At 43.0% G+C, this 72,089-nt stretch overlaps 1 protein-coding gene and 1 long non-coding RNA gene across 3 annotated transcripts in view; both read right to left on the bottom strand.

Annotated features, from left to right (window-relative positions):
- The window catches only part of C4H3orf49 (chromosome 4 C3orf49 homolog), an 18,135-nt gene extending 11,318 nt beyond the window's left edge, over positions 1 to 6,817 (bottom strand). Inside the window, exons 1-2 of the mRNA XM_029597510.1 lie at positions 6,421 to 6,817; positions 3,245 to 3,579 (exon numbers count right to left, since the gene is read on the bottom strand). Of these exons, the coding sequence (XP_029453370.1) occupies positions 3,245 to 3,579; positions 6,421 to 6,527 (442 nt within the window). The 5' untranslated portion in view covers positions 6,528 to 6,817. The remainder of the gene's footprint in view (positions 1 to 3,244; positions 3,580 to 6,420) is intronic.
- Positions 6,818 to 33,837: 27,020 nt separating this feature from the next.
- On the bottom strand, positions 33,838 to 63,176 carry LOC115089543. 2 transcript variants are annotated; one of them, XR_003856152.1, is made up of 5 exons: positions 62,840 to 63,176; positions 45,424 to 45,545; positions 37,858 to 37,970; positions 34,704 to 34,923; positions 33,838 to 34,203 (listed from the first exon to the last, which is right to left on the bottom strand). It is a non-coding gene; the product is annotated as an uncharacterized LOC115089543 (long non-coding RNA). The 2 variants fall into 2 exon arrangements; XR_003856153.1 differs by lacking the exon at positions 37,858 to 37,970.
- Between the last annotated feature and the right edge of the window lie 8,913 nt (positions 63,177 to 72,089).

Genomic DNA, 72,089 nt, shown 5'->3' with positions numbered 1-72,089 from the left:
AATGTCCAGTCTATGGAACTGTATCATTGTGGATAAAATCCTGAAAACCTGACTAGCTGTGGGGTCACCAGGACAGATCCGGGAAGACCTGGGAGCAAAATAAACTGGAACTCATGGGCGGCTGGTGGTTCACTTGTTTGGGAAAGTTGGAGGGGGGAGGGGGAGGGGGAGGGGGGACTAAAGCAAGCCGAAGGAGAGGTATAAAAGAGGGGGAAAAAAATCCCTAGATAGTTCCGTATGAAAGCTCACAGCACCAAATCAGCCGGGTCATTCATCGGGTCACAATGGGCCTCTAATGTGCGTTAGATCGTGTATATTGCTCAATATACGCGATATTCTGCAACTCCCCGCCCAGATACCCTCCCCTATTACAGCAATGCTACTGAGCCAGCAAGGCAGCCCTCTCATCTGATTTCGAAGGGGTTCATTTCCAAAAATAATTACAATTTAAACCCTCACGTAAAATTGCTTCTGAAAATTTTCCGAGCGGGGGATAGTTTGAGACAAAGTACACATGGACCACAATTTTGCGTATAATTTTCCCTGGACTAATGAGAGATGGGCAGAGTTGAGGTTGCAAAAACATTGGCTCGCATACTTACGATTTTTGCAATTATGCATGTAAATGAGGCAGGGTAAGTTACACCTACTCAGAAGCAGCTGTAACTTGCCACACATAGGTCCCCATGCTTACTAACAGTACTCAAGAAATGCTTAAGTCAGACTTATGCATATAAGACTACTTTGAAAATTCAGGCTAAAGTTTGCAAATACCTTGCACCTGCAGACTTTGATCCTCTGCAATCTACTAAAAATTACCCTTCCCAAGCATAATGGTAAAGTTTTAAATGCTGTTTCAGGTAACCAATGCTTTTACCAGTCTGTTGTTAAAAATCAGACCTGAAGGACTGCCTTCATTTCCCCATCCTTACTTCAGCCCTCTCCTTGTAAGTACAGACAGTGTTAGGTTTTTCCAATTGAGCATAACTGGGAAGATTCCAGGAATGGGAGGTTCAGGAGAAGTTGTGGTCAGTTCAGGGTATCAGTAGAGTCCATCCCCTAAAAGGGTGAGTTGTTACGCTATTCACTATAAATGATGACTCCAAGAGTCACTGGGGGCAGTTGAAGGGAGTGCTTGGAGTCTGCTGTAAGGTTCCAGGCAGAATTTGTCCTAGAATCTAATGGGATAGGTCAGGGATTGTAGCTCCAACTGGGCTTGTGGAGGAGCGAAGGTCGTAGGCCTCTCTTTTCCAATTTCTGAAGTGAAGAGAGATTCTGTGGGAGTCCCAGAGTGTTCAAATCCAAGCTGGGTTTCTGATTCCCAGGCAGAAATAAGAAAGGAAGGATTGGCAAAGGATCGGCTATAGTCATCTGTAAGTAACTTCAGGAGCAAGAGGATTCTCTAACCTCCTCTGGGGTCTGAAGAGTCAGAGGCTTATGGGAGAAGATTCCAGTGTTCTTGAGTAACACTTGAGCTGTAAAAGGAACAAATCTGCCTTATGGTGAGTGTTAGAACTTATGTTCAAACAATGTTTATTGAAGTTTACACAACAAAACAGGTACAACATTGAGGAAGGTGTGTTCCTGAACCAACCTCAGATTCTTAGTTCCTACAGCTGTGAATTACAATCTTATTTTCCCCAATTCCCCTCCCCAGCTGCTTCCCCCCCCCCCACCCCTGTCCTCCCCTTCCCTCCCCCCAATAGAGCTATGCAGGTGAGATGGTTCAAAGTTGGTGAGTAGCCAAGTAGAAGTGCCTTTCATTATCCAATGCATCGAAGAACTAGTCATTCATTACTAAACTGCGTGTGCGATGAGGCAGGTGTTGCAGATATAGGTCCCAAATTGCAAGAAATGTTCGTCGGCGACGTGGTGATTCTCGGGATACCAAACTTTCCATGGTCATCATAGCGTGAAGGTGGTTTCTCCAGACCCAGAAGAACGGCGAGTCAGAGGAACGTCATACTAACAAAATCACTTTTTTCCCCACTAGGCATGCTTTTTGCAAAAGCAGGCGTGAGCCAGGATCCCTAATCCAAATAGGGGAAACACACCCAAATAGGAACCACATGGGGGAAAACGGAAAAGTCACATTAGTAAGTCCTCCATGTAGTCCGCTACTTTGCGCCAAAAGCGTCTCACAAGAGGGCAGGACCAAAAAACATGAGAGAGGGTACCCACTGCATTATTACAACGAGTGCAAGTTGCCGAAGATGCTATAGTCAATTGTCGCGCCACTAGAGGTGACACATATGCCCGGCACAAAAATTTAAATTGCAACTCCTGGTAATACATGTTGTTAGAGATCCTGGCTATGCGCTGAAAACCCACCCATAAAATAGATTGTGTAACAGTAAAATCCCCATCATGATTCCAACGGGCCTCTAAAAGAGAGCAAATATCCAACCGTACGTGTTGACGCATATATTTATAATAACCAGACAAAGAAGGAACTTTTGTCACGCTCAAAGTGAAAGACTATATCCAAAGTATGAAACACCGAAGGCTGCCTAGAGACTGCAGATAATGCACCAATATAATGACGAATTTGTAAGTATGAAAAAGTGTGAGAGGGAGGGTTAGAACTTAAAGAACTGATTCCTGCTGTGATTTTTGTAATCTGTAATCTGAACTGTGGCTATTTTTGTACCTCCTGAATTTTTCATTTTTGTAAGTAAATTCTATTTTTTTTATTGGGAATAAAACACCTCAAATGAGGACTGTTTATTTTATTTTCAAGAGTGATCCCCTTTAGGGCCCTACAGGTATTCCTGTTCCCATCACAGAATCAGTGTGTCCCCAACATCGCAATGAGTGGGTCAGTACTCAGCAGTGCATGGAAGTGTGGCCCCCTTGTTAAGGGAGGGTTACATAAAAAATGTGTTTTTGTCATGGGTAGAAAGCACCGGATCTTTACGAGTTTTCAAATGCTTACAATAGCTCAGATTTGGAATCAAAGCAAGCAATTAAATCTAAAATCCACATCCCAAAAGCCAAGGGCAATACAGATCATTGGTATTTATTAAATCCAGGTCATTAACAATTTAAATCTATATATAAAACCAAAATTCATATCATAAAAATCATTTTATCATTTGCTAAATCTGAAGGTTTTAGTCAATAAGTATGTTTTCCATAGGCCCAAAATAGGAAAAAGTAATTTTCCCCTTTCTTAAAGTGATTAGTTAGATATAGTTATTCATTTTGATGTTTAGTCATGTATCACATTGCTGCATTAAATTACCTTTCTGTGCAAGCACTGCTGCTTTTGTTTTGGGGAATAGCTTCGGAGACGGCAAATCCTTGATTAGTTTTGGAAGGAGACTCTGCGTGCTCAAGAAAACAGTTTCTTTATTCCCTATGGGACCTTGGGCCCTGGGGTTCTGTTGTTTCACGGTTTTATGGTCTCTGTGGTTAGGAGGCAGCAACTTTGCTAGCGTACTCTTCATTTTTGCCACAAAATTCCTTTTCTTAGGTTCATGGATGTCCAAGGATTTAGAGGCATCTGTCCTAGCTGCCCCTTCTTCAGGGATCAGAACATTTTCAGTCATTAAGTTACTAGATGCAGCTCCATGCCACCTGCAAAACAGAGATTACTAGCTGACATTTCCATACACATGAAAAAAAAATAAATAAGTGAATGGAAATGTAATGTTACTGTATCCTGAAGCAAAATATGCAAAATATGATGACAGCTATTGATGTGTCAGGTGACAGCACTTCTGTGCATGTTTACCAAAGATGCAGCATGTACTACAAACATCTTTAACAGGCGTCTTCTAAATTGTGATGCTGGCTTCTGTTTGGCATCTCAACATGCTAAAAAGTGACATGGCAACATGGTCTTAGGCAAGCAACTGCACTTTGATTATAAATTATTCTTACACCACTGAAAACAAATTTGCTCTGAAATATGTTTTCTCTGGAACAGATTCTTTTCTTGTAAGGAGAAGGGCAATTTACATATGCAATAAACAGTGCTAGCTCTAAGAAGGTTTCCCAGTCTCAGGGAGAACACAGTACAATGACTGTATCCGTGCTGGTGGCTTGCTGGTTATTTGGCAGGTGGTCAGAGTTTGTTAAGGACCAGATGTGCACAAAATAGGAAAAAAGGTTTGGTACATATGGTCCTGAATTAGGCCTAGATTCATCAAAATGCTATAAATCTCATATGAATAATGCCTGCGATAAGGAAAAGGGGTGTAGCTATGATAATTTAAGATTTACCACACTGTGCGCTATTTTAGCACTTCGCATAGATATTTTATCGCAATGTGCAACAGACATTTTCTTATGGAAGGGGGAGAGGGAGAGAGAGAGCCTCTGGGGAGGCCTTCACAGTATTCAACTATTTATATCACTAAAGGAGGGCCAGCTAATAACTTGAGGTGAGGATTTGGTGTTGTTTTAGGGTTTTGGGGCCAATTTGACATGCAGAGTGAGACTAGGCGAGAGAAAATTGTAGAAATCTCATCTTTGTGAGACTTTCCTCACTCCAAATGACTTCAAATCTTTACCGCGGTGTACTGTGCTGTTTGTGCGTCTCACTCTGCATGTCAAACTGGCCCCAAAACCCTAAACCACCACCAAATGCTCACCTCAAGTTATTAGCTGGCCCTCTTCTAGTGATATAAATAGTCGAATACTGTGAAGGCCTCCCCAGAGGTGTGCGCTCTCTCTCTCACCCTCAAATGGCCGAACTAAAATGCGATTTGTAATCATATATCACCAGGAAAAAAAGTGCAGTTATTTCTGTCTTTTTCATTAATCCCGCCCAAACCCCTCCCTAATCCCGCTCCTTTCAAAGGTTTTCATTTACACCATGCGATACCACAATTATCCGAGGCATTAACGCCATAATGCATTTTGATGAATGACCCTGTTAGTCAGTAGAATGAATGTCTGTGATAATAATTTTCTCTATATGTGTTAGGATTGTATTCAAGAAGGTATTTTTATCCTATTACACAAAACTTAACTAAATGGAGTTCCCACCAGTTAGTGACTGATGTGAAATCTGCTTTCATCAAGGATTTGCTGTTATTTTAAAACAAAGGGGCAGATTTAAAAAAAGTATGCGCGCGCGTACTTTTGTTTGCGCAACGCCGGATTTTAAAAGATACGCGCGTAGCCGTGCGTATCTTTTAAAATCCGGGGTCGGCGCGTGCAAGGCCACGCAAAATTGGCAGCCTGCGCGCGCCGAGCTGCACAGCCTGCCTCCGTTCCCTCCGAGGCCACTCCGAAATCAGAGCGGCCTCGGAGGGAACTTTCTTTCCGGCGCCCCCACCTTCCCTTTCCTTCCCCTAACTAACCCGCCCCCCGGCCCTAACTAATTCCCCCCCTACCTTAATTTCAAAAGTTATCCTGCCCGAGGCAGGCGTAACTTGCGTGCGCCGGCGCGCCATGTTCCAGTCTGGGGGCTGGTCCAGATGCCGCGTCCATGCCCCAGAATGCCCCTGGGCAAGAACCATGCCCGCGGCCCCACCCCGGAACGCCCCCCGATGATGCGCCGGCCGCGACACACCGGCAGCGACACGCCCCCATGCAAGATAGGCTCGGCGCGCGCAGGGGGGTGGAAGGGGCAGCTTTTCAGGGGTTACGAGCGTAACCCTTTGAAAATCTGCCCCATGGTGAACATTAACGATTCCCATCTGAAACAGCACTGAAAACTAATGAACTTTCATTTTGAGTTGCTATGTTGGTTTAGCATGGCTAAATATGTTTTAGCATGTGCTAAATGTGTGTTAGCATGTGCTCACTATTAATAAAGTGAGTGCATTGTAAAAATATAGTGCAAGCTAAGGCAAAATGAAGGAATGAAATGATATACACAGGAAAACAAAATAACAGAACTATCATAAAGCCAAAACAAAGCATAGCAACATGGAACAAAAGGTTTTTACATAATCACCCTTACCTGGCCTATGACTGCTTGATTTCAGTTAAAATCAAAGAGGTTTTTTTTATATTACTATCTGTTCTCTTTCCCTGTGTTCTTTGAGATTTGTATATTTCTTGTATGAATTCTGTCTACTAGTATGTGATTTTTGAAAGATAACTTTGAAATAGAAAATAAGATAACCAATAGAGCGATTTTGTGCAGTTGTAAAATACCATTTTGGGTCATGTAATCGGAGTCCATATATATATATATATATATATATATATATATATATATATATATATATATATATATATATATATATATGTATGGTTCTATATATGATTTCTCTTAATGCTTTGAATATAAGCCTCAATCTATTTTAATTCATTTCAGATATAGAATAGAAGAAACCTTTCTAGATGTACATCACTTTGTCATCTCAGACAGATTCAATTTAAAATTGCATTAACCCAAACAACTGGTTAAGCATCTCCAACCCCACTACAGAATAGTCTAATAACATTCTTATTACTAACCTTAGCATTCCTTTGCCTTTTCTGCTGCTTTGGTTTGAAGTGTTATCTTCTGTTCTTTTGCCACAGATTATTCTTAGAGGACCAGAAAGGTATATCTGATTTTGCATCGTTTCCTTCCTTCAGGCTTCTAGACTTATAGGTCTTGATGTTCCCTTGTCTGCTATCTTTTTAATTGGATTAAAGACACTAGAGCGGACTCTCAGTTCTCTCATGCTTGTTCTGAGACAAGTTTTGAGTATTTGATGGAATTTCATCGTCATCACCTTGCAGCTGTTAAGTTCCTCATTCAGAATGTTGTCATGCTTAAACTGATCCTTGGAGGGAGATGAGAAATCTACCAGGGCTGTGAGAGATTCCACAAAACTCAACTCAGTCCTCTTTCTTTATTCAGTTCTCATGAAATAATAAGTTTTCAAAATATTGTAAACAGAATTGTAACACACGTTTTGGTTTTGACTATCCATATTTTGATGAAAAACAATATCAGGAAGCACTAGTGAAGAAGATTGAAAGAAAATAGTAGGATTAGTCCAAAGTCTAAGGACACATGCATCATTAAATATAAAAAAAAAATAGATTGGTGCATAGGTCCCTTTGGAGATGGGCTTGTTATCACAGCATTACTATTTTTGTAAATGTTGGACATCAATGAACAATACACTACTATGCAATATGCATCTTCTTGCTACAGTATAGGTACCCAAACGTTATCTGGTTTAATACAGAGCCACTCCTAAAGTAACCAATGGCTGCTGCTAGATCTCTTTCTGAGTTATTCTTGCTCATGCTAAGCCTGTGAACTAAGCAATCTCCTAAAACAGCACCATATTCAATTTACAGTGAAGGATACAATCCTCTGACACAGTTGTTCCCAAACCTGTCCTGGGGGACTCTCAGCCAGTCGGGTTTTCAGGATATCCACAAGAAGTATGTATGAGATAAATCTGCATGCAATGCATACAAATTTTGATATGGTATTTTGTTAGGTTGACTCTTGTCTACTTGGAAATGAACTAAGACTATCAGCTCATATGGCCAATGAGGTACTGAAGAGTCCTTTTGCAGGAAACATTTTGACTACCATAAACTTGGATCTGGTAAGCCAAGGAAAAATTAATTTGTAGGGCATGAATTCACAGGCACATTCATTTTAATGTATTCCATTTAAATACTGACCTGATGAAGAGAGGATAATTCTTGAAAGCTCATCACAGATGCATTGTTAGTCCAATGAAAGAGTATTACCTTCAATTTGTTTGTTGACCCTTAATTCCATGTAGCCAAGTGGACTAACATGGCAACCCCAATTCTTTGCTCAAATACAGGATCTAGAATTCTTAATCTGACAAAAATGAAAGAGAGATTTTGTGTAACTCTAATGAACATAGTAAAGAAGATAGGTTAAATATGTGCTTCCTACTCACATCAAAGTTAAAATTTATGTGCAGACCATGACAATTTTACTACTAAACCATTGGCACATTTTTATTTCTTGCTAACTTATATGGGGACTGAAAAAATGGCCCCAGTTCTTGCTCTCCTCAAGTATAAATGACAACATTTATTGCTATGATGAGATGCATAGCGATTTATGCCATATATTGGCTGCTTAAAAATGTTCCTCATTCCCTATGGCTAAAAGCACTGGTGTTGTTGCAGCATCAGACTAAGTTGCATTTAGGAGAACCATTGTTGGGGACCTGTTTTGGGACGGATCAGAATTTAACACACACAGATTGCATCTTCAAGTCTACGCTTGTTATTTTCTGAAGAAAATCTGCCCACACATGAAGCAGGTGCAAATGCGCACAAACACTTGATGCAAGCAAAGTTAAAGCACATACAATCCTTTGGGAAAACTGGCACAAAGTCTGCAGGTCAAAATGTCCCTGCAGCTTTGTCCCATTATTTACCGTTTGAAAATCGCTTCATATATTTCTATAAATAAGAAACAGTGAACAGGACTGTTCCAAATCAATTAGTAAGCATGAGGGAGAGCAATCACTGAGAGATTCACATTCAGAGACCCTCAGAGCAAGTAAGTTGCCCAGATAACATTAGACATTCAGCATCATTTATCTGGGTAAAGGCGCTGTTGAATGTAGCAGGATAAATTTATCTGGAGAAGTTAAGGACAATGATTTTCCTGCCTGGATTTACCGGGCTAAAATTGACCTGTGCACCCACGAATGCCCCCCTCCCGTGCTGCCTCTTTTTATGCGGGTAGTTTTACGTGGGCAGTCATTAGCCCACACAGAATTTACCCAATCAACAGGGAGATAACTAACGCCAATGACTTGTTTGACGAATTCCCAAAGTTACCCTAACAAATCTATTGAATATGGGCCTCTTGTAGGCCTGTAAAGCCATTTTGTTCACTCACACTGGAAATCAATTATGTATTGCAGATGGATTAGCTTTGCTCTTATACTAAAAGCTTCTCTTGTGCTTTTACTGTGCTGGCACTGGGTGGCAGTAAAGACTAAACTTCCTTAACTTTTTATTTTAGGTTTATGTTTTGTACCATTCATGACTCATACAATATGTTCCTTCCTGTGTTACTTACTCTAAAGCTATATTTGATCAATGTTTCTACATGATTGTCTTCCAATTGTGTTTCAAATTACTATAATGGTGACATACACAGTCATTATGTAGATATCTATATCTATATATTTGGAATATTCTTACTTTTATAAAAGGATTTTTTTCAAAATCCCTTAGTAAAAGAATTATATTCTATATGTCAATTATAGAAGTGGCATATGGATATTGGTGATATCGCAAGTCACATGACATAACATACAAGGACATGAATCTATTGATTTTCTACAAGGATGTTTGCTTATTCAATATCAGTAGTGCTTATGTAGTTGAAAGATGAATTGTGCTTTTGGAATGATGGCACAGGATAGAAGGCATAAGATTCTTGCAGACAAGCCTGCTCTAAGCAGTTCTGATCAGTCCGTACGCACAGGTATAATGAAGCACATCAACCACAATAAGGATGGAAACCGTTCTCAGATTCTGGGTTTGTGTATGGAAACTCTCCCACTCCCAGATTTTAGTAGAGAACAAAGAAAGAGGCCCACTATGTTTGTGGGGGAAGACAAGTGTCCTTTCCACTATAGAAGAATACCAGACATCTCTCCTGCTGATTCCAAGACTGCTGATACTCTTGCTAGAGGTGCTTGCTATCTTATAAACTAATGAAGCTCTCACCCACATGACTTGGGACCTGTAAAGAAATCATGTGAGGGACTATTGGATTCCCTACATTTCTACATGCTGTTGGCCTAAACCCTAAACCCAATTTCGGAGCGGCCTCGGAGGGAACGGGGAAAGCCAACGGGGCTCCCCTAGGGCTTGGCGTACGCAAGGTGCACAAGTGTGCGCCCCCTTGCGCGCGCTGACCCTGGATTTTATAACATGCGTGTGGCAGCGCGCGCATGTTATAAAATCGGGTGTACATTTGTGCGGGCCGGGTAACACGCACAAATGTACCCCGCACGCGCTTCTTTAAAAATCTACCCCTAAGCATCTAAGTACATGGTCTCGTCCCCAAAAGCTCATGCCTCAATTAATCAGGCTATAAAGTGGCTGCAGTCTCTGTATTGTTTTTGCTACTTCAGACCCCTCTGGACGTTTTACACATACACATGGTGCTATGGAACACACTCATCAGCTAACGAAGTTTACATATATCTACGTGCACAGAGATGAAAAGAGGCATATTTTTATTTATTTGTTTTTGATTTAGCTCATGTCTTTTTATTGGAAGCTCAACGTCCTCTCGGTATGTGCCATTTACTTTAGTTTTTGTAATTATGTTTTTCTCAATCGCTTAAATCCAATGGAACTCAAAGCGAGGAATAATACCCCCCCCCCAAAAAAAAAGGTAAACAGACTAATAAATATAAACAAAAATAGGGAACTGCTTCCAACAGCTTGTCAGCGGGCTTGTAGAATAAAAGCATGCGAGACAACAGGTGTATTCTGCCGCCCCACCGGAACTGGATCTGCAATCCTCAGGCCATTCTTTTCCCAAGGCTGTGCTGCTTTTTGCGCTAGTACACTTTCAGGGTATAGATATGCTGCCCGTGTCTCTCAGTTATCGGCATTAATCACATACGCAAATGGTTTTATCCCAAATGTATGCTGCAGCTTCTGCAAATGTCCAGTTCTTTCACTCTTTTTTTTTTTTGTGTGTGCATTGTTATTACATATACTGACAGCTGCAAGTAACCTAATCCATTCTGGGGCTCCTGTAATTGCTTTGAGTGGTTCTGGTAACTTTCATTAGATTGCTCTGGCTTTAACTCTTGTGGTCCGATGACATCACTGAGATTACTCAAAGCCAATTACAGCTCTGATACAGATGATTCTCCATCCATTATCTTATATGAAATGTCTTTGATTTCAATACCCATACTTTAAGCTAACACTTTACTAGATTATTAATAAGATAATGTGCATGTTCTAGAAATCAGTTTTCTCTCCTCCATTTTTTCTAGGATAGGGAGAGAGGATTGTTTTACATAATTATTTTTGTAAATAAAAAAAAATATGAAACAGGGTCAAACATTGTTTACCATGGCCTCCATGCAACCAAATGACCAGTCTAGAGATATTTCCCCAGTGCATTCTTTCCTAAACTGCAAATTAGAGATTTGGGTTAGCTGAGGAAGTATCCAACTCTGTGCCGTGGAGGTTTCTTTCTGTGCATAATTTTTGGCACGCCTTTAAATTTCATTAAACAGACACCTGTGACTCCAAGCTGCAGAAATATAGGAAATGTTTCCCCCTTAGCAGGTAGGGGGTGTGCAGGGGGAAAAAAGTCTTCTTAAAATTTTGTTTTCTATTTCTTAAACTTCTGTCACTTGGTTTTCCATTTATTTTTTTCTGTCATTTCATATCTTTTACAGTCAAAGGTGAATTTTAAAAGTCCTACACACGCCAAAGCCAGGAAGAGATAAGTGCATAAGAACATAAGAACATAAGAAATTGCCATGCTGGGTCAGACCAAGGGTCCATCAAGCCCAGTATCCTGTTTCCAACAGAGGCCAATCCAGGTGAGCGAGTACACGCATCTCTCCCGGTACGCTCGCAAAACCTTTTTTCAAAAAAGGGGTGGGGTATGGGTGTTCCTGGATTTTTTAAAGAAACCAGCACACAAGTATTTACGAGCATAAATGTGCGCCGGCGTCCACTACTGTGTAACTTTACTTCCGATATGGATGGAGTGCAGCAGGGTTTTAAGGGTTGGGGCTAACAGGGTAAAAGGGTAAAAGGGAGGTTTTTTTAAACTAGGAGGTTAGAAATTCCTTTCCTTTACCTGGGTGAACTGGGAATAAACTGGGGAAACTGGTAATTGCGTCGGCACACATATCTACTAAATTTTGCCCACTTAGGTGGTAAAGGCGGCATTTGCACACACATGCATGTGTCTATATAAAATTGTGCACACATGGACACAGGAACAGCTTATTTTATACAAAGTGCGCATATGTTGTAAAATGGCCGTGTCCATTGGTGGAAGCCGCATATGTGCCTACAAGGCTGTTTAAAAGTTACCGTCTCAGTGAGTACCCCTTTCTTCTGTTCTTATTGGCTGCAATAGAAATTAAATGTTCAGTACTCTTGGGGGGGGGGGGGGGGGCAGCATGTCTGCTTTCATTCAGGGCTTAATTTGTAGATAAAAAGGAAGTGAAACTGAGGAATTGTGGACGGGGGGGGGGGGGGGGGGTGTCATAGCCAAGTGTGACATGTGCGATGGGGTGCAGCCAGGACCGGTTGTGAATGCTCCTTCCCAAACACACACACACTATTCCAAACCCATATTTGAACACACTGTTCCTCCTCATTACCCCAGTGATTCTCCATCCTTGGCCCCCACCAGTGCTCAACCCCCGGCTGTTCTTCACCCTCCAGAGCTGATTTATACCATCAGCCTTGCTCGCTCAGGTCCTAGAAGAAAGGTGGTGGAACACTCTTTTGGATCATTCTGCCAGGAATTAAGCTCTGGGTAACAGTCACAAAAAGGCAATGAATTAGCACAAGTTTCCGATTTGTGCAAATTCAACCCCCTTTTGTGTTTGTTCTTTAGGATGCAGTGCTGCTGCAGGATCACACACTTCCCTTCTGTTCTCTGCACAATAGGAGGGGAAAGGCTGGATTAGGGAGCAGAGTGGCTGTTCTTTGCTCTCTCTGCTCCAGGCCCAGCTCCCTTTTCCCTGCAGGCTGCCTGGAGAGGAGGGGCTGGAACCCCTGCTGTTCTGCCTCTTGAATCTGAAAAGAAGTTCCAGGCAGTTTCCCTCACAAATTAAGCCCTGCTTTCATTCCCTCTCTCTATAACCCAGCCCTCTTCAACTGCTGGTGGAATGGGCTCTGCCAGCATCCCCCCTGGGCTTCATCCAGTCACTCGTCAGCCTCCCTATGCCAACACTGTGAGCATTTTTTTTTTAAAGTGTGGGCTACTGCGTCTGATGCTCTGAATGCTAATCTCATCATGCACAAGATCAGCAGTCAGGAATCACCAGACCATGACTTTTAAAAATAAAAAATGTCACCGCTGTTCTTGATGTCAGGTTTGTTTGTTTTTTTAACCTGCAGTTTCCTCCTGCTCCTTTGTATTTCCAGTTCAGTCAGAACAAGGGCTGGGATCTGGCGCCATGAGTCCTCATTTTCAACTACGCCGGGATTTTTATCCCCTCCCTATTTTACATCCCCTCCCAATTTACATTTAGCCAGTGCGGTGACAGTCCTAGGCCAGAAGCCATGCACCGCACTCCTTCTGGAAATCCTGCAGTCATGAGCCCTGATTACAGCCACTAGGGGTCATCCTTAAGCAATGACAAGGACTCCTTCCCCTTCCCACCCCAGGGCTGTGAACCCTGCCTTCACACTGTCCTCAGCCCCAGCCAACCCAGGAAGTGGAAGGCTGAATGCCAATGCACAGCACTTAAGCCACTGAACCGGCCATCAATGTTATTTTAAATGACTGCATATCCCTATTGGCAGGACTACCAGAAAAATACGAGTAGAATAGGTTCCTATGGAGTCTGCCCTTGTCAGGCTGCATGTTACATTTTGCCATTTTGCCATTTTCACATTTTTATGGTCCAATAATTTCAATATTTTTATGGTCCAATAATTTCAATATTTATAGGGGCTGTTTCAAGATAATTTCCATTAAGGTCATCAAGCTTTACAAAATATTCTAATAAGTATTGGCAAGTGACTCTAGTTAGTTACGTTGTAATCATTAGATGTCAATAAAATTCTATGTATCTAGATTTGGAAGAGTTTTCTTGTTCTTTTGACCACAAAACAATGCAACCTTTTGTTAAAAATAATTTCTCATAGCCTTTTATTAATCTATTAATTTATTCATTTTGTTTGCTGCTTTTTAACATGGAGTTTTGTCCAGTGTTCTTTACAAGAAACCGAGGTAAGTAACATGTAATGGTACGGAGCCGAGCACAACTGGACCAACTGCAAAATAAAACTCGGGCATATGGCTAAGATAATTTAGAAAGATGGATTTCGAATTTTGGATATTGGGTGGAAACTTAATCCAATAGGAAGATACAAGGAAGAAGAAAATAGCAAAAGGTATCCTGTTCACTGCTTAGGATACAAGAGTGGGAGATCCAGATCGGAAAGAACAAGAGGGTATACAGACGTATACAGGCGTATCTTTATATTTTTATAGTTTTTTGGAGTAAAGAATCTTCACACTGTGGTTATTTGACCTCTCCCCCTCCCCACCCACACAGTTTTCTGAATCATCTTATATAGGTATGAAATATTAGAAAAGGAGGGGAGAAGAGTGTAAAATCTAACATTAAAAATACAGCTGGAAAACTGGACGAAGAAAAGAGAATTGCTAGCAGGGAAGAAACAAATAATGTTATGTTATAACACATTTTTTATTCAAGGGGCAATATCGATGTCGAAGAATTTACTAAGAGTTGGGATGGTGTGAAAAGCAGTTTGATTACATCTTCTAGTGCTTTGGCCAATTCTTTCCAAGATTTTTTAACTGAAGTCCTAGTTACTGTTGCCCCTCTAAAGAGGGCTAAACATAATGGGGCTGATGCAATACAGTGCGCTCAGCCAAGCACACTGTAAAACCTGCAGTCGGACATGGGTTAAATAAGTGCTAATCCACCCCCTAATGCAATAGGGGGATTAGCGCCTATTTAACGCGCGTCCGACACGGAGTGAATGAGATAGCGCTCATCACTCATTCACTCCAGTGCAAAAAAATAAATGTGCGCCTCAGATGCACATTTATCGCTCAGTTATTAACGCCTGCCTGGAGCAGGCGTTAATAGCTGAGCGCATTGAAAAAAAGTACAGAAAAGGAGAAAAAACTGCTTTTCTGTACTTCTTTAAAAGTTAAAAAACCCCAAAAAACCCTCTACCAGCTGCTTTGAAGACGGCATCAGTTTTCATAACCGGCAGACTGCAGTTATGAAAACCGATGCCGAGTTTATCGGCATCGCTGTTCATAACCGGCAGAACCGCCGGTAACTGTGGGGTCGCATTAGCAAGGAGTCGCTAGGGTTGCCTCCTTGCTAGCGCGACCCCCTAATTTGCGTATAGCTTGGCGCCCCCCCCCTTACGAGCGCCATGCGTGTTAAGAAAGCGGGCGCTGACTTTTCAGCGCCCGCTTTCCGCATAGAGTACCATGGTTTAATAAGAACTTGATCCAATTAAAACAAGCAATGCGGAGAGCAGAACATTTCTGGAGGAAACACTGTGATCTTGCGGCAGAGAATAGAATTGTTAGCTGCAAATCTTCATATAGACCGGTGTTTATGAGATCAGGAAAGCATACTTTAGTTTGCGTTTACAGAAATCATTAAATCGTCCTAGTGAGTTATTTTCTATCGTAAACCGGTTACCTGACTTCCCAGAGGGAGTAATACAGGAGGGGATCAATGCCGCTGTTTTTGGCAAAATTTTGGGAGGATAAAAGTCTGAAGATTGCACAGGCTACATCAGTGGCTTTTACAGATGTTAGTCCCTTTAATTCTGATTTGGATGATCAGGTTAAATGGCACACATTTGATATCGTAGGTGTCTCGTAGTCCATTAGATGCATGTCCATTTTGGTTCTTATATTTGAATAGAAATGTATTTACTGAAATCTTGCTGATGAGGGTAACCTTATCCTTGACAGAAGGCTAATACGGGCATCCAGGACATACTCTCTCACATCCACCCTTTACATTCCTCAATAAGCACAGACAATGGGGTTTTGGGTTTAACAAGGCCGCAGCTTTAATATAACCTGGAGGCCCGAGCCTCAATAACATTACAAAGTCAACAACAACAATCTTCCGGTCGTCCGCCACTCCTCTAGCAAGACGACTCTCCACCAGCCGCTCGGCTCGCCGTTGCCTCCTCACCAGGTTCAGACTCCAACCTCCTTCCAGCAAAGGAGCCAACCCAGTGGGCCACCGCCGCCTTCTAGCAAGTAGCCAGGCCTGCCGAATGACTCCCGCCGCCTTCTAGCAAGGAGTCCACCACAAAATCACTCGTCAGGAGTACATCTCCCTTAAATCGTCCCATGAATCCAACATCTCATCCATATATAAACAGTGTACCGCCAGCATTGGCTCGGGCCATCCGCTGCGACAGCCATCACAATTCAAATAACAGACAACAATAATAATAATAATAATAATAATAATAATAATAAGGGTGGGCGGGAGGGAAAACGGCCTCTGCCTCTCGGAGCAGCCGCGCCACAGAGAAAGACTGTGCCGCGCTGCTCAGAGACAGCCCCTACCCTAGATTCGAGCACGGCTCGCTGGCCAATCAGAATTGGCCATCGCAGCCTCAGCTCCTCCTTCTGCCCCTAACTTTACCTCACGATAGTCCTCACCTTCCCCTGACCCTAACTTCCCCCCCAGCTGCCTGTCCTTCCACTGACCCCTGCCTTCTTGGGCCCTTCCCTCTTCCTATGGCGCCCCTACTCCCAGGGACCTGCCCCCCCCCCCTCTCGAGCTTGCCTGGGCCCGCATTACCATGGCCTGCCAGTCATGTCGACTGTCAGACCCTCCATTCCTTCCTGAGATATATAAAAAGGCTTTTGTGTATCTGGTTTTGAAGGGATCAGGTAGTTACCGCCCAATTTCTACATCACTGTCTACTGGGAAAATTATTGAAAAACTGGTGTTGAATCAGTTGACTTCTTATTTGAAAGATAATGATGTGCTTCATCTGCGACAAAGTGGGTCACATAGTACTGAAAACGTCTTGGTTTCTGTAGCAGACTATGGCCTAGATTCTTCATTTTGCTATAAATATGCAAAAATAGCGGCCGTGGTAAAAAAAAAAAAAAAAAAAAGGGGCATATTTAGGATAATGTGCAGCTGGAAGCAGCACCTCGCTAAATATCACACCCGGCATTGTTTCATCACTCGCAGCGTCGTAGCAACGTATGCAGCGTTGCGTCAGCATGTCATGCGTTGCATCATCGTGTGGCGAGTTATTTCTTCAGTTTATATATACAACCTTCCTGCAGCTGCCTCTTTGAGGGTGTGTCAAGGCGTGGTTTAGAGGAGAGGTTAGTTGCGGTGGTAGTAGTAGGAGAGAGTTGCTGTAGTGATTTCTGAGAGCATTGTCTTGCTATTTACTGTTTTTCCTTTTGTTTACTTTTACCTTTGTCTTTTGTCTAGCTGTGTGTGTGAAAGTTTGTGTTGGTTTGTTAAGTTGGTCCATTTGTTTTTTTCTGTGGAGGTGTGAAGACATGTGTGGAGGAGTGAAGGAGATGGTGCGTGGAGGAGTGGAGGATTGGAGGAGGTGGCGTGTGGAGGCGTGGAAGAGATGGTGTGTGTGGAGGAGGTGGTGAGGATGGAGCGTAAGAGGCATGGGGAGAGAGAGGACAGGAGAGGCATGGGGGAGGAGGGAGGAGAGGATTTAAGAGGAGGAGGGCAGGAGTGTCAGGGGAAGGAGGAATAGGAGTAGGGACAGGGATAGGAGTAGAGAGAGGCAGGATGGAAGGGATAGGAGGAGAAGAGCCTGGAATGGGAGTCTCCAGAATCTGCAGAACGTCAAGCCAACACACCACAGCACCAGGCGGAACCACCACGACTTCCGCAGGAGGAGGCCACAAGCTCATTCATGCCTATTTTGCAGCCACAAATCCCAGCCCCACCACTGGCATGCCCACTGACACCAGCACCGCCACTGGCACCAGCACCATCAACATCACTGCCACCGGATGAGTCCATGCATGAGCAGCTGCACCAGCTGCAAAGAAGCCATGGGGAACAGCAGAGACACATACAGGCAGAGCTAGTGCGCCTTAGGAGGGCTGTAAACAGATAAAACAGGATCCTGCGACAGCAGACAGCAGGCCATATATGCCATGTGATGACACTGACAGCAGCAATGAACAGCAACACCAATGTGCTCACTCAGATTCTATAAAAGATGCTGGAGCCGCCATCTGAGTTGTCATCAGCATCACTGGACTCTACACCGTGCAGCAGTCCCAGTGATGTGAGATGCCCGAGGTATAGGCCTCCCAAATACATGCCCCCCCCCCCCCCAACTTGGCAAGCCTTGATGTGGCAAGGAGCCATGAACAATGTAACCACCTGGCCTCTAAGGCCAAAGAACCACACTTATAGGACAAGCCTGGCCAAGCCTCTGCACAGAGTTCTTGTGCCGGCTAGATGGAAGAAGCCTGCTGGGCCCGTCCTCACTACAGAGTTCCTGTGCCGGCTAGATGGAAGAAGCCTGCTGGGCCCATCCTTACTACAGAACTCCTGTGCCGGCTAGATGGAAGAAGCCTGCTGGGCCCGTCCTCACTACAGAGTTCCTATACCAGCTAGATGGAGGAAGCCTGCTGGGCCCATCCTCACTACAGAGTTCCTGTGCCAATATTGTATGTAGTGGAATATTTTGCACATGTATTTTGAGATGTTGTTTTAAAGCGGATGAATGGATGAGGGTGCGGGTCCAAGATAATTTTTAATATGATTAGATAGGATGTTTACATATGTTGAGTAAATAAATATAATTTAATCATATTTATGATTGATATTTTCTCTGTGGGTGTATTGGGTTAAATTTGAGAGGAAATATAACAGATCTTCATTGTGATTATTTACCTTGTGGGTCTTTACCTGAGGCTTCTTTCTCCATGTTGCTGGGTCTTCACCTGGGGCTCCTGCCTCCATGCTGCTGGGTCTTCACCTGGGGCTTCTTCCTCCTCCATGCTGCGCTATCCATAAGAACATAAGAACATAAGAAATGTTCTTGATACTGCTGACTTCATGCTGAACTCTGCTGCCTTGGCCCTTAAGAACATAAGAACATAAGAAATTGCCATGCTGGGTCAGACCAAGGGTCATTCAAGCCCAGCATCCTCTTTCCAACAGAGGCCAAACCAGGCCACAAGAACCTGGCAATTACCCAAACACCAAGAAGATCCCATGCTACTGATGCAATTAATAACAGTGGCTATTCCCTAAGTAAACTTGATTAATAGCAGTTAATGGACTTCTCCTCCAAAAACTTATCCAAACCTTTTTTGAACCCAGCTACACTAACTCCACTAACCACATCCTCTGGCAACAAATTCCAGAGCTTAATTGTGTGTTCAGTGAAAAAGAATTTCTCTGATTAGTCTTAAATGTGCTACTTGCTAATTTCATGGAATGCCCCCTAGTCCTTCTATTATCCGAAAGTGTAAATAACCGATTCACATCTACTCGTTCAAGACCTCTCATGATCTTAAAGACCTCTATCATATCCCCCCTCAGCCATCTCTTCTCCAAGCTGAACAGCCCTAAATTCTTCAGCCTTTCCTCATAGGAGAGCTGTTCCATCCCCTTTATCATTTTGGTAGCCCTTCTCTGTACCTTCTCCATCTCAACTATATCTTTTTTGAGATGCGGTGACCAGAATTGTACACAGTATTCAAGGTGCGGTCTCACCATGGAGCGATACAGAGGCAATATGACATTTTCCTTTTTATTAACCATTCCCTTCCTAATAATTCCTAACATTCTGTTTGCTTTTTGTGACTGCTGCAGCACACTGAGCCAGCGATTTTAAAGTATTATCCACTATGATGCCTAGATCTTTTTCCTGGGTGGTAGCTCCTAATATGGAACCTAACATCGTGTAACTATGGCAAGAGTTTTCCCTATATGCAACACCTTGCACTTGTCCACATTAAATTTCATCTGCCATTTGGATGACCAATCTTCCAGTCTTGCAAGGTCCTCCTGTAATGTGTCACAATCCGCTTGTGATTTAACTATTCTGAATAATTTTGTATCATCCGTAAATTTGATAACCTCACTCGTCGAATTCCTTTGCAGATCATTTATATATATATATATATATATATATATATATTGAAAAGCAAAGTAAAGATCCCTGAGGCACTCCACTATTTACCCTTTTCCAGCTGCACCTTTCAGTTTTTTCTAACTATTTTCCTCATTTTTTCAAAGTTTCCCTTTTGGAAGTTTAGTGTTAGAGCTGTAGATTTACTTATTGTCCTCCTTCCAGTTATTAGTTTAAATTTGATCATGTTATGATCACTGTTGCCAAGAGGCCCCACCACCATTACCTCTCTCACCAAATCCTGCGTTCCACTAAGAATTAAATCTAAAATAGCTCCCTCTCTTGTTGGTTCCTGAACCAATTGCTCCATGAAGCAGTCATTTATTTCATCCAGGAACTTTATGTCTCTAGCAAGACCTGATGTTACATTTACCCAATCAATATTGGGGTAATTGAAATCTCACTATCAAGACGTTGTGTAATGGAATTCTTAAGATTTTTTCTTAAAGGTGCTATTATTATTATCTAAAGAGCCATCATAACACCTGCAGGCATACCAGCATATTTTGCCCCAGTCCTTTATTTTTCCACCAATTTTTTTGGATTTTTTGTTTTTGTAAAATTCAATATCGGGGTAAATACGCTCGTTGAATTAACTCGGAAATTTTATTTAAAGCCCAGTCCGACGCGCGTACCTGGGTACCTGGGTACGTGCCAATTTTAAATTATGAGCGTGCTGCACAGTTTATCAAATAATAGTTGTTTGTCCTTCACAGAAGGCTAGAAGTAAGCCAACAACTGAGTAACGGGGCAATTTATCTCCAAAAATAAAAGCGGAGGATACTTGTTTCAGTCCCTGATGAAGCGGAGCGAAACGCGCGTCGGACTGGGCTTTAAATAAAATTTCCGAGTTAATTCAACGAGCGTATTTACCCCGATATTGAATTTTACAAAAACAAAAAATCCAAAAAATTGGTGGAAAAATAAAGGACTGGGGCCAATGATTAAAAATGACCTGAGGTGGCAAAACCTTCAAGCAAAATATGCTTGTATGCCTGCAGGTGTTATGATGGCTCTTTAGATAATAATAATAGCACCTTTAAGAAAAAATCTTAAGAATACCATTACACAACGTCTTGATAGTGAGACTTGCACTCGTTGTGCTTTATTATAACTGTTTATAGTGTGTGGTAATTGAAATCTCCCATTATTATTGCACTGCCAAATTGGTTAGCTTCCCTGATTTCTCTTAGCATTTCATCATCTGTCTGACCATTTTGTCCAGGTGGTTGGTAGTATACTCCTATCACTATACTTTTACCCAACACATATGGGATTTCTACCCATATAGATTCTACTGAGCATAATCTCTTGTATGATTTTTATCCTGTTGGACTCTATACTCTCCTGGACATGAAGTGCCACACCCCCACCAAGTTGATCCTCCCTATAATTGCGATATAATTGGTACCCTGATATAGCACTGTCCCATTGATTATCTTCCTTCCACCAAGTCTCTGAGATGTCAATTATGTCAATCTCATCATTTACTGCTATACACTCTAACTCTCCCATCTTACTTCTTAGGCATCTAGCATTGGCATACAAATATTTCAAAGTGTGTTTTTTGTTTGTATCAACAACCTGCTTTTCAGTTGATAGGGATAATTTGAAAATCTTTAGCTCCGGTGATTTTTTTATAGGCACATGGACTATTTTTGCTTTTATTGGAACCTCTCTGTTGGGATGCCCTAACTCTCCTGTTTCATATAATATCTTTCAATGATACATTCCTCCAAACCATGCACTGCTGAGTGACTGTCAGCTTTCCCCCTTGTTCTAGTTTAAAAGCTGCTCTTGTATATATCATCCATCCAGGCCCTTTCTGTTGCACTGAGGATGGAAGGGAGTACTAGGGGGTGCTCTCCAGGGGGGACAAGTAGTGTGTACCCTTGCGGCGAGACATACCTCATCTGGGAATGAAGCAACCAAGCCCTGCCAACCTGCATGCCTTGTTGAGGCCAACAACGCAATGTTGGTCTCTGAATGGGCCTCCTACCATTCCCAGCCCTTTTGGACCTGCTGATGGGTAAAGGCAGAGGCGGCAGGCCAAACATGGCATAGGTGGATAAGGACTGGAACATGAATGCTGATGGTGACAGGGTTCAGACGTTGAAGGATGAGATGAGGACTCAGGTTCAGACGGATTCAGGTTCAGACGGACTCAAGTTCAGACAAGAAAACTCAAGATGGGCCCTCAGGCTATCCACTGGAGCTTACCACTGGGGGCTAGGCATAGCTGGAGTCCAGAGCATCGGAGGAAAGATAGGACGAGCTTTCAAGGCGAGGATCCAGGACATCTGGGACAGACTCTCCGAACACTCGGTGAAGAGCAGCCAGGATGGATGAAGTGGACATAGAGAAGATTCCAAACCTAGGAGGAAACAGACAGGAACATGGAGATTCTCGGCTTCAATGATGGAGAAAATCCACCAGCGCCCTACACGCCCCAGTGGGGGTGCTGCAGCGCACCCTGCCAACCCAGCTGGGGTGGTCGCAGACCATACTAGGTTGGATCAAGTGAAGCCTGGGACATCTGGACAGGACGAACATCAAGACTGGATGAAGGAACATCAGGAGTCGGGATGAAGGAGACATCAGGAACAGACGGACATCAGCAAGGACCAGAATAGGAGACGACGATGACGACGACAATGAGGGATCCCATGAAGAAGACAGGAAGCCAAGCAGGAACGAAGGATACAGGGAAGTCCAAGAGAAGACCAGCTCCAGGAGGACAGTTCCAGGAAGGAACTTGCTCCTTGCGAAGGCACAAGCTGAGTGGCGACGATGCCCTTTTATAGGGCTGAAGAGGTGGATCCAGAAGATGATGTCATCAGGGTGGAACTGGAACCACTCCCTCACTGGCCCTTTAAATCAGGCCAGGAGGCGCAGCCCCACGCTGCGCCGCACCGCTGCAGGGAACCCCGGCACGGCTCCTGCCATGTCAGTGATGACATCAGGGGTCAGGTCGGCTGGCCTGAAGAAGGTAAGAGCCTGCACACGGCCTTGCTGCGAGCAGGATCGCAACACTTGCGCTCTGAATCTCAGTGGTTACTAATACTCAATCATTGAAATGGGCATTCTCTATAGCACCCAGATTGAGGAATGATATTCAGCTAGATATATGTTTAATAAATGATTACAAAAAATTGAGGAAGATGCTAAAATCCTATCTTTTTAGTGAAGCTTTTATGTGATATTTTATTTGTTGTTTTAATGTTTAGCTTCATTTGTTTAAAATTGTATGCATTTATTGAAGTAATCCGCCTCAAACAATTTTGTAGAATATTAAGATTTTGCAAATAAATAAATAAATCATATTATACAATGCCTTCTTCAAGCCAAGGTGATTTACAGCAAGCAATAAATAAAATATATTATAATAAAAAATAAAACATCAATAAAATACTATACATATTAATACAACCCTAAAACAAAAGGTACAACAACACATTACAAAAATACATGAAAAATAAACAACTATGGCTCAAGCTATCCCATTCTCACTGGGAAGGAATAAAGTAACAGTCTACCTAAACATTTTGCATAGCTAATACATTTAATAATGTTGTGAGTGGAGGGTGTGGTTGCTTGCTTGAGAGAAAGTGAGCCCTTAGATCACTGCACAACCTCAGGGCAAGGTTCCAAGGTAGGCACCATGAGAGGCGAACATATCCAGGTATGGGCTGGACTTGGAATATACTTGGATTTGGAACATGGCTTGGACTTGGAACATGGCTCTCAGGCCTCTGCTAAACCTACATGCATAGAGTGAGACCCAACAACACAATGCTGGTCTCTAAGGTAGTCCTTTGCTCACTCAATAGCCCTTTCGGACCTGCCGCTTGGACTAGCAAGTGCGTCAGGCAGACGAAGGCTGAGGACAGGACATGGCATGATGAGGAACATGGACAAAGACACTGAAGGCTTGGCACTTGGATGAAAACTTGGCACTTAGATGAAGGCTCTGGAGACAAAGAACATGGATGAAGGTTCTGGAGATGAGAAACATGGATGAAGGCTCTGGTTCAGGTAAGAGTACAGCTTCCCAGAGCACTGCACCTCAGCGTGTCCTACACAGCCCACCATGGTCTGGTCACAGACTGCGCTGTCCCGCTGCATAGCCTATACAACCTGCCACTGGTTAGTCGTGAACCATGCTGGGAGCAAGACAGGCTCATGACTGAGACAAGGATGAGGACGGGAGCCAGGACATGGCTTGAAATGAGGAACATGGCTTGGAACGAGGAACATGACTTGGAATGAGGAACATGAAGATCTGTTGGCTGGACAAGCCTCCATGAGCCTTGGAACTAAGAACATGACTAGGAATTCGAGACTTGACTTGGAACTTGACTTGAAATTTGGAACTCTAAAAACAAGGATGGACTCCAAGGACTTGATCCAGTGTAGATGGATTTGCAGACAGGCCCTGCACAGCCCCCCATGGGCTGATCGTGGACCACGATGCTGGCATGCCTGGAGGAAGGACGAGAGAGGGTCTAGAAGGCTGACCTTGGAATGAAGACATGGACATTAGAAACTTGATTGAAGACTTGGATGAGGCGAAGATTCAGAAGACTTGGACGAGGCACTGACGAGAGACCAGGAACATGGAATGTAGAACATGGAGGAGCTCCCACAAAGAGCAGGAACATGGAACAGGAACATGGAACAGGAAGACCAGGAACATCCAACAAGGAACATGAAGACCATCAAGACAGAAGCATGACCACAGAAGATCTTGCAGGACACAGAGACCATGGATGATCATGAAGATCCCAAAAACGGCCCCAAGGAGCTGGTAGAGAGCCCTTTTATAGGGCTAAAGATGTGACGAGGTGGTAACATCATCAAGGAGGGTCATGGGGCTTTTACCGCCGTGGGCCCTTTAAATGGACAGCAGAGGCACGTATGTATGCGCTGGAGATGCAGGAGATTAAGTCGGTGGCGTTCAGGTTGTAAAGATGGCAGGGGCAACAATGGCATCATGGCTGGCAGTTCCCATGCCGCAAAGAAAGTGGAAGCAGTGTCGGCGGTAGTCGGGCTGTGATGATTCACAGATTCAGGCATCAGTGGTGTCGGTCCTGCCGAAGAGCTGGAGGCGTTGGCGGCACCTGGTACACATGGGAGCAGTGGCACAGCAGCATGGGCTGCCTCCAGGCCACATCAAAGCTGGAGAGGCATAGCAGCAGGGGTCGGCAGCACTCGGGCCGCAGCTTCATCAGCAGCGTTGGGGATGGTAAGTGGAGCCGCTCACGAGCGCAACAAATAACCTACCACAGAAAATTCTCATACAACCTAAATCCACCCAACATACCAAAGCTCCAAAACTCGCACATCCCCCACACCAACCTCCCCTAGTCACTCCAGGAAAAGCATGAGTGAATAAAAGATAAAAAGGAAATATATAAAAAAAGAAACTTGCACATATACGGTGACTGGTAAATCTGTTTTAGTTCTTTGTTGCCGCATGTAATGTTGTCACCAGAGGAAGCAAGATTGTGAGAACAGCCAAGTGAAAATGATTATAACAAACAAACAGCATTCTGGAATGAAATATCACACACTGGTTGCTGAATGATAAATTTGTTTAAAAAAAGAACAAACAACTTCTCCCAGGGAAGGAAAAGGCTGCAAACTATCAGTAAAACTAACTCCTTTCTGTGACTTATTTCCCCACTTGCCAGCTTTTCCCCAAAGAAATTCAACCATGTATCCAAAAATGTGCATAGGGTCTACTACACTCATCTCAAAGTAGAAAAAAATAAATCACTGCTGTTTATTAATGTTGGTCACATAATCAATTACAAACATGTACTTTTGTGTGACCGATAGCATCAATGGCTATCCAAATTGACCCCTAGATTCATCATTCCACTATAACGCGATAACGGCCTATCGTAATTTAATGAATGACCCCCCCCGAATTAGGCCCTTATTTTGGGTTACACAAAGATTACCGTTTTTCTCTTCTGACAAACAGAAACCTTTTAAATGTTGAAAGATCTGCTCCAGTTTCCATGCAACTTGAAACAAACTAGACATCTACAGAAAAAATTGGAGGCTAGGAGAGACAAGAAGGATGGCTAATGTTGCCTCTGTGATGGATAATGGAAAGAACTGTTACTTTATTGGTTCGTATTTCATGTACCATAATGGTCGTGGTGGTAGCTTGTCTGTTAGAGACTTAGGTGATCATGGTCCCATCATACTGAGGTGATTGTAACATTCTTGACAAGATATTCCATAGTAGGAGTATAATACATATATGGCAAGATATATCCAAATGGCTCTCCTTCAGTCATAAGGAATGATATAAGACATTCTCTAGAGCATATATAATCTTGAATAAAAAAAAATCTGCTAATCAAGACCTACATGCTAAGTTTTGGTTCTTGGCTACTATTACATGTCAGATGTCCCCCTAAAGGCTGCACTTCAACTTGCAGTCTGTAAGCAGTGGTCATTGTTTACTTGGAAAGTGCAGTTAACAAGTTTGAACATAGCACTTGGAGACCTCTTATCATTTCTAGAGCAGTGTTTCATATGAGTACCGTGGAAGAACCGTATTCTATTTCAAATGAGTCTCAAGAGGAACACCGAAGACATTGCAACGCTACTGGAAAAAAGGATTTAAGAACATTATGAATATTTTTCTTAATTTAGGTCTTTTGTCCATTATTCCAGGTCAGTAAATATTCTTTAGAATAAAGTTTCTGGGTTTGCCATGACTGGGAGCATAGTTCCAGAAAGCAAGTCACAAATGTATCAAGTGATTGCAATAAAAAAGTTTCTTACCTACAGCTTGATTGTTGACCTTTATTTCTAAATATCAATTGATAAATTATATATGTTTTGTAGTACTGCTATGTTATATTTATATCATTCTTATGTTATACTTTGACTATGGTAACTTTTCTGTAGAAGACACACTGGAGTCTATTCATTAAAGTAGAGGACTCCAAAGTTCCACAAACCTATCTGGTTTCAGGATTTGTACAATGAATATGCATAAGATATTTGCACACAATGGAGGCAAGGCATGCAACTATATCTCTTGCATATTCATAGTGGAAATCCTGAAAACTAGACAGGTTTGAAGTCCTTGAGGACTAGATTTGGGGACCCCTGCATTAAAGACGACTAAGGAGAATTTATTCTGTAGCTTTTCACTAAGGAATGACAATGTTGTCAGTGAGAAAATATCACAGATTTGGGTCTTGTTTTATCACTAGCTAAAGGCACATGTTAAAGGCCTCTGAAAATCTTTTCCTAAGGGAAAAGTAAGGACTTTGTAGGCTGTTAGCAAATTTTCCTTCCCTTTTGTTTATCTAGTTGTACTGAAAAAACACGTTAACATTTTTACATATATATTTTGGGGTCATTTTCAAATGGATTTCTGGGTATAAAATACTGCCCTTTAGAAAACTGCACACCTGATATGTACATAAAATTATGCACATGCACACTGTAGGCAGGTACTTTTATGCATATGGGGAGAGGCAAAAGAGTTTCAATTTGCATGTATACTTTTTCCTTTTAAAAAGTATGGGGTAGATTTTCAAAGGGTTACGCGCGTAACCCCGAAAACCTGCTCCTGCGTGCGCCCCTGGACGCACGTATGTCCCGGGGCTTTGAAAAAGGGGTGGAGGGGGGCGGGGTCATGGGCGGGGCGCCTGTCTGGGGGCGGGCCTGAGGCCTCCGGCATAGCGGCTAGGGGGGGATTTAGAGAGGGCTGGGGGGTGGGTTAGATAGGGGAAGGGAGGGGAAGGTGGGGGGGAGCGGAAGGAAGCACCGGGTACCCATAGGGGTAGATTTTTAAAGAAGCGCGCGCGGGGTACATTTGTGCGCACTACCCGGCGCTCACAAATGTACACCCGATTTTATAACATGCGGGCGCTGCCACGTGCATGTTATAAAATCCAGGGTCGGCGCGCACAAGGGGGTGTACACTTGTGCACCTTGCGCGCACCGAGCCCTAGGGGAGCCCCGATGGCTTTCCCCGTTCCCTCCGAGGCCGCTCCAAAATCGGAGCGGCCTCGGAGGGAACTTTCCTTCCCCATTCCCTGCAAGGCTGATGGCTTTCCCCATACCCTGCAAGGCCGCTCCAAAATCGGAGCGGCCTCGGAGGGAACTTTCCTTCCGCTCCCCCCCAACTTCCCCTCCCTTCCCCCATTTAACCAACCCCCCAGCCCTATCTAAATCCCCCCCCCAACTTGTTTTCAATAGTTATGCCTGCCTCTGGCAAGCATAACTTGCGCGCGCCGGCCGGCTGCCGGTGCGCCATCCCCCGGCACAGCCACTGTGCCGGAGGCCTCGGGCCCGCCCCCGGACCGGCACCCTGCCCATGACCCTGCCCATGACCCTGCCCACGACCCCGCCACTTTTATAAAGCCCCGGGACATATGCGCGTCCCAGGGCTTGTGCGCGTGCACGCAGGAGCAGGTTTTCGGGGTTACGCGTGTAAATTACGCGCGTAACCCTTTGAAAATCTACCCCATGTGTGTAAGTTAAATGGAATAAGTTACATGTTCTGCATTTACATACACATTTTCAAAGTAAATTTATGTATATAATAACCCAACTAACTAAAAAGGTTTCATAATCATGAATATTTATAGTTTTAAAATAAGTAAATATCCTATATTAATTCATGGCGCATGATATTTTATTGTACGTGTGTAGGAAAACATTTTGGTCAAATTTATATGTACATACATACCAGTTTAGGTCATTTTATGCCTATGGAAAAAGGTTTTATTAAATAAGACCCTTAGAAGGAGTAATTACTGTGATTCTATTGCATTATTTTCAGTGTCAGATCTATTTCCTGCAGGACAGGAGTGTTGTTATTCCTATGTGAAAAAAATTCTAATCTGGAAGTAACATGCAATAAGCAAACCTCTGCACTCCCCATTCCAGGCTAATACCTACATGTTATATTAGTGATTCTCAGCTTTGGTCTTCCGGACTCCTATATAGGACTGGTTTTCAGGAGACCCACAATGAATATGTGTGAGATATATCTGCATCTTTTTTTAACCCTGAAAGCCAGAACTGTTTGGGACCAAGAGGACTGCAGCTGAGAAATGTACTGTAAAGGAACAAACAAATTTAGTCTTTTGCTATAAATCAAGATAAACATATTCTTCAGAAAAAAAATGTAGTATATTATTATAATTCTGTCACAATAAGCACTGGCCTTGTACGAATGTCACATTAGAATTATCCTTACCTTGCTAAGCAGTTAATCTACTGTTTAGCAAATATGAGAGAACTCTCCTTGCCTCTAAGGTGCATTCAAAATGCTGTATTAGATAGGATGTGATTTTTGTAATAGGTCAGAGAGAAAGAAAAACTTCAGAAACCAACCTGAAATGAATCTGTGGCTCTTCTGTGGGCTACAGACATTCAAATACCTCAAATGTATAAACGCACAATTAGCAAAACTTTTAGTATGTTCTAGATTGAACAAGATATACAACATCAGGCTCAAAAGGAGAAGACTCAGGAGCAACATCACAAAATATTTCTTCAAAGAAAGGGTGTTGGATGTATAGGGAATGATCTCCCAGAAAGGGTGGTGGAGACAGTAATGGAATTTAAGAAAGCCAGAGACAAACACACAGAATCCCTGTTGCAAAGAAGTGAAATTAAAGCCGGAGAACAACTGGGGGTTGATGGCATTCCACTAGGAATTAAGTTGGGTAGACTAGATGGGCCATATCTGCTGTCATACTCTCTGTTTCTGTGTTACAGATATATGAGAGAATGGGAAGCTCGTACTTTGTACTATTTAGCATCTGTGCAGAGCTCCTTTGTCGATGTATTGGGCCAGACTGATACCTTTGCTCCTTAACGTAATTCTGAAAGTACATGAACAACATGAGACTCTCACATTCAGTGCCAGAAATTCACTGGACTACAGTGTAGTCACTTAGTCTTGAGAGAAAATTGCTCATCACTGTTACCTCCTACAGCACATAGTTCAGCCCACCCTTCATAATGATATTCATATGTGTTGTGTTTTTGGGAGTATCTGGCCACAGAATCGTCGCACTTAAGACTTAAGGAATAGAATAACACAGGCGTTATAATGGGTTGGGGGCTGCCCACAAAATGTTTGCTGGCAACGGCAAACCAAAAAGCCTTCATTAGGTTCAGGCTGCAATTCTCTCTGCTCTCCCAACTCCTTATTACTGAGAAGAGAAGCCTCATTGGCAGCAGGTGAGACAGTGCTTTATTTCCTATCTTGCCTGTCCTCTGGTGGCCGCCATCATTGCGGCCTCTGCCCCGATCCTCTCACTACCTTCCATGATCTGAAAAAGGAGGAGGTACAGTGAAGGAGATGAGGGGAATTTTTTTTTGGGGGGGGGTGGGGTGGGAGTGAAGGAAGTTAGTGAAGGGATTGTGGCAGGGAGGGAGAGTGAGGAGATTAGGGAGATGGGAGCTGGGAAGTGGGGGCAGGAGAAGAGAGCAAGGTTGGGGAGAAAAGGGAGGTTAGGGGAGGGGATCGAGCAGGGGAAAAGAGCAAGTAGGATTGGGACTAGGAGAAGAGAGGAAGGGCTGAATGAGAAGAGGGGCAGTGAGAAAGAGGTGGGATGCTGGAGGGGCCAGGGCAGGAAGAAAGAGGAGGGAGCTGAGATGGAGGCCTCGTCATCATTTTTGTAGGGGGAAAGTATTATTTTGGAGCAATCAAGTCTTTCTTTTTCTTGGAGAGCACACTTCTCTTCTCTCTCCTCCTTGCTCCCAGCCCTCTCCTCTACCCCACCAGCATTTCTCATCTCTCTCCCATCTACCTCTTCTTCCCTTCAACCTATCCCCTTAGTCCTGTCTTTCTTCACCCTTGCTCTCTTTGGCTTGCCTCATTACCCTTCCTCCTGCCCTCTCCTTCACCTTTCCCCTTCTCTCATCCCCTCCTCTTGCTCTTCTGTCTCCCTCCTGTTACCACCCCTATCCCTACCCATACCGTTACATTCCACATGAAAAACAATAAAGGCACAGGCGGCCCAACATAGTACCACATTATATTGTGGTCACAGAGCCTTCATTGTTTTTCTTGGGGGCAGACCTTTCTTCCTGGCCCACAGACCTCCCTCTTTTTCTCTTGTCTCCCCTTCATCCCCTCCTCTTTCTCTTCAGCACCCCCTTGTATATGCACATCCCCCTTCTCCTTCAGCATCCCATCTCTCTCCCTATCCCCACTCCTTCTTGCTCTCTCTGCATTTCCGTCTTCTCCCCTCTTGAGCACCCTACATCTCGCCCCTATCCCCTCTGTCTCCCACCTTCAGCAACTCACATCCCTCCCATCTCCACTCCCTTTTGCTCTCACACCTTTTCCCATCCCCGCTCCCCTTCCTCTCTTCTCCCTGATCCAACCTCCCCTCCTCTTGCTCTATATTCCCTGCCCCCACTCCTCCTCCTGTTGCTTTCTCTCCATTCTGACTCTACCCCTACCTACCTCCCACAAGAAAAATGACAAAGGCTTAGTGGGCCTAACATAATCCCGTATTATGTAGACGCCTTTGAGACTGTCATTTTTCTTGTGGGGTGTTATGTAACAACAGCCCTTGCTCACTACTAGAACAATGACTGGGGCTTGGCTTAGTCTAGGAGGAAATGCATATCTGTTTCTAGTGTTCCAGTATTGTATTTCATGCAGTCTGACTTCTTGAGGTTAACATTCTAGCTTTAATCCTCATATTTCTGTTTTTAATTTGTGATCACTTTTTTGTATTTATTGAAAGTCATTTTGCATGTGTGACCAAGCTGAGGTATTCTGATATCATGCAATTTCTGTGTAAGGATCTGTAGCAATCTTGTTCATTGTGGTTTTCTCAACAGGTGGTATATTGGTGTTCCAGGGCTTTGTGTAATATTTGCAGTGATGCCTATTCATAGATAGAGTTGCTTTTCAAGTCTTGCGAGTTAGTGCTGCTGTACTGTGGCAGATTTGCTACATATGTGCTGTGTGTTTTTTTTTACAGGATTTTGTATTATTTTTTTTTACCAGGATTTTGTAATATGTGCTTTTGTTACTTAAATGTCACCAGAATTATTTTGTATGGGGAGGTGTAGGGGAAAATATCGTGCTCTGCTACCAATGTTAAAGGTCTGTGTGTATATTAGAGAGGTGAGGCGTCTATGATCACAAAGTTTATGTACAGAACCAGAAGTTCAGGTTTATACTTGCTTTGTCTTGCTCACAAAATTATTGGAATGAACCTCTCTTAAGCCAGGACACAGTATTTGGGCTATGATCTCAATCTCTGTAATTTACTGCTAGTATTCTTCTTAATATTTGCATTGTGCCAAACAGTTTCATTCTGAAACTTATTAAGGTGTTATTTATAATAGCAACATACTGAGGTGAGCTTAGAAGTTCTTTTTAATCAGGTACATGGTGCCCAAACAAATAGGTCTGTTTCTGTATCTTTAGGCCACATTTTCTTGGTCTCTGATTACATCTCTTGGTACTTGATGATCTTCTCTCTCTCCATACATGGTACTTAGTACCGATCTTTCTATTAGTAATGATGTTTTTGTCGTAGCATCATGCATTTAATTGGTCTGGGAATGAATAGTTATACTCTATGATTTATGCAAAGAATGTATGTAAGATAGAATGACATTAACTGTAAATGTAAAATAAAAAAGTTGGCAGTAGGAACATGGGCAGAGCTTGGTTGGCCCCTCCAACTGCCCTTGGTCTAGATTAACAAATAGAATGAGTGCACCTTTCTCGATATGCAGTAAAAAAAAAAAATGCTGTGTGTCTCATCCATTCTTGGAAAGAAAGCTCTGTGAAACCTGAAAATCCTCAGAAACGTCTCTTCTGAAAACAACAAGGGAAGCTGTTTCAATGAATTTTTTCTTGAACACATACATTTCATTTCATTTCTTAAAATTTATTAATCGCTTAACATAACAAAATTGTGGCCTAGGCGATTTACAATAAAACATACATAAAATAGTATCAAGAAACAAACACCAAAAATATCACATACAACAGCATTGGATTCTAAAACAACACTGAAACTACCAGCATTTAGAAATTCAGACCTTGCATCAAGAGCACTGAAGGAGGAAGTTTTTTAGGAAAAGTCTAAATTTCTTCAGATTTTCCTGCATTCGAACCTCAAAAGGTAAAGAGTTCCAGATAGAGGGAGCAGCTACAGAGAAAGCAGTTTCCCATGTAAAAGCAAGATGGGCATGACGGACGGAAGGCTCATCTAGTAAACCACATTGTGATGATCTTAATTGCCGAGTAGGTTGATAAATCCTGAGAAGGGCATTTGCCCAGGGAGGAGAATCCGGACTGAGTAGTTTATATACAGTAGAGATGTGAATCGTGTCCTCGATTGTCTTAACGATCGATTTCGGCTGGGAGGGGGAGGGAATCGTATTGTTGCCGTTTGGGTGTGTAAAGTATCGTGAAAATCGTTAAAATCGTGAGCCGGCACACTAAAACACCCTAAAACCCACCCCCGACCCTTTAAATTAAATCCCCCACCCTCCCGAACCCCCCCCCCAAATGCCTTAAATTACCTGGGGGTCCAGCGGCACACTAAAACACGGCACACTAAAACCCCCTAAAACCCACCCCGACCCTTTAAATTAAATCCCCCACCCTCCCGAACCCCCCCAAATGCCTTAAATTACCTGGGGGTCCGTAGCGGCGGTCCGTAGCTTAAATTACCTCCGTAGCCTTAAATTACCTCCGTAGCGGCGGTCCGTAGCTAAATCGGGGGAAGGGGGAGAGCAGGAAACCGGCACACTAAATCGTGTAGTCTTCAGCCGGCGCCATTTTGCAAAATGGCCGCCGCAAAATGGCGGCGGCCATAGACCAAAACGATTCGACACAGGAGGTCGTTCCGGACCCCCGCTGGACTTTTGGCAAGTCTTGTGGGGGTCAGGAGGCCCCCCCAAGCTGGCCAAAAGTTCCTGGGGGTCCAGCGGGGGTCCGGGAGCGATCTCCTGCCGCGAATCGTTTTCCGTACGGAAAATGGCGCCGGCAGGAGATCGACTGCAGGAGGTCGTTCAGCGAGGGTTCCGGACGTGACCAGCTAGACTGGCCCACTGGGGGAATCCCGATCCCCCGATAGGCCAATCCGCCCCTGGCTGTGGAAGGTCCCTGGTTCTATCTTTTGTACTCCCACTCAGTCGGGGCTCTGGATGCTGTGGAGGCAGGGAAGGAGTCAAGGTGACACCTGGTGGCCAGATTTAGAGTCCATGATACAGGGTTCCAAAAGGAACCATGGTGTATGTCTCCCAGACTCGGGTTTGTTGCTGCAATAACCAGACTAGGAAAAGCTACAGGTTCTACTAAAACAGGGGAAACATCCCTGGATAGTTGTGAATGAAGGCATCAAGATCTCAGCACTGGTTCCATTTGAGCTAGATGAAAAAGGAGAATGTAAACAATAGTGGTCCAAAAAAAAGGTATCACCTACAATTGTCTAACCCTTGTTTCTACATATTCAAGTGGATCAATATGGCAAGTTCAATACTTTGTGGCAGAGAAAGGACACTTTATGGAATATTGGATTGTCATCTGGTGTCCATATTTTAAATATTGTTCCATGGGATATTGTCCTTTTCAGTCTATTCAGAACTAATGATTGTACATGATGCATTTGTTTTACAATATTCTTGTACTGTAAATGATTCCTTTCATACATTAATAACAACAAAATTGCCTAAGCTGGATTGCAAAACTGTTCCACTGTACACTCTACAAATACTTGTGAAAGATAACAAAGGAAGCTCAGCTTCTCAGATGATTAATATTAAGGTTACTGATATTAATGAGGCACTCGTCTTTACTGGCATATTGGCTTACCAGATAGATAAAACAAATGTTTGTCTGCATTTCTTAATTTCATGTCCATACATACCTCCGAGCCTTAATGGAACTTAGGAAGAAAGGTTTTATCTTCAACCAGTTCTCTTCTCGATTAATGACACAGCTTTTTTGAACACAGAAGTGTTTTGTTTAATTCATCTGTTACTGATTGAGCGGAGAGCAAGGAAGGTGCATATAGAGGTCAGGAAAGTATTTCCTTGTCACAACCAGTCCCTTCTTGAGGTTATGGATAGATGACTTGGCAACGGCCTCTGTTAAAGTACACATGAGACCCATTCTTTAAACATTGCACATTCCATCAGTACTTATGCTTCCTTACATCAAATGCTTCAAGATATAGGTCTATAAAATCATGAATAGGGTGGAACAGCTAAACAGGGAATGATTAGTTACCCTTTGAAACTCCATGACGCTAACAGCACATTTAAAATAAATTGCACAATTAAACTGGAATTTCTTGCCTGAGGATGTGGTGAATGCAGTTAGCATGGCTGGGTTTAAAAAGGATTTAGTCAAGTTCCTGGAGGGAAAGTGCATAAGCTATTACTAGCCATGTTGACTTGGGGATGCCACTGCTTATTTCTGGTTATGAGCAGGAAGAACTGGATCTATTCTTTGGGATCCTGCCAGATACTTGTTGTGACCTGGATTGGCCACTGTTAGAAACAGAATGCTGGGCTTGATGGACCTTTGGTCAGACCCAGTATGGCATTTCTTAAGAATCATTTAGGCACTAGACATTTTCTTGAGATAAGCATGAGCAGTTTAACCATGAATGGTTGCCATTACATCTGTAGTGGGAGTGGTTCGATAGAAGACATATAAAATGTTTGCCAGGGATATTTTGGCCAGACATGCTCATCAAGCCTTTTAGTCACCCATCTTTTTCTTTGATCACATGTCATAATCACAATTTCATTGTGCCAAAGGTCATTGCTGATCTAATTACTAGAGATGTGAATCGTGCGCCAGATTGTCTTAACGATCAGATTCGGTTGGGGGGGGGGGGGAAATCTGATCGTTAAGATATGTGAATTGGAATCGTTTCTGATTCCAATTCACATCGCTAATTTTTTTTTTAGGGAGGCCCGCGCCGCTAAAAAAAACACCCCACCCGACCCTTTAAATCGACTCCACCCTCCCGACCCCCCAAAACCTTTTAAAATTACCTGGGGGCCTCGGGGAGAGGAGAGATCCAGGGGGGCCTCGGGAAGAGATTTCCCGTTCCCAGGCATCAGTTGTTCTAAAAAAAAATGGCGCCGATGCCCCTTTGCCCTTACCATGTGACAGGGTATCCGTGCCATTGGCCGGCCCCTGTCACATGGTAGGTATTATACTATAGGGCTGATGAGTAAAGATGGCCGGCGCCATCTTTAAAGATGGCGCCGGCCATCCAGTGCTCCTACCATGTGACAGGGGCCGGCCAATGGCACGGATACCCTGTCACATGGTAAGGGCAAAGGGGCATCGGCGCCATTTTTTTTTAGAACAGCTGATGCCTGGGAACAGGAAATCTCTTCCCGAGGCCCCCCTGGATCTCTCCTCTCCCCGAGGACCACCTGGATCTCTCCCTGAGGCCCCCCGAGGCCCCCAGGTAATTTTAAAAGGTTTTGGGGGGGTCGGGAGGGTGGGGTCAATTTAAAGGGTCGGGTGGGTTTTTTTTTTTAGCGGCACGGGTCTCCCTAAAAAAAAAGGGTCGGGAGGGTGGGGGAGGCTAAGGGGGGTCGATTTAAAGGGTCGGGTGGGGTTTTTTTTTATCGGGCCATCGGCGCCATTTTAATTAGTGGCAGCCAAAATGGCACCGATGGCCCGAGAGTGGGAGATCGCGCCGGGACCCCCCCCCCCACTGGACCACCAGGTAATTTAACATTTGGGGGGGGGGGGGTTCGGGAGGGTGGGGGAGGGTAAGGAATTGGTTTTAAAGGGTCGGGGTGGGTTTAGGGGTTGTTTTGGTGTGCTGGTTTTCCCGCCCTCCCCCAAATAATTCCCGTGCCCTATTTAACGATACAATACAAATGCCCCTGACGATAAATCGGGGGCATTTGTATTGTATCATTCACTCTAACGATTTAGGATGATTTTAAAATTATCTGACGATAATTTTAATCGTTCAAAAACGATTCACATCCCTACTAATTACCTGTCTGCCAAACTGGCTTCCTTCCATTAACTCTTTCTTTCTTTCAGTTTTCTATTCACTAGTTCTTCCCTAGCTTTCTTCCACAACCTCACTAATGTAAGAATAGTACTTTTTCATGCAATGATTCATAGTATCGATTTAAAGGACAGTTTTTCAAGGTGCTGAAACACTTTAGTGAGCATTTTTTTTTTTTTGCAAAATACCAGCTGCATGAAAGCAGAATGCCCAACTCATTTATCTGACTTATCAAGATTTGCAAATGCTGCTGTTGATGACAGCTGTAGTTTCCTGGTAATTCTGATAATCATCAGAGCATTTGGGAGTTAATAGGATCAGAATAATGTAGATAATAATATATGTTATATTTTGCTAAGGATGCTGAAATTTATATTGCTGAAGACACTATTGTCGGCAATGTAATTTACCAGGTTGCAGCCAAGGCTCCAGATAATGATGTTTTGGAGGTAATTTAACTGTTGGCTGAGAGGTTAAGTTGCTGTAAAATATGGCCTGACCTCCCTTCAATTGAATCAGAACAGAAATACATTAGCAATGATTATGATCAAAGTGACATAATGAAATTATGGAAACAACACCTAGGTCATAATGTCATTAAATAGTGAATGTCAACTTTTAAAATCTTAAATGTGTTGGTTTTTTTCATCGAAGCTCATTACAAAAACAAACTTGGCCTGATTTATCAAGAGTTTTCTCCCATTCTGTACCTATGGGAAAATCCTGAGGAAAATTAGATGTATTCACTTATGATGTCCACCCCTTTATCTCTCCTCCTCCCCCCAACGATCATCATTAGTCGTCTTCTCTGTACAATTGATTTTTATGAAAATTACATATTACTTGTATACATTACCTACAAAGGTTAGTTCTTATCTTCTAAGTGTGCACAAAGATGTGAAATAGCTCTCTTTAAGATTGAGGATGAAGGAGATAATGTTCACAGCCCGTGCACCACTCTTCCCCCTTTCTCCCCTTCCCCTGGAGAGGAGGGAAGGGGGAAAGGGGGAGGGAATCACATTCTTCTTACTATAGTGATGCCTAGAGGTCAAACCGGCTTCTCTTCTCCCGAAGTACTGCTGGCTTCCGGGGAACCTTGCAGTCCTTGGACCCTGGCCGAGGGCAGTCACCGGGATGGCTGGGCTACAGAGGAGAGGCTTATAAATTGGCGAAATGAATGATCACACTACTGCAGCCCCATCAGAGGCCTCTGATACAGTAACAGGTCTAATATAGTGTTATTTGATGTCTGCCTGTATATGAAGTAATTCAGCTGAGCTCTGCATTCATATTTTAGGAAGGTTTATTCTACACTGTGTAGGTTAGTGGAAAAGAGGAATAAACAGCCTTCAAGTTCTTACACTATGCTTCAATTAGATATTTCCTTATAGTCACCAGAAACCCAATTAGTCACATAACAAATGAAACTATATTGCACAAATAATGATTTTTCAGATACTGTGATCCAGACATGAATATGCTGATAAAACCAGGCACTAGAGGGCATTCACCTTTTATAGTAGCATATTTTAACAATCATTAGAAAATTATAATATGCAAAAATACAGTCATGGAGTTATATTATCTGTGGTATGATATAGATAATTTCTATATATAAAAGGTTTGTGCTGGATGGTCAGTTGGTCTGTCTGTGAAAACCAGGTGGTGCCCCAAACAGTATAAGGTACAATGTGCAAAGACAATATGCTCTGTTTACAAAGCCCTGCCACACATACACACACACACACACACACACATACACACACAGAGGCACAGACACACAGAGGCATGCACATACAGTTACACAAACACACACAAGCACACAGGCATAGACACACATGCATGCAGACAGACACACACAAACACTTAAGCACATACTCACACACACATACACACATACAGAAGCAGACACACACAGGCACAGGCATTCCCCCAATACACACACACACACACACACACACACAAACACACACAGAGGCATAGAAGCACACGCACACACACACAAACACACACACACATACATACACACACATATACAGGCTGTTCTTGACCAAAAACCCAAGCAATGCCAAGTAACGTTCGCTAATATGCTCTGCAAAGCCCATATAAAGGCACACACACATAGGCTCACACAAGCTGTCAAACAAGCATGCACAAGTACACTCAGACTTGCACAAGCTTGCACAAGTTCACACAGGCTCGCACACAGATGCACACACACAGGGAGGTGCAGGCAGACACATGCACACACACACACATACAAACAGGCTCTCACTCTCTCAGGCTCATCCACATGTACAAATACACATACATACTGACTCATTCTTTCAGGTTCACACATACAGGCTCCTATTCACACATACACAAGCTCTCATTCTTTCAGGCTCTCACACATACATACACAGGTTCTCACTCTCTCAGGCTTTTACACCCACATACACAGGCTCCCACTCACACATGCACACACAAACAGGGTATCTTCTTTAACCACTGTCAGATCCCTTCTTCAGCTGCCACCAGGATGGGGTCCACAGCGGCTCTCTCCTTCTTTGGCTGCTGTGGGATGGGAACTGTGACTGTGCTGCAGGCCTCTTCTTGGAGGTGTCAGGCAGCCCAGCTTGAGTTGACCTGAGCCCCAAATGGGTGGTCCACAACCCAACCAGGCCCACCCATGCCTACACAACTGTTATGAATTGTGAACTGGTTAAAAGACAGAAAACAGAGAGTAGGACTAAATGATCAGTTTTCTCAATGGAGGAGAGTGAATGGTGGAGTGCTTAAGGGATCTGAACTGGAACCAATGCTTTGTAATCTCTTCTATAACAATTGCTATGTAGCATTCTCTAGAGTTGGGCAATGGGAGAAGTCTAATGTACTGTCAATGTATTTTTTAGAGAGGTTCTCTTCTATGTGATCTCTGTTAATTAGTTAATAAAATAAAACAATATTTGTTTTCACTTTTGTTTTAAAATATATATCAGTTATAAACCAGACAACCCAAGCAACATTGAGCTGTTTTCGCTAGTATAATATAGTTTTAAATGTAGAGACTTTTATGTCACTAATTCTTGTTATTATGTCACTAATTCATGTTATAAAGCAGGACTTCGCCAACCTACCATAGTGGCTTTTCAGCTTAGTCGGGTTTTCAGATTTCCACAATGAATATACATGAGGCATACATTGGAGATTTTGTATTTACAAATTTATCTCATGCATATTTGTTGTGGATATCATATAAACCTAAATGACTGTGGGGTGTCCAGGACAGGTTTGAGAAACACTTCTAGAGAGTTTTATTGTTGCTTTAACGTGACAATTTGTAACCATAATAAAACCAGTATTTCTTAATCAGGACATGAGAAAGAATTTAGTTCCAATTTTGAGAATCAGCATCTATATAAATTTCTGATTCATGGATTTTGCTTTCTTTTTGGTTTATGTATTGTAAGTAAATATATAATAGACATTGACCTACTATGTACAGTACACATTGTATTGTACAATTTTGCAAAAATGTCTAGTATGCTGTGTATAATTTGTCTATTAAAGTGAGATAATCAGGGATATGCAAGGGGAAATCTTTTTTGTTTTAATTTTCTTTGTTTTGGGGGGAGAGACATTCAGTTTGTTTGCCAAACTAAATTAAACATTAAATAACCTCTCCCCCCCAAAAAAAAACAACCCCCTAAAGGATCAAAATGGGGTTTCCCTGGGTTCCTCCATCTTTGCTTCAGTGCCCTGAACCTCTCTGGGCCTCTCCATTCCATCCACTCCTGCCAATAAGCTGGGGCCAGGGTCATGGCTTTCCCGGGCTGGGTGGACCGGGCTGGGACAAGCCCAGCCAGGGCCTTCCGAAGCTGCTTTGCCACACCCCCTGAAAATGAGCCTGGGCTAGGGCCTCCCCTGGACCCCACTTACTGCATCTATGGGGGTAAGTGTAGAAAAGGGTAGGAAAGATTCACAGATAATCCGGACTGATGGGATCTGGTTTCTCTGCTGACTAGTAACATTTTGTTGTATGACTCTATGTTTGAGCAACCATACAACAAAATGCCACCAGCCTCAGGACCAACTGGGGAATGCTCCTGCCCCTTTCTACACTGAAGACCTCAGGGGCAGCTCAAGGCAACCTGCTGCCTGAGGTGAGGAACAATCCCTTCTCCTCAGGGGAGCAAAGAGTAAAGAAGTCAGATGGGCGGAGGGAGAAAGGTGAACCCCCCTCCCAGATTGACATAGATTAGCAGCAGTGGGCACACTTTCTCTCCCTGATCTCAGCACTCTGTCCATCCCCTCCCCTACCACTCCAGTGTTGGCCTTAGAAATGCAGAAATATAAATTCTTTATATATAGAAATGCTGCATCTACAGAATAACAACATTTTTTCATTTTCTATCAATCATGTAACCCTAGATCACACATCATCAGCAGAACCTAGCCAAAAAATCTCCAATCAAATTTCAAATTTTGTCTAAATAATCAAGAAGTAGGGCACATGGCTAGACTATATATACCTTGGCCTGCCATTAACTATAGCTGGCAACTTGGCTATAAGACATTACATGCAATTAAACTCTGGCCAGTTCTAGCCACCCAGCAAAACTATTTTTTAAATTGTTTGACAATAGTGCATCAAGACATTTAGAAAATAGTTGTAAGTTCATATTAAGTTAATATTTAACACATCACTGATTACACAAAATATACCCACAAGTATGGAGACAAATACAGAATAAAGGAACCATAATGCAAAAATAGAAATGTGCAGACAAAAACTGAACTGGAAACTGCAACAAGACAGATAATGTATGCAGCTCAACATTATCATTCCTCATAAAACAACAAACAATATAATCAAGAAATATATATCATGAATCATATTAAAACCATACTAATAAAAAGAATAAATAGTTCAAAACATCTGATGAATAGAACAACCAATAATTAAAAAATGTTATAAATTTCTGAAAACGCCATTACTTATAATGTTTGAGATGTAATTTCTTTTTCATATACCTTCACAACATTTATCTATATGTTCCTTGTGAACCAATGTGATGTGCAAACGAACATCGATATAAAAAAGCTTTAAATAAATAAATAAAATATTTCAAAACAGCAGAAACATCAAATAACACCCAATAATTAAAACTAATAAGGATTTAAAAAATCTCTCCATAACTGGGATTTTTTTCATTTCTAGTCACCTTGAGATATGGACAAGGTGAGGGGGAATGCATAAAATGATTCCTCTCTCTCAGACACACTTACATATGTTCATTCTCACACACCCTCTTTTCATACACATGCTCATATTCACACAAACTCCCTCTCTCATACATACACAGGCTCTGCTTCACTCCCTCACACACACATAATTACACACACATGAGCATATATGATATACAAGCTTACACATATACACTTATACATATTCATTCTCACATACATATACACACACAAACTCTCATTTTCTCACTCCCTCGCACACAGGATCTCTCTCCCTAGCACACACACATGCTCTTTCTCACTACACGCACACAGACCAGCTGTCACACATAAACACACACACACAAACTCTTAAGGCTTTCTCATATCTTTGGGCCACATTGGGATGGGGTCTGCCATTGCTCCTAGGTATAGGTGATGATGATGGTGCCCAGGGCAACTGCCCTATGCATCCTACCCAAAGGCCAACACTGCTTATAGACCAGTCACTATCACTCATTCCCCCATACCAGTCTCTTCCTGTCTCACTGTCATCTCCTCCTCCCCAGACCAGTCTCTCTCTCGCTCTCAGTCACTGTCATCCCTATCCCCAGAACAGTCTTTTTCTCTCACCAGTCACTGTCTCCTCTCCCCCCCCACCAGACCAGTCTCTCCTCCCCCTAGACCAGTCTCTCTTTCACTCTTAGTCACTGTAACTCTCCCTCCGCAGACTAATCTCTCATCAGCCGCTGTCTCTCCCCAGGCCATTATCTCTCTTTCTTGCTCTCTCCAGTCACTGTCACCCCTTTCCTAGACCAGTCTACCTCTTTTCTTCTCCAGTTACTGTCACCCCCCTCTCCTAGACCAGTCTCTCTCTTTCTCCCTCAGTGTCACCCCTTGCCCCGGACCAGCCTCTTCTTTTCACTCTCTCTTATTTCTGTCATTGTCACTCCCCCAGACTAGTGTCTCTTTCTCACCAGTCACTGTCACCCCCAGACCACTATCTCTCTAGTCACTGTCATCTCCAGACTAGTCACTTTCTGTCTTTCTAGTTATGTCACCCCTCTCCCAACCAGTCTATCTCTTGCTCAGTCATTGTCACTATCTCCCCCAGACTATTCTCTCTCTCACCACTGTCATTCCCTCTCCTAAGAGCAGTCTCTCTCTCTCCCTCAATTACTGTCACTCTTTTCCCCCAGACCAGTCTCTCTTTCTCTCTCCAGTCACTGGCACTCTCATCCCCAGACCAGTTTTCCTCTCTCTCTCCAGTCACTGTCATTCCCTACCCCAGACCCAGGGCCGGTGCAAGGGTATTAGACGCTATAGGCAAACCTTCTGTCTTGCAGCCCCCCATCGCACCGTCCCCTAGTCTCGGCCCTGACTATCTCCATGCCATGTCTCTAGGTCCTGCTATCAGAGTCCCTGTTCTCCTTCTTCCCTCAGGGCTGCTCCTCTCTCTCCCCCTCCCCGCTGCCTAATTTGGCCATAATTGGCCCAGCTATTGTTGTCCTCTCTGTCCCATGGCACACTGAGATTTCCACCCTCCCCTCCCATGCAGAGGAAGCATTGGTTTAGGTGAATTATCTGCAGGCTGCAGCCTGGTTTTCCTCAGCATAGGCAGGCTGGATCTGGTCGGTGGGGCGCAGACCGTGGGGTGGGACAGGTCTCTTTTTCCGCAGTGCCCTGCTGACTACTCCTGTTCCACACCTCCTTGAGTGTGCACACAGCAGATAGCAAGAGCTTCCCTGCTGTGTCTGCACACTCGATTACTGACAGCCTTCTGTTTGCGGGGAGGGGGGGGGAGGGGCGCCAACTCGCAAACAGAAGTGAAGGTGAAGCATTTGTGGATTTGTGGGGGCCCAGGGAGAGACTCGTACAGAGATTCAAGTGAAGCCTTTGAGCCAGTAGTCGGGTGAGGGCAGATGGATCGCTTGTCGCTGAAATATCCTGCCAGCAGCTGCTGAGCTGTCATGGCGGCAGTGGCTTTCTCTTTTCAGCACAGCATGTCAGTCAGTCTCCCAAAGCCCCCGATTAATTTATTGCACTGCAGTGAGACAGTCACTATGCTGGCTCCTGCTGTGTCCCGCGGCTATTGCCCCTGGGACCCTGGCGCTCTAGGCTGCTGCCTACTTCACCTAGTGCTTTCTGCCGGCCCTGCCCAGACCAGTCTATCTCTCTCTTCAGTCACTGTGTCACCCCCCTGCCCCCTAATCAGTCTCTCTCTCTCTCTCTTCTCATACTTCAATCATTGTCACCACCTCAGACTGGTGTCTTTCTTTCTCTCTCCAGAAGTGGGGAAGAGTCAGATTGAATTTGGCCAAATTCAGAGGCTCCAGCTGGAGTTTGTCACCAGCTCTCCGCAGCACTGCTACTAAACAGTTTGGCCTGCAGCAACCTATTCAATGCCTTGCTGCTTGCACTAGGTCTCCTGCTCTGCTCCCCTCTGGATGCCTCCCCTTCCTGCCCCAACCTCCAGTCCCTGTGTGCTGCTTTGCAGTGATGCCGCTGCCTCGCCACTCTCGTAGTTGCATCCCTGCGGCCCTGCCTCCTTCCCTAACACTCCATCGGCAATCAGCTCAATTTCTTGAGGCCCCTGCCGGGCCGCTGAGCAACAGAGGGGACAGACAAGGCTCAACCGAAGTTGAGTAATGTCGTGCCGCCAGCGCTCCAACTTTTTAAAAATAGTAGTGTTTGCCTTTTTTTAACTTTTTTTTTTTTTCAGTGATATCCCATGGAGACAGGCACATGAACCGGTAAAACAGACAGGGCACAGCACAGGCATCAAGAAATGAGGCTCCTTGAGCAAGCAAGGTGGCAGCAGCAAAGGGGATCAGTCTGCACTTTGCTTCAGACAAGCACCTTGCTCAGTGAAGCTCTGCAGCACGAAGCAGAAGAAACTGGTGAGCCTGCACGCCCTGGTGACATGGGATGCTACAGCCATTGTGCAGCCTCTTTGTTGTTTTGAAATGTATGGTTTGTGCATTCTAACTGGTTCATGTGAGGCACTGAGGTAAATACTGCAGGGGTGTTCTGCAGGTGTGTGTGTGTGTGTGTGTGTGTGTGGGGGGGGGGGTGGGGGGTTTGCTGCTTCAAAATACTGCTGCCTGATGTGATTGCCTAACCCTGCCTCATTATAGAACTCCTCCTGCTTGATGACGCCAATGGAAGGGGTAAGTCGGGTCTGGGGAGGCCTTCGCCCCGACATGTTTGCTGGGGTGTGTTAGGGGTCTGGCTCAACCCAGCCTAGGGAGGCACTAGGCATAAAGCAGCAGCAAGGGTGTGGCCCGGCATGACCTTTTACCTTGAGTAAATAGCTTTTGAAAACTACATTAAATGTATAATGATTGTTAGATGCATGGAAGTCTCGAGGATGTTTATTTCATCATACCTTCAACCAACTAAGTATGCAGATCTGTTTATGATGTAGGCCATATTCCAACTTCTCTTCACTGACAGAGGCTCATGTAGGAGGTCATGGGCCGTTGCAGCTCTCATGCTCCCAGGTTCTTCCTGTACATTGGGGAAAAGACAAGTCTTTCAAGACCCTTAGGGGTTTTTTTGGAGGTCCTCTGCAGCAGTCCAGTAGGAAAAACATACATTGCCACTGTAAGTGTTGTTCAAAATAAAATCCTTTACTGGTAAAACTTGATCACAGGTGGAAAATCACAGTTGGAACACTTTTGTTAGTGCACAGTCAATACAGAAAAATAAAGTCGTAAGAAATCACAGTTTCAATCTATAATACAGCTGCACACCCTTGTAATAGGGTCTCTGGGTAAGGAAGAAGCTCCCCAGGCCAAATCTAGATGCTGATCCTGGAATCCAATGAATTGGAACTGGATTCTCCTCTTTAGATATAGACAAGGTGAGACTCTGTTGATGCTTTTCCAGACAGCAACTCTAGGATGATTTTCCCAAAGCTTGGCCTCCTCCTTGTTACTCCAGCTAGGAAGTTCCACTCTTCTTTACACAATTGAAGTAATCTCCATGGACAGGTCAATAGTCTCAGGGGGTCTCCTTGTACCCCAAGACATCCTGAAAACCTGGGCACCCTGTCTTTGAGCCCCAGCCACCTTTCTAGGACAGAAGGCAGGATAGTCAGTCCTCTTGCCTGGGAGGGACCACCCCTACAGACTTCTCTCTTTGAAAAAGAGAGCCCACAGAGAAGCCTGAACCTATAGGGTAGTGAGCTTTATTAAACCACTGACATTGGGACCTTCACCACTTACTCTCTCTCTTCTCACACTCAGCATCTGGTAAGACTCTGAGGCTTACTCGTTAGGGACAGATTTGTGACCCCCTTACAATGAGTTTAAAGGATGGGATAATCCAAGTGATCTATGTGCAGATTGTGAGACCAGAAAGCACACACTCTCGTTTTCTTTTTCAAAAAATATATTCCTACCCTAGGGAGCTGTTCCTGACTGTGTAGCTAGCTTGCATACATGTTCCCAAAATATTTTTCCAGAGAGTTGTGAGACCAACGAGGAAAGACGATGGAAATCTAAAACAGATCATCTACTCCTAGATATCACATGAATTGGGCTTACTGTTTGTTGCAGAGATACACGTTAAGTTGCCACAGCAGAGAAAAGGTCAGCCTTCAACATTTGCAAATGCTTGGCCTTTCGCAGATGAAATAATAATTCAAATGTATGGCACATAATGGAGAGAGGTTGTACTATTGTGCATATCTGATGAAATATTAATAGTTTGTGGCTGGTTGCTCCAGATGTTGCTAGCCTTTACACTGACAGATAATAGCCTGCATATAGACCCGTGCAGGACCAAGCTTATTTCCAACCACTTAAAATAAAAATGACTCTTATTATATTTCGGATAATTCATTCAGGTGTCTCATGCTCACCAGCTCACAGACTACTGGTTGCCAAGCAACTACCCAGCAGATGTATTGTATCTTATGTCTTAAATACTAGCAACCTTTTCTTCTTTGTAATAGGAAAAAAGAATACAAAATATTCTGCAGTTTTAATGTGCGTCCATCCTTCATTTCTATGGATAAACGCACCTCAAGAAATGTTCAAGAATGGTAGAAGTCTAACTTTAATGAAATTAGTTGATTTACTCCAAATGTTGTGACATTCAGTAACATTATACAGGTTCAAGGTTTATTCACTGGATCCAGTGGTTCTCTATCTACTCCTCGGAATGTATCCAGCCAATCTGGTTTTCAGGATATCCACAATGAATATGCACGAGATAGATTTGCATGCATTGCCTCCATACAGTAGTATCTCATGCATATTCATTGAGGATGTCCTGAAACCTGACTGGGTGTGTTCCAAGGATTGGGTTGAGAATCACTGATTTGACCATGTAATGTTACACATTTGTCTATGTTCTAAGCCAGGGGTACACAACTCTGGTGCTCAAGATCAGGTTTTCTGGGTAAGCAAAAATATACAGATTAGTCAGGCTTTTCAATCAAATGCATATAAATGTTATCATGAATACTCATTGTGGATATATCTTCAAAAACTAACAGGTTAGCAGCCAGTTCCTTAACTTCTAGTACTCTGCCAGGTGTTTGTCTTTTCCATCGCAATTCTTGAAGAAAAACCTCCCCCCTTCCGAAAGAAAAATAAGTGATTGTTGCTAAGAAGCAGTTAACGTAACTTTATTACCTTTCACTGTTGTGAGAGCTGCAGCCAGCGTGTTCATAATACTTTAATCATTTTTAATAAGGAATTTTCTTTTTTGTTCTGGCTTTTACTGGTTGCTGTATCGTTCCTCAATGTTTTATTGCTCTTGATATTTATGTTTTAGAATAATGCTGGGATTAAGAAGAGGGCTTCTTGTCTCGATGGTTGATAGGCGGTGCCTGCTGATCGAAGTGTATAATAAGCTATATTATTGACTTTTATTACTTTGTATTGGTTTTAAATTAATTTTGTTGACTTACTCATTGACCACTTTTCATGAAAAGGTATGTAACAAATACAAATGTTATGTGCCGTGGTGTTTTGTAAAACGTGAAGTGGGCGTAATGTAGAATTTGATAAACCCAGTAAAGTGGAGTTACAGTAGTCCAAGCCATTAAACAACATTGCTTGTAAAATTGTTCTGAAATTCTCCATCGATATGAATGTTTTTAGGTGTTTTAACATCATTAGCTTTGTGAATCCATCTTTCACTTTTTTTGTGATATGTGCTTTCATATTTAATTCGGTATCTATCAAAAGCCCTAAATTTCTGGTCGTGTCTGCTACTTTAAAATTTAAGTTATTACTGAAAGTAATTACTCTCTTTTCTAAGCTCATATTTTTTCTTTCTAAAAATGATAAAAACTGATTTCTCAACATTTAAAACAAGCTTCATTTGTATTAGTAATTAATTATATTCAGGTACATTTCAGCTAATTTATATGCATCATCAAGGTTATTCGCGATCGGTATTAAAAACTGAATATCAACAGCATAGATAAAATATTTCAGTCCTAGACCTGATAAAACGTGGCACAGCGGAAGCAAATAAATATTAAAAAGTGTTGCCGATAAGGCCAAGCCTTGTGGTACTCCTGTCGTGAGTTGTACTTTTTCCGAGATGTTATTCCCAATTTTTACTGAAAAGGTTCTATTATTATTATTTAAAAATGAGATGAACAGTATTCCATTACATCTGCGGATAAAGAGTTTGCCATTGATAACACTGGGGCAATTTCTTCCAAAATGAGTTCTGATTTTGACAATTTTACAAAAAGGTAAGCAGAAGTAACAAATGCATTACATTACAGTAACTACCAATTACATTATGGGTTCTCTTATTTTCTGACCCAGCTGTTTCTTCCTGCTCCTTTGTATTTCCAGCTCAGTCGGCTGTAATCGAGTACCAGGGGCCTTCATTTGTAACTACCTGGGGATTTCCCCCTCATTTTATATTCCCTCCAACATAAATAATCTGGTCATTCTAGGCCAGGAACTATGTATCAGGGCTTCTTCCAGAACTCTGCAAACACGGGCCTTCAATTCAGCCAATAGGTATTGCCATTGAGCGATGACCATGACACCCTTCTCCTCCCTTCCCCACTGGGAGCTGTGAACACTGTCTTCATAAGATAATTGGCACTGGCCAACCCATGGAATGGAAGACCCAAGTCTGCATGGGAAGACCTTCTGCATGTCAGTGTGCAGCTCCCACTGAATCTCTGGGCCACCCACATTGTGGTTTCCTGTTCACCAGAAACAGACTGGAGCCACCAGTGTACGACATATAGGCATCCATATGACCATGAGATGCCATGGGTTTTTGAACATTGCCAATCTGAAAAGAATTTGATAGCTACCATTAATGCACTATTGCTCCATGTTTAGAAGTACAGTATTACATTCATTGAAAGACTGTTTTTATACCAAATTTGGAAGGAGTATTTCTTCTTTATAAGTTTCAATATTATTTTGTTGATGAGCATATTTACTATTCATAATCCCATAGTGTATTTGCTTTTGTTTTCAGCTATACAATAGCAGTAAAAGTAGATGACCGAGACCCATTCATTATTGGAAATGTGAAGGTTTTTCTTACTAATAATGCAAATGACAATAGTCCTCTATTTTCATGCATGTAAGTATATACAGATATAATATGTTATTCTCATCAGCAAGCTCATTTGAAAAGCTAATTGTTATTTCTGCAGCACATTATATGCTTATTGCATCTATGAATAATAGAAGGTAAAATAGTTTATAGCTTACAGAACTATGTCTTCTAGGCATCAATAGTTTTGATTTGTACATCTCTAAAGTGCGGGAACTTTTTAAGTGTACCTTGTGAAGTCTCATTGCACATAAAGAGGCAATAATCATTAAAATGCCCATGTTGGTGCAAACCCTGCAGGTACTTCTTACTCACAGAATTTTCACCAATAACCAAAGCAAAACTACAGTATTTATTTAGTTTTGTTTTGTTTATTGCCCCAGGAAAAAGTAGAGATTTGCACCTGCTTTTTCTACAGATACTTTCCCCCTTGGAAACAGGGCATGTAGATTTGAAAATGTCATCTATACACATGCTGTTTCCCTTCCCTGATTTAAATATGTCCTCGGGAATGCCACTTGACCATACCGGCAAGATTATATGCATTTTATGCACATGCTGTTTTACCTGTGGAAATGGTTTTGAAAAACTGCCCTCAAAATAGCACATTAAAAAATGACTAATTTTGGGGCATTAGACACTTGTTTAACCCCTAATCGTTTTGACTGCATGGCCATAATAGTTTCTGTCCTCTCTCCTTGTTCCATGGAAGGGCGGATTGTAGGATTACTTCCTGTGATGTTGTTATGATATAGATTCATGAACTGGATAGTAAGAGTTAAAGCATTCTAAGATGAATGAAGCAAACTGTCCACTCTCATTCCTTCCTCAGGCCTAAAGGTCACTTCCGTCAAGGGCTAAATCCCTCCCTACTAATCAGAATCCCATTTTGAACATGAATGGTTGCAGCATCACTCAGAAACCATCAGTCTGAATAGAACCTGAACCCCATTTCCTTCGCCTCTCTACATACTTAATTTAAATGTCTATTGTCTGCTGCTCATTAATTTATTCTCACAGAAACACCTAAAAATAATCTGTAAATTCTGAACTGCATATTACAAACCGTTATTCACATTAATGTTATCACAAATAGTGGTTTGCAAATCAGAGATGGGATCACAAAAGAACAATCCAATTGTCAGTTACTAGTCTGGTTGCTCATGTAATATGCAGATTTGAAATTTTTGAACCTGTATATTCTTACATCTCTACATTCTGAGAAAGCTTCAGATTATGTAACAAAAAATACAGAGAGAAAGAAAACATGAGAGAGAGTGCTGTAGAATGGAGCTAGAATAGACTCATGGGAGAAATGCCATTATCAGTCTTCATCTTGTTATGGCTATATTCAATTAAATATATCTCTGTGACATCAAGCCTGTTGAAATAAAAACACTTTTAACTAAGATTAATGAAACTGGGCATAGTATACCAGCTTTTTAAGTTTAAAGCCTCCGAATGGTGTCTTGAAGAAGAAATGGTGCATGCATTGTTATACAAGTTGACCATTTTAAATAAGGGATTGTTTTGCAATTTGCCTTGGAAAAATAGTTCATTACTTACACTGAGTCAGCATAGGGTCATGTGACCAGATGGACATTGTTAGGCTTTGAGGTGTGGACCCTTGATCCGGCGATGTCCGATGGGTCACCGTCGGTAGGCGAGGCCGCTCCTCGGGGTGGCAAGTGGATCGAAAGAAGATCTGGATGCAGGCGCCTCCTGCTGGTCGTGTGGTCCAGATGCTGGCACTTCCAGCGAGTCAAAAATAGTAGCTGACGCTTTCAGCGAGTTGAAGAGCCACCCCCGAGGATCCCTCCGAAGATCAGTCCAGAGGTCGAGAGCCAGAGGTGTCCGCAGCTGGTCCAGGGGTCAAGAGCCAGATATATCCACAGCCGGTCCAGGGGTCGAGAGCCAGATAAGTCCACAGCCGGTCCAGGGGTCAAGAGCCAGATATGTCCGCAGCCGGTCCAGGGGTCAAGAGCCAGATAGGATTGTCGCCAAACCAGGAATCGGTGAACAGGAGAGACGTCAGCCGGTCCAGGAATCAAACACAGGGAATCAACCAGGAATCAAGAATAAGCACGACTAGGAGCCAAGAAGTCAAGGCAAGGTCTGAGGGTACAGACCTTGCCTTAAATAGCCATAGCCAATCAGGAGCCTCAGGAAGAGAACAGGTCACTTCCTGTACCTGTCTCTTTAAATTCAAAGACATAGCCGCCTGCGCGGCCCTAGCGAACGTCAGGGGGCGGAGCTTAGCCACGCGGGGAGGAACGCCGCGGCCATCTTGCAGCAGCAGCGGCAGCAGCCGAAGAAGGAACTTCACTGCTCTGCCTCGTGCTGCTGCTTAGTTCGGGCCCTGGAGCACCTGGTAGGTCCTGGTCGCGGCTTGCCGCGGCTGGCAATCGTAACATGCATGGCTGCAATTAGCCAGGAAATCCACATGTGAGCATCAAAAAGTACTCCAGCTGAAATAATCATATAAAGTGTGCTGAAAGCAGAAGGCTGGATAAACGGTCTTCTAAGTAATGTTACACATTACTAGAGGTTACTTTGCTTTTGAACTAATCATTTCCATTTATTAGTTTTTCAAGCATATCCAAGGGTCCGGAGATTATCAAGTCAGTAATCTCTGATTAAGGAAAGGAGGTGAAGATAGAGTTGGATGAAGAGCTTTCGACTGGCAGAAAAGTGAACACCTGGATAGCTACAGATGATGACATAATAAAGGACCTCACTTACATACTGGATCCAGGCAACCCCTATTTCACCATTCACAGAGGTATATTTCTCACTGCATTCCAAATCCCTGCTTCAGTTTTAGTAGCAAGAAGAAAAATTGATAGCATAGTGATATTTACCTTAAATAGGCAGAAGGGCATTCACACATCATGATATAGTATTAGCATGGGATCATTTTTCATAAAATATTAATCTGTGAACTACACCCATGGCAGTAGAACTGCAGACAGAAGCAAGTTTAACTCGGTAATATCCTTCACTATATTATGTGTTAAGCTCAGGGAAAGAAGGCAGCAAAGAATCTCTTAATTAGCTTTATCATTTCATAAAAATAAAAGTAGATGTTTGTCAATGGTTATTCTGTATACTACTTTCTAAAATCCTGAAATAAATTTATGTGCATTATATTGCAAAAATTTACAAGGCTGATATTCAGTTGCTATCTTGCTGAGCAAGTTAGCTGGATAAACTTATCCAACTAACTTGGCTGAGATATTCAGCAGCACATATAGTTAGCTGGATAAGTCAGCCAGAAGTATTTCCACCCTGGAACACTCCTATCCTGCCCCTCACTTATCTGGATAAAATTTATTTGGATAAAAAGTTATCTGGATAAGTGGCAGCCACTGATTGTGGTGAAATATTGAAACAGCATCACTTAGTTCAGATAAGTCCAAATGTGTCTGGATAAGTGGCCCTGAATATCGATCTCTCCTTCATATAAGTGCACATGAGTTCTGTACCTCAAAATGACCAGTTCTCCAAATGCGGAGGCATTCTTGTGTTTTTGGAATAGAAAATAAGAATAATGCATACATTTTCAAGATAAAACCATTTTTAGAAGTCTATTTCCCTCCTCTCATTTTTGGAATAAGATACTTCCAAATAAAAGTTAGGTGAAACCCTGCTTTCACAGTTGTCTGTGGTGCTGACCTACAACTGGTCAACTGGTCAGCTTTACAATCCCTACCATTCCCTCAGAGTTCACCTATGCTTGTCCCATGCTTTCTTAAATTCAAATTCTGTCCTTATCTCCACCACCTCCATTGGATGGGATATAGTATTTTATGCATTCACCACCCTTTCAGCAATTCTTATGGTTATGTCTATGTTACAGGAACTGGAAAAGTGATTATTATATCTAGACTAGGCATAAAGACAACTGGGTTTGTGAATATTTAGCCTTTTGCTGTCAAGGTCTGCAACAAAGTCCTTCAGTGTGTGGCAATCCCTGTGATTGCAAAGATCTCTAAGGTCAATGATAACCCACCATTCCGAAATCAGTACCTGTATAGGAAAGCAGAGGAGTGAGACAAGAGATTCGCCCTTGAAAAAGGTGAGAGAAAATATTTTCAAGTGGTGTAAAATGCTGAGTATAACATTTAGTGATTATAGATGTTACCTGCGTTGGCTGAGTCATTTAGATGGCATTGGAATTAAAGGTAAGGAAGTAAAAAATATTTTAATCAGCAATTGCTGAAACTATTAATAGGGCTGAGAAGATATAGTTATTGTTTCGTTGATTGGCTATAATTAGCTATGAACTTTAAAATAATTTTATATTATAGTTTGCCTATGTCATTTTATCTTAGTGGTAGCAGGCAACTTCAAGCATTTAAGGAGACAAAAGACTCAATCAAGCTTACAGAAGCAAAGAATTTGGAGACAGCCATTGGATACCATACCATCTGTTGCCTTCTTAAAGTACTGTCTTTGGTACTATATTTACTAAACATTGTACTATTGTTTTCAGCTTTGACTAAAAGGTCAAGGCGGAGCTAAAATGAAGGTTTCTTCCTTATATCAAACTGCTTTCAATTCACTGGCATTTACTGGGTTTGACCTTGGTGCATAAATCTGCACAGCTGTTTTCTCCTATTCCTTTGTGCTTTTATTTCATTCAGAACCAATTTTCCCTCTATGGTGCACAGGAGACCACTGATGCCTTTACCTACTGCCAGGTATATTCCAGCCATTTCGCAGTTTGAACCATGTTGGGATCTATAGTCTGCAGGAGCTGCCCAGCCTGCACAGTACATAATACAAAATGGCTGAAACAGGCCTGGCAGGGAGGGTTTTGGCAGTGCACTGTGGATCTTATTGATTGGAACCAGTCCCTAATATACCTATGATGCCATGAGCTTTCATTCTCAATTTCCTGGGGAGGTTCCTTCCATTTTTAACACCCTCCCTACTCATGACTAGCCCAGCCCTTACAGCAACATACTCTGTCAGGGGCCACAGACTGTGATTCCTTCTGGAGCCCTGCATGTGTGCACTTTGAGTCTGGTCACTAGATGTTACTGTTGTGTGATATCTGGGACTCCTTTTCCCTAGGGATTTTGGATGCTGCATTCACAGTATTCACAATCTTGGCTGATCCGAGGAAGTATTTCCTATATCTAAGGCTAAGAATCAAAGGCAGATGTGATGCTATGCCCTCTGTTCTCTTAAGGCCAGATTTTTATTGGCCCACGTGAGTAAAACACAGGGGTTACGCGTGTGGCCAGGCCTTGCGCACGCTGCGTGCATTTTAAAAGGGGCCCAGCTGCGCACATAACCCCTGTTACGGCCTTGGCAGTGGGGCGGTCCGGGGGACAGGGCAGGGTGGGGCTAAAGGTGCCTGGTACAGCATGCAACTTGCTCCTGCTCTTTTGCAGGAGCAAAACGTAAGTAAAAAAAATGGGGGGGGGGAGGGGGGCTAGGATAGGGATAGGGGGTGGATAGGATAAGGGAAGGGAGGTTAGGGTAGGGGATAGGGAACTGGAGAAGCCCAATGATGCGTCACTGAGCGAATTTGCTAAATTATACTCCCCCTTGCACATGCCGACCAGGATTATCCTGGCAATGTAAATAATTAACTTATGTTAACCTATACTGCTCTCCTCTTCTTCTCCCAGTTTTATTACCTTGTTTCATTGTAACTGCAACCCTGATGCACCAGTTTATAGTTTTATTGTTCTATGCACCCCTTGTTCGAATGTAAACCGGCATGATGTGATCTGTTCATGAATGCCGGTATAGAAGAAACCTAAATAAAATAAAATAAATTTTATAACATGCGTGGCCAGCACGCGCATGTTATAAAATTGTGCGTCCATGTGTGCACGCCGGGATGCGCGCGCGTTCTTTTTAAAACTATGCATGCCCATATATGCGCTTATATGCCCTGCACATAGTTTGAAAGTTATCCTCTGTATCTTTACATACTTCTGTAGACTCATTATATCTGTTGTTGGTAAAGGCTGCTATAACAAAATATTTCAAACTATGTAACTTCAGATATTTTTGATTCGATAACTTTAATTCTTAGAGAGAAGTTGGAGAAACGGTGATGTGCTGTTTGGAGAGAAGGGGGTGTAATGGGTGGGGGGGGGGGTCTTCACAGGTGAGAGCCCCTTGATAAGAAATCGGTAGCACTGTACATTACTGACATGATTTTTATTAACTAAGGGGATTTATGTCAACAATATCTCTTTCTAAACTTTATCTAAAATACAAGACTGCTTTCTTCATTCAAAATTAGTGTTGGAGGAAGAAAGTGTTAACTACTGAAAGCTAGTCAAGAAATGTATTTTTAGTTCAATAAAAATATTTCACCTTATATTATTTCTTGTTTGTTAACCTTTATTTCCATTCACTCAGAAGGAAACTTATTGACTAGCATGTAGCTGGGCCAATAAGATCAATGCTTTCTCTTTTTCCCATAGTTAATTTTTATTAAAATTCTTTTCATGCCTTCTTAACCGTTAGATGATCAAGGGGTTAAAGGGGCACTTAGAGAAGATAAGGCAATCGCGGAAAGATTAAATGATTTCTTTGCTTTAGTGTTTACTGAAGAGGATGTTGGGGAGGAACCCGTACTTGAGAAGGTTTTCATGGGTAATGATTCAGATGGACTGAACCAAATAAAGGTGAACCTAGAAAATGTGGTAGGCCTGATTGACAAACTGAAGAGTAGTAAATAACCTGGACTAGATGGTATACACCCCAGAGTTCTGAAGGAACTAAAAAGTGAAATTTCAGACACATCGGCAGAGACAGACATCGGCAGAGACGGACATTGGCTCCCCTGCCTCCCGGAGGCGAAAATGGATGCCTGCACGGGCGAAAGCGGCCCCTGTGCGTGCAATTGGGCCGCTCAAGACGTGACATCACATGCCGTGACACCAAACATCGTGACGTCACGCCTTGAGCGGCCCAATTGCACGCACAGGGGCCGCTTTCGCCCATGCAGGCATCCATCTTCGCCTCCGGGAGGCAGGGGAGCCGATGTCCGTCCGGAGGAGGGCTGCGAAAAAGTAAGTCGTTGCTTACACTGCCAGTCCTGTCTCCCCTCCTCCCGAAGCAAGGCTGCTTTTCGCGCCTTGCTCCGGGAGGAGGGGAGACAGGACTGGCAATCTCGAGCGGCTGCGAAAAAAAAAAAGTTAGTCGTTGCTTTACACATGGGACTGTGAGGAGGGAGGAGGCCTTAGCTGCTGGGGGGGGGAGCAGGGAATTGAAGTGGTGAAAACGAGAGTCTCCCAAAAGAAAACAGGCAAAGTGCTGGAAGAAAGTGGAGAGAGGGGAAGAAAAAATACGGGAAAGCTTCAAAGCGTGTCAGGTCAATCCAGTAAAGTAAAGCAGCCTTGCTTCGGGTGGAGGGGAGAGAGGACTGGCAATCCCGACCGTCCACTTCGTTGCTACTTTTTTTTTTTTCTTCGCTTTTCGCTTTTTAGATTTTTTCCGCTTTCGTTGCTTCGGGAGGGAGGGGGGAGAGGACTGGGGCTGCCCCGGAGACCAGCATCCATTGACGCGGCCAGGGCAGGTGAGCGGGGGCTGGGGGAAAGTTTGCCGCCTACCCTTACCCCTGTCTCTAACGCAGGGGTAAGGGTAGGTGGTAAGTTAGCAGGTTAAACGCGCGGCAAAACGGCAGGGTAAAAAAGCGATAGTCGGGGCGCACGTTACTGGATGGTAGGGAATAGCTAATTTGATCGTTTACATTTAATATACATGCCGCGTGCGGAAGGGGTTACCCGGGGATTTAAGGACGCGGTAAGAGTAGGTTAAAGGGGATTGTGGATCGCAGGAAGGGCTAACGCGGCCGGAAAGTGAGTAGAAAGCGGATTAGGAGCAGGGTAAACGCGGCCGCACTTTACTGGATTGACCTGAATGTAACTTGAGAGGAAACATTGTAGATAACAATCTGCGTAGAGACTCAGAATGGTTAGCTGGGGGTTGTTCTTTTGAGGGTAGCATTTAGAGGGTGGCTGGGGAGGGAGGGGGTGGCATTTAGAGAGTGGCTGGGGAGGGAGGGCGGAGGGGGGGAAAGGGAGGTGGGGGGTGGGGTAGGGTGGGATATATATAAATAATTATGTAGCGTGGGTTACATCAGGATGGAACAGCGGTTGGGGTTTTTTATTTGGATGCAGAGTTTTGTGTTATGTTGTCAAGTTTCACATCTCTGCCCCTCTCTCAACACTAGGTATAAACAGTGAGCAGACTAGGGGAAATTTTACAGTACAAGGCCTGAGGCCATGCATACTGTAGTCAATATGTTCAACTCTCAGAGATGCCCCTTCTGAAGACTGGAACCCTCAATCCCTGCTGCTCAAAAGCAGTGCGTGCAAAATGAATGCACACATACTGCCTGCTCTGGGGTATGGATTGCTGTAGTAAGGGAGGGACCTCCGAGTGCAAGAGCACCCCCAGAGACAGAGATTGACAGAGGGTAACACAGTACTTCACTCACCAAGTCACACACTGCCACACTGAACTTTTGAGTACGGACTACCTGCAGCAGTTCTTGCACCTACCCATGGGCAATGCATATTTTCCTGGAATGTTTGTCATCAAACAGTGATGTGTGTGGCAGCTTGTCCATAACTGCTAATGAGGTATTGCTAGTCCTTTCTCGGCAATGATTATGTATACCTGGCCACATAAAACACATCTGTGAGAGACATATATGACACCTACTTTGTTGGAAATACTGACATGGGCCCCTCAAGGCCTTAGGTGGCACTAAATGCGTGTCTGGAAAGAGAACTACATAGAAAAGCCATCAGCCATCATGCCAACCACATGAGCCCTCTGGGAGCAGTAGGCCTATACATTCAGCACTGTGTGCCGTGTACTATGGAGGCAGCTTGAAGGCTCACGAAGTCATCAGCTGACAACAGTTTCTCTAGCCTTAATGCTTTACACAGACCAGATCATTGAAAGTGTAGGAGCACACCTACCCTGCTCAACACTAACTGTAAGTGTGACTTACACCACATGAGGTACAGCATAGAGGACAGCAGTTGTTCCTGATTCCCCACAAGTTGTGACAGGCATGTTTATGAGCAAGGGCCTGCAACCATTAAACCACAGAAACGTGTGGAATGACGTTGCAAACTGAAGTATCTGCAAGCTGTTTGGCAGAGGAGTGCTCAGCCTATGTGCTTTAAGAGATCAGACCAGGACTGTAAGAGATTCTAGCTATTGCTCAAAGCAAAATACTCTGCATATTTTCTGGGTACATACATATGTATATACAGCTGCACCACATGACTATCAGTGAGCCATAATAGTCAAGGGCCTTACAGCACTCAGACATCTGTAAGGCTAGCTGTGATGGTTGATTTGAAGGCAGGAGGTTCAAACACACTTAAACAGTGGCTTCTATGATGTCAACCTTTGCTCAGGAGAGATATGTGTGCCCATTAGAAACTATATGGGGTGATGGTGACATCTCCGAGCTCATAGGAAAATATAAGTGAAGGCAGGACACTATCTGATTCCCAATCCTGCCTTCACAGAGCAGGAGATTTATCCTGCTGTAGGCTTGCTGAGAAGATAACTGAACCTACATGACATCACATTGGCCAAAGCCCTCACCTTCTGCACATTATTTACAAATTGCATAGGTGGGTGTAGTATGTTGCATGGGGTACATGCAACCATGGAAGGACCTGTGCATATTGTGGGAATGGCACCAGGTAGCACAGGTCCTTTACCTAAGGCTGTAAAGGAGGTCTTGCTGCTAGAGTATTCTGATGTCAGCATAAGAGTTGCCAACTGGTTCCAATTTTCAGGACAGGTAAATCCTGTCCTGGTGTGGAAAACATTACGTGCAGGGATTTCATCCAATCTCCCTATAGCTTTTCCAAGCAAAACCAAGACTATCAATACCTGCATGTATGGGAGTAAGACCAGGACTGGATCAACATATCCAGCAAAACTGGCTCCAGTTGGAAAACCGAGTCAGCAGTGCTCTAAAACTGGTGACGCAATGGTATCAGCTGTGTCTTGGCACGCACATGTGACATTAAGCTGAACCAGTACAGGTGTATAAGTCCACATGCCTCGTTTGTCAGCTACAGAATGAGGCAGTAAAATAGGAACTCTGTCATTGAAACCTTTAACTGTCTATCTGTACCTTTAGGCTGTGCCTTTAAGCTTTTACAGCATTTTACAGCATGGACAGCTACATGCTCAAGGACTAGCTGGGGTGGCATTACCCTTGTGGCACTATCTCATTCACATGTGAGTGCTGGGGTCCGCAGGGGATGTCGGGCAAGCCAGACAGTGCTAGCTAGGCCAAACTATGAACTCTGTGTTTGCAGTAGTTCACAAACTAATGTGCCATGCTTGCCTCTTTTAGTGTCACTGTGAGGCAAAACACATTATAGCAGCCACATGTATTTTATGTCATCTTTACTTTCATAACTGTTTTTCCAGTACATTGTATGGCTTCATTGTCAAGATGAATCCAGAGTAGGCATACGTGTTTTCTGTTACACAGTGACCCAGACAGAGAAGTAGTGAGAGAAAGAAAAATGATAGTGAGAAGAGCAGCAGCTAACAGCCTACTGGCCTCCTTTCCCTGGAAGGGGATGTGGTAGGTGAGGCCTATCAGGCAAAGTAGCATTGTATAACATTTTGGCTAAGCTGGCTGCCACTCAGCGTTGTGTCCTTGGCTTGTGCAGGGCCACATGGGGGATCCGGGGGGAGATCAGGAACTATATCCATTCGAAGTCCATGGATTATGGACTTCAAATGGAAGACACAGCAGAGATTATGGAAGTCACAGCAGAGCAACTTTGGGTGGGGCATACATTAAAGCTCTACCCATCTTGTCCAAACAGCAAAATCGACTTTTGAGAACTCTGAAGTTGCGTTCTATGACACAGCGGGTTGCACATATGGTCTCGTTGTACCTAGTCTCTGCCGGTGTGTTGGGAATAGCATTGAGGGTGAGAAGCCAGGTCCTGCAACCATACCCAGAATCTCCTGAGGCAAAGGCTTGCAAACCACAGCATACTATAAGATTGTATAAGGTAGCCTGTACCTTTCCCTGAGTCTTAAAGGCCGATTTGCCTAGCCTAAGTGCATGTCACATTCTTCTGGGCCAGTATATGTGCAAGATAGCAGTAGCCAAAAGTAGCTCTGTTCTTCCAGACTACTAAATCATATCTGGGTATTGCAGATGCTAAGAGAAATTAGGGAAACTAACCAACAGGCCGATACAGTACAGTGCGCTCCAGCGGAGCGCAGTTAACCCGTGATTGGACGCGTGTTTTCGATGCACTAGCTTTACCCCTTATTCAGTAATAGCATCAAAAACACGCGTCCAACCCCCCAGAACCTAATAGCGCTCGCAACATGCAAATGCATGTTGATGGCCCTATTAGGTATTCCCACGCGATTCAGAAAGCAAAATGTGCAGCCAAGCCGCACATTTTACTTTCAGAAATTAGCGCCTACCCAAAGGTAGGCGTTAATTTCTCCGGGCACCAGGAAAGTGCACAGAAAAGCAGTAAAAACTGCTTTTCTGTGCACCCTCCGACTTAATATCAATTTTGCCGGCGTCCAGTTTCCGAACCCGTGGCTGTCAGCGGGTTTGAGAACCGACGCCGGCAAAATTGAGCGTCGGCTGTCAAACCCGCTGACAGCTGTCGCTCCTGTCCAAAAAGAGGCGCTAGGGACGTGCTAGTGTCCCTAGCACCTCTTTTTGCCACGGGCCCTCATTTGAATACAGAATCGGGCGCACAGGAGAGTGGGCGTTCGCCTGCTCTCCCGCGACTTTTACTGTATCAGCCCGCAAATTAGTAGTGCAGTAATAATGTGAGATTTCAATTACCACTTACACAAAAGAGTCAGTGGTAAACCACAACAATAAATCTAATAACAAAAAATGTGGAAACCAAAGTATTTTTAGATTATAGCCTAAGAAGGTGTCAGCAAGCCTGACGTTATATATCTTTAGCATAAACACTAACCGGTCTTCTCAATCATCCACCTTCATCATCCTTTAATGCTTCAAAAATAATTTTTATAATTTTTTCTTATTATTTAAATAATAAGAAAAAATTCTTCTGTAATTATTATTTAAATAATAAGAAAAAATTATAAAAATTATTTTTGAAGCATTAAAGGATGATGAAGGTGGATGATTGAGAAGACCGGTTAGTGTCTATGCTAAAGACATATAACGTCAGGCTTGCTGACACCTTCTTAGGCTATAATCTAAAAATACTTTGGTTTCCACATTTTTTGTTATTAGATTTCAATTACCCCAATATTGATTGGATAAATGTAACATCAGGACATCCTAGAGTGTTAAAATTCCTGGATGGAATAAATGATAGTTTTATGGAGCAATTGGTTCAGGAATCGATGAGAGAGGGAGCAGTTTTAGATCTAATTCTTAGTGGAGGACAGGATTTGGTGAGAGAGGTAATGATGGAGAGGCTGCTTGGCAATAGTGATCAAGTGTAATTGTATCCCGGTAGTTTTGGTGAGAGAATTTTTAAAGTGACCTTACGCGTGTAAGATTGCTTTGAAAACTGGTGTGACTTATGCATGTATTGATACAAATTGCCACCGCCTTCTGGACATGTAGTATTTTTCCTTCTGACCTTTATTTATTTACTTATTAATTAGATGAAATAACTTTCCAAAAAATTTGCTGGTGAAAGGCAATTTTGTTGGTTTCTAAGCTCTAGCCTCCCCTTTCCACAAAACCCGATTTACCAAGTGAACCAGTGAAAACTGAGTGCTTCTTACGAAGCTGGAGATTTCACTCTGCTTATCTTGGTTCTCCCTCCGTCTGGCACCACTGAGGATCCAAGGAATCCACGCAGTTCATTTCACGCTCACAAAGCTCCGCTGGTTTGGAATCCTTACAATGCATTTCATCGCCCCTGATTGATTCTACCCCCAAGCCCTGAACACAGTAACTGTTATTGCTCAGCTGCTGTAACTGAGCAGAACATTTAAATAAGAATCTAATAAACAACTGACTGCCAGACACCGCTTAAGCACAGGCTGAATGGGCAGACCCTTGTACTAGCATTCCTCCCCGCACTCCGAGGTGGCTGGACACAGATCCCCGATTTATAAATGTCCAAAGTGATGGCAGCAACCATATTAGCAGTACAACACAAGGAGTCAAAGACGACAACTGCAGGCTGGTGGAGCTGCTTGGAAAGCTGCCATATTCCACTGAAAACAATCAAAGACAAGAAGCATTCTGTTATTACCTAAAGATACTGTCTTTGCTCGTGATCTTTTGCTCCTGCTGTTTTCTTTTTCCACAGAAGAGTCGGACTTTCTGAGGATTCTTTTCTCTGAATTGTTGGTTAAAAATATGCAAAGCCTCTGCAAGTTCCTAATGCCAGAAACAAATCTCTGTCTGTGCCCTAGTCAATTATTACCTTGCAGGGCCGACACTGTTTCAGAATTGTGGGTGAGGCTTAGCAGGTCAGAGGCCCTATGTGCGATAGTTGCTATTGAAAGGCTTGGTTTATGCCCAGTGTGCTGGATTCTGGTCTCGCCCTCATCCCTACCATTTCTCCTGCCTCCTTTGTATTTAGGGGAGGTTTTGTGTGTGTGTGTTTGAAAGACAGATGGTGGACTGGAGTGCATCACATGACCTGATGCAGGAGGAGGAGCAGAGAGGAATTGTGAGGATGTTGATATGAAGGGTAGGTTTATTCTGATTGTAGACATAGGTGGTTTCTCGTAAGTCTGAAACCTGAAATATTAACTCCAATATGCATTTGAATTATTTTTATAAAATCACTCAACAGAAGCAACACCTCTCAATAGTAAACTCACGCAAGCACAGTGTGAACACTATAAGAGAGGGAAATAGTATCTTAACTATTCACCCAACCATATATTAAACTAGACTGGAGGCAATATCATAGGCAAAATGCTCACAACCAGTTCTCGATCTGCTGTCTCTCGCCCTCAATGGGCCGCAGGCAGTAATCAGCCTGTGAGCTCAAATGGTTTTTAATCATTTATTGTCTCCTGTCTACCCAACCCTCACTCCAACGAACATACTTTATTTAATCAAATAATCTCTAAACCATGAAAATGCAAAATTTATCAAAGCAGCTCATGTATTACTCAAAATCTATAGACATACTACCGGTTAGTAACCCAATAATAATCAACAAGTATTCAGCCACGTGAGTGGTCATTCAAAAAGGTATACTTCCATTATCCACCCCGACATGGTCCATGTTTCGACTCACAAGGAGTCTTTTTCAAGGGGAATGAAGATGACAGATCACTATGTCACCGGTATATTATTTTCATTCAGTTCCTGTGAAACAATATGAAAAAATATATAAAATTAATTAAAACCGAAATCCTAATCCCACACACACACACTGGCAAAATGCTCACAACTGCTCAACTGAAAAACTCCGTTAGAACTTAAAGGCTAACAGGTAGATACAAACATCATCCTTAAAGATGACAAACCATTCAATCTGAAAAATAACATATCATTTTATATATATCATTTTATATATTTTTTCATATTGTTTCACAGGAACTGAATGAAAATAATATACCGGTGACATAGTGATCTGTCATCTTCATTCCCCTTGAAAAAGACTCCTTGTGAGTCGAAACATGGACCATGTCGGGGTGGATAATGGAAGTATACCTTTTTGAATGACCACTCACGTGGCTGAATACTTGTTGATTATTATTGGGTTACTAACCGGTAGTATGTCTATAGATTTTGAGTAATACATGAGCTGCTTTGATAAATTTTGCATTTTCATGGTTTAGAGATTATTTGATTAAATAAAGTATGTTCGTTGGAGTGAGGGTTGGGTAGACAGGAGACAATAAATGATTAAAAACCATTTGAGCTCACAGGCTGATTACTGCCTGCGGCCCATTGAGGGCGAGAGACAGCAGATCGAGAACTGGTTGTGAGCATTTTGCCTATGATATTGTCTCCAGTCTAGTTTAATATATGGTTGGGTGAATAGTTAAGATACTATTTCCCTCTCTTATAGTGTTCACACTGTGCTTGCGTGTGTTTGAATTATTTTTTAAATCCCTGGCACAAAATCTCAGCTCCCCCCAGCCCTTCAGAGCAGTCTCCATTCGCATCTGACTTTATGCTCACTTTGAATTTTTAATCACTCTTTTCAGGTATGTTAAGACTGGGGACAATTTTAAAAATAACTGTGGATCTACAAGCAGGGGGAATGTGTGTACTTTATACTCACATTCTTTACAGCTAAAAGCACAAAATCTGCATGTTAAAGAGGGCAATCTACAGCCAGCAGGTCATATCCAGTTCATGGGAGGCTTTGATCTGGCTTGCAACAGCAAGACTGCGCCCGAAACACAGTGGCAACAGCATGTCCCTGCTGCCCGAAAGGGACATCCACATCTGGAAGTGGTGTCGCCACTTGACTCTCGGGCAGTTGTAACTCCTCAAACTGGAATGAAACTCAGGAGGGACCTTCATTGGCTCCATCCCCTCCCCCACACACCCGAACTGGGCCCTCAGTGCAGCCATTGGGTCCAAAAGATTTCTCCCACCTGTGCTTTGGAGAAACTGTCAGCCTTTTATGGGCTGAAAGTGGCACCTCATTTGCACTGCCATTGGTTGGCAGGTGAAGAAAAGTCAAATAACCTCTTTTTCTTTTATTTTTGCATTGAAAAAGGAGAAATCATTATTTACTACACAATGATATTTACTTTTGATTCTAGATTTTCAAAATCGTGCCTGCTCATGTACATTTTTTTGAAGGTTAGAATCCAAGTTTCTATCCGAGCACTAATATTGAAAGTGTACCTGCAGGGTCAGCCTGGTGGCTGAGCAGCAGTCCCTTTTCTTCCTGCTAGACCTGCTTGGGTTTTCCCCATTCCTTAGCTTTCAGAGACAGAGGTCACACCCCACTTATGATGTTACTCTTTTGCATAAAAGGGAAAGTAGGCAGAGGTAGCTGCAAACATGGGTAGAATAACTCATTGTTTACTCCCAGATTCATCAGTTGCACCCTGGCTGGTGGAGTTTACTAGCTTCTGGGATAACAACCTCTCAGGGTTGATTTTCCCAGTGCAGCTGTCTCCCAGAGATTTCTTTCGGGGTTTAGGTACCTAGGGCTTGGATCCTTGTTTGCGAGGGTCTGAGGATCCCTCCTAGGTTGACTTCCTTCCCTAGTAAGTGGTGATCCTGAGGGACCTGCCTTTATCAAAAAGAGTTTTGTTCTGGGGCTTGAGCTCTCTCACGCTCACTGTCTCTGACTCCATGCCCCCGTTTTTTGGTTGTTGAGTGTTCTGCTTTGCTCAGACTGAGATGAATACAACTAAGTAAAAGCAAGAGTTTTTCTACACCATATGAGCGAGGACTTCAGTGGTCTAAAGCACAGCAGCATTGAGCAGCGGTATTAGGTAGGTGGTGAGTAAGCCAGAGGGTGAAGCACATGAAAAGGAAGAGAGTGTAGGCCGCACCGAGCCGCAGCAGGGGTTAAGGCAGGCCTGTACACCAGCGGTAGCACCGCATTGTGCAAAAAAAAAAAAAAATGCAGTTGCTAGAATAGCTAACTATTGGCAGTGTGCTTGAACGGCACAGTGAAAACCTTGCTACAGTTATTTAGAAATGCTAAAGCTATCTGGGCAGAGGATTTGGAGCTGGGATTTGTGGGGATTCTCTATATAAGTACAATTTGTGCTGGATACAGTGAGACGCTAACAGCTGAAAACATACTCTGTGGCTGCAGGTGCAGCTCCTTGGCACTTGGAAGGTGCCCAGTAAGGTAGGCTCCTTCTGCCCATCTTGTGATGGCAAACCGGATGTGGACACCTGGGAAGGGCATAACTGTATCTCTTCTCATGTAGGGGAAGAGCTTCGGGAGGGGTGAAACATCAGCTATGGATGGATGCTGCTTCCCTTACCCTAGGGAAAAAAGGTCTCATTCCAGGACAAGTAGACTCGGTAGCTCCTCTTGTGGAAGGGGAAACTGAAGCAGCCCAAAGGAACAGTATGATAGACTCATAGCAGGGCTTTGTTCTAGAATCAGCTTAGGGATACGGCAGGAGTTCACCCTAGAGGGTTTTCCCCTGATTTTGTCCTCGTAATATACCAGGCTTTCTGTGCTATGTAGAAGTTGGGCTTTATGGCAAGTGCAAAATCCCTAGACCATGGATCTTTGGGGAACAGAACTGGAGCCCCTAACTGCTCACAGGAGACGTGGAAGTGGAGGGATTTGCCTGGTATGACCACCGCGCCAGACTCCAGGAGAAGGATGGCTGGCAGTCAGATCTGTGCCGCGTGTACCCAGGAGTTCTCAGGAAGGACAGTGCTCTTTGAGGAAGAACTTGCAGACTTCATCACCAGCATTCAGACAGCCTTGAAAACAGCAAACACTAAAACAGAGGACATGTCGGAGGGCAACCTATATCTTACAGGTCATTAGTAAGCCCACAAGAACTATTTCATTAAATGAGGTCCTAAGATGGATGGTACTGTCAGAATGGAACTTCTCTCAGGGCGGCTCAAAGGCGGCAGGATAATGGAGTGATTATATCCTCTCCCTGAGGATGAGAAGAATTAGCTGCTGCGCGTCCCAAGAGTGGACATGCTCATGTCAGCTATGGCTTGCAAAACCACCATCCCATAGAGGAAGGTGCCCTTCCTTCCTGGAGGCCTTGAGGGACCACAGGAAGGAAGACAGAGGCGGTTCTAAAGCAGGCCTTCGCCACAGTGGACATGACAATTCAGGACTCTATTTTCTGGAGTTATTAGCTCAAGCTACCCTAAGCTGTGTTCAACAATACCAGAGAATTGGCGGTAGCCTTTTTGGCACATATATTGTATGACCTGGTCAAGTTATCCTGAAGGTCGATTGCCTTTGAGATGGCAATTAGAAGACTACTGTGGCTCCATAATTGGGCAACAGACTCAGCATCTAAGGCATGTCTGTGTAAGCTCCCGTTTGGGAGCGGAGAGGGGGCTCCTTGTTGGTGAAGTTAGAGAATCTAGTAAAGGACTTAGGCAAAACCAAGCCACAAAGGCAGGCAGAGGAAAGAGGTCATTTGAACATGTGAGGACTTAGAAAACCTTCAAAAAAGAACTAGGATGTTCACCAAAGCCTACCAACAGCCAATGACTCTGTTATAACTTCCTCCCTACCGATCCATATAAACATGTAGAACCAATCCAAAGCACGTAATTTAACCTGTACAGTTCAACAACCGAACTATCTTATAACGCCTACAATAAATATTTTAATAAGCACGTGAATTTTTAAACATCCTGTTAAACATCAAAACAGTAAATCGTTGTGATGGCGAAACCGAACGACGGTATATAAAACTCGATAAATAATAAAAATAAAATAAAAAAGTACCAGCATAAGGGCAAGGAGGCTGGGTCGGTAACGTCACAGGTATCTAGAGGGAGATTCTAGTCCTTTTGTAGGGCCAAGAGGCTGAGGACCAACCCACCTGAAGCTGTGGATGGTAGCTACTCTGCCCAATAAAATATTCTAAGCCCCTCCGCTAGTAAGTCAAGGCAGCAATTTAACTCTACTTTCCTTGGAAGTGGCCCATATTTTAGTGAGCCAATGTTTTCCAAATATAACTTTAAAGGTGTACTTGCACAATGATGCCACTCCAGCTCCAGATTTATTTTTTATTTTCCCCCATGTTTGGCAGTTCAGAGTGTTTGTAGTAGAAGCATCCCTGCAAAGGATACAGGACTTAAAGCAATAATTCCAATCCTGCCATCAGGAAAGGGATAGAGTGTGTGTTCACTTTACTTTGTGAGGCCAAGGAAGGGCAAAGATGATGTGCCCATACTAGATTTAAGAGGAATGAGCAGGGACTTCAGGGTGCCTCATTTCAGACTGAGGACCCTTGTTATGGTTCTATAAATAAATGCTTAAACACTGGCATCTTAAGAAAGAACTTTATTTTAGATAAAATATGTAATATTTCAGGAGAGTGTGAGATTGTTTTGAATTGACTTGCTAGTAGTCTCAGAGAGCACTGCCAGATTAAATACACACCAAATTAAATAGATAGCCACATCCAATTTACACACCAATAAGCTAGTTTGTTTGCATAACATTTTCCTAATTGGTTGGAATTATAATTTTATCTCATGACTGGTAAAAGAAAATCTGAACACATTACACCTGTTCTCAACCAATTACAGTGGCTCCCAATAGAGAAAAGAATAGAATTCAAAGTTCTCTCAATACTTCATAAAGCAATTTATAAAGCAGACTACACTGCCCTTGATGACATCATACATATCCATTGTTCTCTACGCACAAGAACAACTAGTAAACTTCAACTAGTGATTCCATCACTTCCACATGCCAAACTGTCTTCCACCAGAAACAGAGCCATTTCCATCATTGGCCCAAAGTTATGGAATTTGTTACCTCATTACCTAACCGTTCAAGAAAACATAAAATCTTTTAAAAAAGACCTAAAAGCCTGGCTACTCAGCCAAACTATTAATGACAGCACGCACAATGATCTTAAAATATAATCCCATAGCCTTCTAACATTCAATCTCCCCCTATGACAATCTCTCCTGCTTTCAAGCTACAGATGTCTCCTTTTATGATTTGAACTCAGATATTTCAATGTACCTATCCTTTTGTATATCTTGTTTTGTTTATACTACATTATATGCCAGTTCTCAGTTTATTGTTGAAATTACATTTTAAATTTTTTAATGTAACAGGTTGTTATAAATGTAAACCGGAGTGAAGGCAACTCTGCTATACCTCAGTATATAAAAAAATGCTAAATAAATAAAATGTAAAGGCAGGAACGATATGTCATATTGAACTCAACATACTTTTTAGCTTTTGGCCTACATTCTAGCATTTCAACTTATTCTGGCATGCCAACAATCTTGAATAGTTTTACAACTCTATTTAGAGCAGTTTCACAGTGTAGTAATGATTTTTCTACTCAATTAGTTTGGTTTCATAGAAAAAACCTTTTCAAAGCACCCTAATATACACTGTTAAGTAGTCAGGATGGGGAGAAAAAGAGGTTACCTGGTATCAGAGCATCACCCCATAGGGAAAGCAAAGTAATGACCACCCAAGGGACACTCTGATCTCTGGCCATACTGGCCCATCTAAGCTGGGCTAAAAGAGGCAGCACTAGAACTATTGAACAAAGCACAATCGAGGGTCATCAGAATACTACAGAGGATTCTCTGGCCAAGATTAAAGACTATGCGTAGCCCAAGAATAGACATGTGTTAACCCAGTCTGGGTCCCAGTTAGCAGTATGACATCTGGTAGGAAGAGAAGATATTTGTAAGGATCTTGTCAGGAGGTGCAGGCCAGACCTAGAAGTCAGTCATTGCAATGTGGAATCCAAGGATACAGTGACCTGCTTCCATCTGATACACAAGGTCAGTCTTCGGTTAATATTCTCATCTTGGTGACTGATACGTAAGGAAGGATAAAGAAGATAAGGCCACCTATAAAAATGATGGCGGCAACACTGGTCTGACCAAGAAGAAGGCCTGATAAGACATTGTGTGGCAACCCTGAGAACAGGGGTAGCCAGGACAGGGCCTGGTACAGACAGGAGAACCTTCTCCATCTTTGGGATATGGTCTGGCTCTTGAGAAGGTAAGACTTCAAAACAGGATACTCGCAAGAAATATCCATACTAGCCACAATGCTGAAAGCATGTAAAAACTTAATCTCCTTAGCCTATGTCAGAATCTGGAGGTTGTTTGAGGTGGACTGTCAAGAGAATGGAATCTGATCATGGAAAATGGATGTATTGCAAATCTTGGACCTTCTACAGAAAGGCTTGGACAAGGGCCTAGCCCTCAATTCTCTTTCTCTCTCTTTCTCTCTCCATGCTCCCTCTTTGCCCTCCCCTGAGGAGGGGATGATCTCAAGCGATCATAAAAAATGTAATAAGAACTGAAAGAAAGGGCATACTTGAGATTTCTTGTCTGATTGCTCTGACTGAGGCTGCTGACCAGGGCCACTGACTACTCCCCCTTTTATGCAAAAGACTGATTGCATAAGGGGTGTGTGATCTCTGTGACTGGCAGCTGAGGAATGAGGAAATGCAAAGGGTAATGGATTGGTCTAGCAGGACACGAGGAAAGAAAATTATCAGATAAAAACACTTTTACCATACTACATACTGCCATTAAAAGGACTTGAGTTCAGTAAGCTATTGACAGCCAGAAAGAATAGTCAGGAAAATACAATTGAACAGATAGCATCAACCTTTCAGATATTTATTATATACAATCTTATCTCTATCACAATACAAAACAGTTCAGAATATTTACATTCATCAAACAGGTAGTATGAAAACAGTCAAATTCTTCATTTTCATGACTTAGGAAAATAGAAAAATACAAATCCAGTGGTTTTCCTTTTCTCTTGCACCTTAAAATGGTTAGTGCAGGTTTTGGATGTAGATTAAAGCTTTTTGCCTCTTATATGCTTAAAGATGTGAGCAAAGGAGGGTGTGACTGAAAGGTAGACTAGTTGTTTTGTAACACCTAAAAAGCCAGAGACATCCAGAATTGTTTTGCAGAGGCACATTGTATGGGGAAACAATGCATGAGACCCATAAAGCACATGCATGTAGTACTGGAGATAGGCTTGTATTTAGTCTCATTCTGGTGCCAACCAGTGCACAGACTCTAATGATCTTTGCTACCCAGTTGGCATAATTCCACCATTATCTTGGCAGGAGCTTTCTCCCTGTCCTGCTGTCTCTCACTTCAGCAAGATGATATCCCTGTCTCGAACATCACAGCTCCATTTCTGTTAGACAATGGCATGGCACAGAAATCATTTTACTGTGGTCCCTTTTATGTTGTTACTCTGCAACACCTGGAATGCACTTCAACGTGAAGTACCCCTTTAAGGGCCACTGGATCCTCAAGTCTTTGAATGTGATTGCCATGTAGCTAGTTTCCAAAATTTATTGATGGTATAATTTTTAAGAGTTCAAATTGTTGTCCTTTTAATATACATTAAAGTATTTTTTTTTGTCCATGAAATTGCTCAGCTGCCTTTTTTTATGCTCCCTTGTACAGATAAATGTGCAGCTCAATTAAAAACACAGCAACTACTGGAAATACTAGAAGAGATCATTGATTTAAGATCTGACATTGTCAGGATGATCTTAGCATCCATAACTTATTTATATTTTTAAAATTCCTCCATTTTACCAATAAAAATATAAATATTGCCAAATGTACAGTACACAGAACAATAAATTGTGGAAGTCCTCATAAAACAAATCTCAAAAAATATTTAGTTTGCAATCTCCTGAAAAAAGTAGTTTTTTTCCCCACAATCAGAACTGAAAGAGGTGATCCTGTTTTTAGTTGTCATGTCCATAAAATGTATTTCCAGTCTCTTTAAATAATTAAAAAAAAAATCCGATGATAAGGGATTGAAATAGTAAATGACATTGTCAGGATGATCTTAGCATCCATAATTTATTTATATT

This window comes from Rhinatrema bivittatum, chromosome 4 (assembly GCF_901001135.1).
Source record: "Rhinatrema bivittatum chromosome 4, aRhiBiv1.1, whole genome shotgun sequence".
NCBI lineage: Eukaryota > Metazoa > Chordata > Amphibia > Gymnophiona > Rhinatrematidae > Rhinatrema > Rhinatrema bivittatum.
The sequence above is the reverse complement of the archived record's forward strand: the minus strand, read 5'-3'. Positions and strand labels throughout refer to the sequence as shown.